At 41.1% G+C, this 72089-nt stretch overlaps 1 protein-coding gene across 3 annotated transcripts; it reads left to right on the top strand.

The window, feature by feature from the left end:
- Positions 1-26202: 26202 nt before the first annotated feature.
- On the top strand, positions 26203-57578 carry LOC149317626 (transmembrane protein 65-like). 3 transcript variants are annotated; one of them, XM_089517920.1, is made up of 8 exons: positions 26203-26793; positions 48098-48130; positions 49605-49649; positions 50495-50562; positions 50872-50926; positions 52031-52073; positions 53674-53779; positions 55037-57578. In XM_089517920.1, exons 1-8 carry the CDS (start codon positions 26445-26447, stop codon positions 55133-55135), a joined length of 798 nt encoding a protein of 265 aa, XP_089374046.1. In that variant the 5' UTR covers positions 26203-26444; the 3' UTR covers positions 55136-57578. The 3 variants fall into 3 exon arrangements, with proteins under 3 accessions (XP_089374046.1, XP_089374044.1, XP_089374047.1); XM_089517918.1 differs by lacking the exon at positions 48098-48130 and adding an exon at positions 38911-38982; XM_089517921.1 differs by lacking the exon at positions 48098-48130 and having other exon boundaries at positions 26209-26793.
- Positions 57579-72089: the final 14511 nt, after the last annotated feature.

Genomic DNA, 72089 nt, shown 5'->3' with positions numbered 1-72089 from the left:
TACAGTCATTTGTGTTATGTCTGTTGTTCAATCAAAGCCGCTGACTCACATTGACATTAATAACTTCAGATGCTACAAGAATCCTATTACTCACAGGACTCAGTTCATACTCTGTTGGGCTGAAAAATCCTCATGAATTTTCAGGAAAGATTAGCGAGCAGGATATTAGATTTCCATCAGCACTTGCTTGCACATATTTCCATGCAATATGGAAATTTTGTACTTGAACACATCACGAGGTGGCATGACTCACTGGAAAAAATAAAGTGCAAGGCAGCAAAAAAGGAGGACTAGCACATTACACATGGATCAATTCAATCAAAGAAGCCATAGATCTGTGTTTGGAAGCTCTGAGCAAGACAGCTGATGACCAGGCCTCTTGGAGATTTCTCATTCTTAGGGTTGCTGTAAGCCAAAGCCAATTTGATAGCAAAAAACAACAATAAATGGAAGATTCCACTCTGAAGTATTTTTCATATGCAGAATCTATATGGGAATCAAGCCAAACCATGTTGCGGCAGGTCAGTTATTGCCTGTGCTCAGTTTAAGAGAGATGACATAGGCAACTGCCTACTTAACAGCTGAAACCACAACACTTCACTAAATATGAAATGAAGCTGCAGGGGACATCTGATGAAGTGGGATGGAGAACTTCACAAAAGCTTATTGCAAATAAAACTTGTCAGTCTTTACAGTGCAATCAGATTTGACATTTCCCCCCGTCACTAGGGTTCCATCTGCACTGTAGAAATAATGCAGTTTGACAGTGCTTTAACTGCCATGGCTGAATGCTAAAGACTCCTGGGATGTGTAGTTTGTTGTGGCACCAGAGCTCTCTGACAGCTCTCTCTAGCTTGCAAAACTACAAATCCCAGAATTCTACATGCAATTATATTGCCTTATAGGGCAGTGATAAGCTATGTAAACAAATGATGCTTCATTTTTAAAGTGCTGCAGTTTTTTTTTATGCAGAGGGAAGATCTTGCCCTGTTCATTCATGTTCTATTGACAACCAGCTTGGACTGCCATAATGCTCTTTATAGTGGAATGCTTTAGAAACTTCACCTGGTATAAAATACTTTGGAGGTTGGACGGTCAGCTCATGTGACACCAATACTGTGCCAACAGCATTAGTTACCAGTGTGTTTCTGAGGCTCATTTAAAATGCTGGTTTAAAGCCGTAAATACTTAAATACTTTTAAAGCCTTAAATATTTAAATACCTTTAAAGCCTTACCTACTTGGATCTAAGTTACTTAAACAGTCTTTACGTGTATTAGTGTGTCCCTACTTTGATGATATCAACAGATGCCATTCTCACTTAATCAACATCAAGGAGGATTATGTCGGTAAACAGAAAGGTTAGAGAGCTTCCCTTTTTTATGGTAAAGGCCCTACATGTCTGGAATCAACTTTGATGTGGTATTCTTCTGGACCCTTTTTTGCAGATCTGCAAGAAAGCTGTGAGGACTCATCTCTCTTTTCCCGTTTCTCTCTTAAAGTTTGGCTGCAATTTTTTAAATTTGAAGTCACAGTTTTATTGTAGTGTATTATTCGCTTTGCCACCCGGAAGGAGCACCATCCTTAATGATGTCCTTAAATCCATTTAAAATAAAAATTAAAAATAAATAGTACAGTTGACTCTTCGGTTTTTGTGTTCCAGAAACCATCTAAAATGATGTTCTCACATTGCCCCAGGCCACTGCATACCTAGTATATTTGACAGGCGGTGTGGATCATTTTATTATTATTATTATTATTATTATTATTATTATTTCAAGTATTTATACCCCGCTCTTCAGGCACAAAAATTCTCAGTGCGGCTTAGAAAATGGTTAATTAGACTTAGGCTTACAATCTAAAAAGACACAACATAAAACGAGAAGGGAATGGTGGTGGGGAAGGGGATCAGGTCCAGCAGTTCTTCTTTCCCTCTGAGGCCTGGACCAAGGCAGATGGACTGGAGGGAGGGCTCTCCTTCTTCCTTTAGGCCAGGCCTGATGGAGTTGGCTGGCCTTTCTCTCCCTCTCAGCTGGATGATGTCAGATGGCAAAGGGAGGGCTAATCTTCTTTTTAATACCCTCTCCTTCAAGAGTGTTTTTGGGGATCATGGAAGGAACCTCAATGGATAGGCAGCAAAGGTAGGTGATGCACCCTCCCACCCGGTCAGCAGACCAACCACACCCGGAAGGCAGCCTCTTCCCACCAGCGTATAGGGTGATATCCCTCTAAGGGATATCACATGGAAGCTTACTGTGGCTAACTGTGGGTGTTATAGCCAATTGCACCTGCCTCCAGTGATTTAATCGTCATTGAGGCATCCTGCTTCTCTCCCATCATCAAAGTGTTCACGGAGCAGCCAATTCTCCAATAGCGGAAGTTCCCGCTGTTGAAAAATGGCTGCTCCGCAAACGCTTTGATGACGGGAGAGGAGTGGGACACCCCAATTAAATCACGGGAGGCAAGTGCGATTGGCTATAATATACGTGTGCTTTGGGAATGATTTAGCCATGTTTTAGCCATGGTAACCCTCCGTGTGATACTTCCTATAGATGTCACCTGGTGCATTCCACACCCCCTTAGTGACACTCGTGCTCCTTGGCATCAAGAGATCAGTAGCAAAAACATCAGTTGAAAAGAGTAATTTTATCACTCCAGTAATCAGTCTCTTCCTTTTGCCACCAGGTGTCAGACTTATTTCACAGGAACAATATGGTTCTAGAAATAAAATGAGATTTATTTTTGGCAGCTTCTCAAAAACAAACTGATTGAAGCTCCAGGGGCCAGTTTCAGTGACACTTTGTCCTGCTGTGTGAAAGAGGCAGAAGAAAAAGAATGAGTGCTCAGCGATGGCTCTCCTTCATCCTGGAGAGAAGTGACCAGTGGGGTGCCACAGGGTTCTGTCCTGGGCCCAGTGCTATTCAATATCTTTATCAATAACTTGGGTGAAAGAATAGAGGGCATGCTTATCAAATTTGCAGATGACACCAAATTAGGAGGAGTAGCTAATACCCCAGAGGACAGGAACAAAATTAATAGATTAGAAAGCTGGGACAGAACTAACAAAATGAATTTCAACAGGGAGAAATGTAAGGTACTACACTCAGGGTGAAAAAATGAAATGCATAGATGGGGGGCACCTGAGTAAATGAGACTACATGTGAACATGAGTCAAAATGTGATGCGGAGCTAAAAAAGCCAATGTGATTCTAGGCTGCATCAATAGAAGTAGAGTATCTAGATCAAGAGAAGTAACAGTGCCTCTCTATTCTGCTTTGGTCAGGCCACAGCTGGAATACTATGTCCAGTTCTGGGCACCACAGTTCCAAAAGAATGTTAAGTTGTGTCCAGAGAAGGATAACCAAAATGCAGAAAGTCTCAGAAACATGTCCTATGAGGAGAGACTTAGGGAGCTGGGTATGTTTAGCCTGGAGAAGAGACGGGTAAGAGGTAATATAATAGCCCTATTTAAATATTTGAAGAGATGTTATATAGAAGGATGGAGCAAGCTTGCTTTCTGCTGCTCCAAGGACCAGGACAGGGAAAAATTGAATGCAAACTACAGGAAAAGAGATTTAATCTAAACATTAGGAGGAATTGCCTGACAATAAGAGCTGTTCAACAGTGGAATATGCTGCCTCTGAGAGTGGTAGCGTCTCCTTCTGTGGACTGGCCTTTGAGGTCTCTTCCCACTCTATGATTCTATGTATGCATATGTGATCTCCAGATTAAGGTTGCCATTTCAGGATCGTCCCAGGACCTGAGGTTTCTAAGACAAAACCTGAGACTCAGGGATAGCCCCAGTGATGTTACATGCATTAAGGAATATGCAGTTTCTCTCATCGTATCATTCATATAGAAATAGAGACCGAACATATTTTTTTACCTGTTGGGAAATTAAGAGAGAAAACTTAGTTAAAAGGGTTGTTAAGGAAGGTGAAATGAGGGGATTATTCCTTCTCATTTACTGAGGGAAGCCAAGATAAGGAACATTTAAGGTAGCCTACCTGTTTCTAGCCAGAAGATGGATACAGATAGGGTTGCCATAAGTCAGGACCTCCAAACTGGGACAAATGTAGGACAACATTTTCAAATGTAGGGCACTTTTTTTAAAAAATGGAGGACACATGAAAAAATTTGATGATTTTTTTAAAAAAATGTTAATATAAATGCATGTTTCTTAGGCATGATCAAAATGGAGGACATTTTGGCATTATTCCTACAGATGGCAGAAATGTACTTCCCTTTCTGGCCAAACCACCCCCCTCCATTCCGTCATCATCACTATCATTTTTAAAACAAGGCAGACCTGTTAGCATTAAAAGCACCAAAAATACACAAAAAAGACACTTTGAGGGAAATAAACCTTTGGAAATGGGCAGCCACCTCCTCCTCCTACTCCTCTTCTTCCTCTTACTTCTTCTTCCTCCTCCCCTTCTTCCTCTTACTTCCTCCTCCTCCTCCTCTTACTTCCTCCTCCTCCCCTTCTTCCTCTTACTTCTTCCTCCTCCTCCTCTTACTTCCTCCTTGTCCTCCTCTTCTTCTTCCTCCTCCTCCTCCTCCTCTTCTTCCTCTTACTTCTTCTTCCTCCTCCTCCTCTTACTTCCTCCTTATCCTCCTCTTCTTCTTCTTCCTCCTCCTCCTCCTCCTCCTCCTCCCCTTCTTCCTCTTACTTCTTCTTCCTCCTCCTCCTCTTACTTCCTCCTTATCCTCCTCGTCTTCCTCCTCCTCGTCTTCCTCCTCCTCCTCCTCCCCTTCTTCCTCTTACTTCCTCCGCCTCCTCCTCTTCCTCCTCCTCCTCCTCCTCCTCCTCCTCATCGTTGGTTGAATTTCGCACCAGGAAATGGCACTTTTCCCTCCCCCTGGCCCAGAGGCCTATCCTCCTCGGTCCTCCTCCTCGTCCTCGTCCTTCTCCTCCAAAGCTCACTGGCCAATGGCAGACTGGGGCTGGAAACAGGCCAGCCCCCGCTCTTCTGCCATTGGCCAGACAGCTTCAGGGACACGCGCTCCTTTTTAAGCCCCGCGCGCGGGGGCGCAACAGGGGCGAGTGCGCGCTGCTGCCAGCCGCTGCCCGGGCAAGTGCCGCGGGTGGCGCAGCAGCTGCGCAGAAGAAGGAGGAGGAGGATTGGAGGAGGAGGAGGGCGGCGCAGCCAAGGAGGAGGAGGAGGAGGTGGGTGGCCGGCCAGCACCAGCCGCATTGGCGGCGGCCCGGAGGCCGGGCCCAAACCCAGGATTTAGGAGGAACCGGGCCGGGGCAGGCCAGGTTCCCCCAAAACCGTGATTGTCACGGGAGCCGCCGGGTTATGGCATCCCTTGCCTTCTCTTTTGAGATGACCCATGAGAACTGGATATGCAGAGCCAAGCCCTGAGATTTAGCAAAACTACTTCAGACAGCAATGCTCCTAACCTTCCATCCCATTTGATTCTAATTTCTCTAGCTAAGTCTTAAAGATGTAAACAGGGACTAACACCAGAATTAGCTGGTGTTAGCTGGAAAGTTATTCAGGATAAAGGTTCTCTGATTTCAGTAATTTAAATTAGCAGTTTTTATAACCACGATGCTGCTCCAGAATTAATGCAGTTTGATACTGCTTTAACCATCATGGCTCCAGTTTATGGAATCCTATGATCTGTAGTCTGTTGTGGCACCAGAGCTTTCTGACAGATGACTAAATATTGCACAAAATTACAAATCCCAGAATTCCATAGCATTGACCCATGGCACTTAAAGTGGTGTCAAACTGCATTAGTTCTGCAGATGCAGCCAATGTTAGCTGATATGGTCAGCTGAGTGGTTCCCCACCCTTTTTTTTTTATCCCCAAGGAGAGGAGTTAGGGAAAAAATAAACAAATGGGTCAACTGTCTCAGTTCGCCTCATATAAAACTTCTAATTCAGATCAGGGCTATGCACCCTATTGTAGAATAAGAAAAAAATACACAATAGAGTAGTGTGTAGTTTCACACTCTGTAGCAGGGAATGTCATTTCTTAGGGGATGGTAGTGAGAATGTAATTTCATTTTGGATGTCTATAAGAATTCAGCAAGTGCTGGTCAGATGGCTGGAAACCTCCAGTGAAGGAAGGACCAAACATCTCCTGGTTTTCAATTCTGCTATCAAAACAGTTTATACTGCTGAAAACAGTTTATACTGCAAGCTTCAGAGCATCTATCAAAAATGTGATAAAGCTCTTTCCAATCATTCCATCTGGATAGTGCAGTATAATTTCCCTGCCCAACAGAGGATTATGCTGCTGCAAACAGCTATGTCTGTGCCTTCATACTGATGCTCTGGCAACATCCTTCATTATTAAATATCTACAAGCCAATTGACAGGATGCATCCTTTTTCATTATTCCCACAAAGACGGACTTGTTACAGCACTTTGTGTTCTAACAGACTGTGTAATAAAAGCAGATGTGAACAAATGCTGCAAACAAACTGGCATACTGTGCTGAATACGGCAAACTGTGCATGTATTTTACAACTGCAGAAGGCACAATCTGCACATACAGTATTTTTCCTAGTAAGCTATAATTGGACAGATGCTTTCTGAATACCAATTCGCATCATAGCCATGCTCGAGTTCCTCCCTTCTGCTGTGATGCAGTCAGACATGATTCACATTTTCTTCATAGGGTTAAAAATTATTTCCTGTAACTCAGTTTGTTCCAGTTCCTCTCCATTTCTCCTCATGATCAAACCGCTCTGATCTAAACGTGGAAGAATGAGGAGGAACAAAGATATCAGGGATGGCTCCAGCTAGGAAAGGAGAGGGCACTGGGGCAAAATACTTTTGGAAGTATTTGTTGTTTTGTGTGCCTTCAAGTTGTTTTCTGACTTATGGCGACCCTAAGGCAACCTATCATGGGGTTTTATTGGCAAGTTTCTTCAGAGGAGGGGTTCCATGACCATCCTCTGAGGCTGAGAGAGTGTGACTTGCCCAAAAACACCCAGGAGTTTCCATGACTAAGCGGGGATTTGAACCCTGCTCTCAAGGGTCATAGTCCATCGCTCAAACCACTACACCACACTGCTTCTCACAGCCTCCTCCCAAGTAGGCCTGCTTCTGGCTCACTAATGAACTTTCACTAGTACATAAAGTATTTATATATCCTAAAGGATCTTTAAATTGTTTATTTGGCTATATGGTTTTACATTAGTTTTCCGTTGTCTGTGTCATGCCCTTATATCTTTTGATTTTCTTGTAGTTATGTGCTTTCATGTCAACTCTGGCTTATGGTGGAGTGTAGCTACAAACCGAGACAATATAAAGGCATTGCCCCCTAAAATAAGTATTCTGGCCCCTCGATGATATTTCCTTCAGTTCTCAAATTTCTAGCATTCCTGGGAGTGAGACACTGAAAATCGTTTACACTTATTTCACATCTTATCATTCATATTTGCTGCGTCTGCATTTCCTTGGTAACTTTGCTTGCTTGTTTTCTTTGGATGTCTAAACTATATATTTCTGAAGGCTCAGCTGATGTTTTTAGTACAAGACTACAAATGAGGGAAACGAAGGAAAATTTCATTGGGGGCAGAATTCGTTTTGCCTTCGTTTTGCTGCAACCCTATCATAGGGTTTTCTTGGCAAGATTTATTCAGAGGAGGCTTGTCATTGTCTTTCTCAAAGGCTGAGAGAATGTGACCTGCCCAAGATCATCCACTGGATTTTCATGAGTGTGGATTTGAACCTTGGTCTCTCAGAGTCCTAGTGCAATTACTGTATCAGAATGCTACACTAAACTGACTTGCTAGCTTTTTTGTTATAGAGTGGGATATTATTATTTAAATCAATACATAAATAAAGAAGTCATTAAATAGACTGCAGATTTTTCAAGTACAGTGGGCCTTTGATGTTTGCTGGGGTTTAGTTCCAGGATCTCCCATGGATACTAAAATCCATGGATGTTCAAATCCCATTATATAAAATGGTGTAGTAAAATGGTGTCCCTTATAAAAAATAGCAGAATTAAGGTTTGCTTTTTGGAATTCATATATTTTAAAAATATTTTCAAGCTGTGTATAGTTGAATCGGTGGCTACACAGGGCCAACTGTAGTTCTATTAATCTTGGAATGTAGTGCTTGCAAGGTACTGATGGACTTTACAGATAGACAAAAGGAACTGCATGCACTCCTGACCTGAACTGCCTCCCCACTTATCTGTGCTCTTAAATCCCAATAAATCTTTGCCCATGACCTTCACTCCTCAAACCTCAAGTGTCTCTTGCTTATTTCTCCTTTCCTGCCCTTTATTCCTGCAGATGGGCCTCTGAAATAACCTAAGAATGTATTTAGCTGTGAACAGAAAGAACTCAGGTCTGGAATTTATCAACGTAGCAGCTGATCTCAGGGGTGAACTCTCAGGTGATACTGAGGACTATACTCAGTAGTAGCTGGTGGCTTCCTTGTCAGAGACGTAGTGAATCCGTTCCAGGTACCCAAGGTGCTGAAACATATATAGTGGTCTCTCCACATCTGGTGAGGTTAGGGGTCTCAGAAGATGATCTCTATCAGGACTGGCATCTCTGGACACTTGCTAAGGCCCAATAGCAATTTTGAAGCCTTTTGTCCTATATGTTTTTGTCTAGTGGCTGTTTTTTCAGACCTTGCGAGCTATAATAAAACTCCTTGCAGAAGTATTTTCAGACACACACACACTGATTTTTCCACATTTTGTTCTGCTAATAAACTGAAACTGAAATGGATTTAACCGACATTCAAACCACTTGATGTGCGCAAGATACTTTTATACTGTCAAGGTGCAGAATATTTCTACTGTGGCACAACAGCTGAGTAAGCAAAAATAAAAAAAATTGCCATGGAAAAAAACCTGGCTTAAAAATAGAACACATGCCAAATAAGATCTCTCAACACGCTTCTTGTGTCAGCAAATAACATTTGTAGTTATGGTAAACATATATCAGATGGACTAATGCTTGTGAAAACAAAACAAACTGCTCAGGAACACTAGAGAGCTTTATGTTGTGTGTGTGACATGAAACTAAACTATATTTTTGGAATCAGCATGGTATAGCTGTTTGAATGTTGGACTAGGGGTGCGTCTACACTGTAGAAATAATGTTGTTCAACTCTACTTTAAGTTCTGTAGCACCATCCTACAGAATCCTGGGATTTGTTGTTGTTTTTTAGTTACTAGCACTCTTTGGCAGAAAAGGCTAAAGACCTTGTAAAACTACAAATCCTAGGATTCAATAGGATGGAGTTACAGCACTTAAAGTGGTGCCAAACTGCATTATATCTGCAATTTAGATGCACCCTAAGACTCTGTGAGATGAAGGTCCAAATCCCCATTTACCCATGGAAATCCACTGGGTGCCCTTGGGCAAGTCACACTCTCTCAGTTTCAGAGGAAGGCAATGGCAAACCCCCTCTGAACAAATCTTGCCAAGAAAGCTCTATGATAGAGTCAGGGGCACAGTGTAGACTGCCCAAATGTGGCGTACTCCCAGCAATATTCGGGTTAGGGACCGCACTGCAACAGCATGGTACCTAACCCTAGTACGGAGTGGTGCCATAACAATGGTGGCATCCTGTGTAAACAGGCGCTGCCATTGTGATGTAAACATCACATGGCATCTGCACGGCAGCACGCATCGCTTACGTCATGAGTGCGCCATTGGCACACTCGTGATGTCCGCCCTGCGGCGCAAAAAGAAACCAGTTTTTCCGGATTCTTTTTACTCTGGAGGGAAGCCGCACGGTTTGGCGACTGCGGCTTCCCTCCAGAGGGAATTAGGCCACTGGCAGGCGCAGTCTGTACCACGCCACTGTAAGTTAGAAAATGACTTGAAGGCACACAGCAACAGCAACAAACTATATTTGAGGCATAGTGGCCCTCTCGGAATGGAAAAACTACAAATAAAATGTCATCAAGGGTGGCCTCACATGACCATGATATCTGCAACTGTCATTAGACAGCATAACCATTGGAAATTACAAAGTGCCCTGTTTCTCATGTGCCAACAGGTGTTCATGGTGGGGAAACTTCACATGTGAAATGGAAAGTTTATAATGTCATTATTTCCACATAGATTGGCTCTCCAAAGTGATCTTGCTTCTAGGTCAGAAGGAAGGGAAACTGTTCCAGCAGCCAGTGAAATCAAGACAGAACTCAGACATTATAAGTTACAAATAGAACAGCTGTTTGTAACTAGTGCGGTACGGTAATGAGGTATAATAAATTCACATTTCAGAAGTAATGTTGCAGATTAGACCACTGTAGTGGTGAAATGAGCAATAGATTCTAGTTACTTTCAACAATAACTTCTAAAGGGCATTTTAAGGCAATTTGACATTTATGCCATTCTCTCATCCTAAGGTTTTTTTTACTTCTGCTCCCCCAAATAATGGAAAGTTATAGAAAAAGAATGAGTAGTGCAACGAGTTACATTTTCAGTGTTAGAATGAGCAATAGTAGTCACTTTTAAGCACTGTAACACATGTTGGGAATGAATTACTTTTTAAAAACCAACTTTCCAACCGTTCTAGATCTTTAATGATTGTGTGGAATAGGGAAATTCAGCCAGTGACAAGCACCTCCTGATTAAAATTTCTTCTTCTATCCAACTATTAAAGGTACAAGAGCCCTGTCCCTTATTTCACCTGGCAACCCTACCTGGAAGCCTCCAGGAGAAGTAAATAAACATTTCAAATAGGTTGTAGCCCTCTGTTTATGTTTCTAAATAAAAGAGACTTCAAGGACCATCCAGTCTAATACCCCGCCATGCAGAAATACATAATTACAGCATTCCTGAAAAATGGCCATCCAACCTCTATTGAAAGATGTCCCAAAAAAAGGAGAATCCACCACCATGTGAGGTAGTCCATTCTGCTGTTGAAGAGTTCTTACAGTCTATTACAGACGTTAACAGTTATTACAAAAGTATTTCAGTTTAGTCTCACAAAATACCAGTTTTTAAATCCAGGAATGGATTTCTGGACACTTTCAGTTTTCTGTTTGTTTGTTCACATTTTTGGCAGTCTGTGTGATCCCCATTGAGCCCCTGAAGCAGAACATTGGGCTACAGGTGCCCATGCCTGCATTGGGCAGCAGATTGTGGGTGTCATGGAAGGGCAGAAAAGTCTTAGTTACTGTGCATAGTCATGTATACGTCTAGAAATTTCAGTCAAATAATTGACCCCAAAAACCTGAGTCGACTTATCCATGGGTGCCGTACTTTAACTCTTATTTTAAAAGGAACCATCCCCTGGTGAAAGGCAAGAGTATAATCTATTCCAGAAGCAATGACCCACCCTCTACTCTCTCATCCATCCATCCTTTAAGGTGACCACTAACAGTTATGCCTGCCAGAATTTTGACATCCTTTGCTTTGTTCTTTACTTCCTTTGTTACATGCCTTTAAGTTTTACCCTCAACTTATCCACAGGTCATATCAAAATCCATAATAGTCGAGCATGTACAGTGTTGCTATTCTTTTTTTCACTATGAGGGATAGACAAAGACATTTTTGACATCCAGTTTTCCAAGTTATATGCCTAATATTAAGACTGGATTTGGTTTCTCTACAATGCAGTGGGGGTTTGAGGTATTTGGTGCATTGCTTCAGGCAGCAAAATGTCTCAGGCCAATCCTCCTTGTTATTATTTGATCTGAAGTCAACCTCAAACTATGGCAACCCTATGAAATACAGACTTCCAAGATTTCCAATTATCAACTGTCCTTCTCAGGTCTTGCAAGCTCAGAGTTGTGCCTTCCTTGACCGAATCAATCCAATCCAGGGTCTTCCTCTTTTCCTACCACCTTTCATTTTCCTCAACATTATCCTCTTTTCCAATGAAACATGATCTCATGTTATGTCCAAAGTAAGGCAACCTCAGTTTAGCCCACTTCTAGGTTAACACTGTACCACAAAAACAAAACAAAACAAAAGCACACATTAAGGCAGCTATGGATTTTAAGGATATATTTTTCTGATCCTCTTCTCCTTTGTAGTCTATATATCTTGGATCTTGGAGATTTTCTGAATGAGCATCACGATAATGGGTTTGCACAGTGTCACCTGTATGGATCCTCTGGGCTGTTTGACCTCCTAGCCACATGCTCATCCCTTGCCTCTGCTCAGTATTCCTCACTGCCTTGCATGCTTCCGTGAATTCTTAGAAACCCTGCCACTGAAACAAGACTGAATTAAATCACTCTTAATGTCTTCTCCAATATCATTCCAGATTTTACATATTTAAGCAGAACAATGTCATTATCTGCTCATCAGCAATGTTCCTTTCGCTCTGATTTCATGCAGTTTCCACACTCGAGGTAAATGGCTTCAGTGATTAGTGGTGACACATTTGCATTGTAAATATATGGCATATGTGAATATTTGAATTAGAACTACAGTCCCAGAGGCTGTTTGCAGTATCTAGGCTCAGCAGTCCTATTGAGAAGCACAGAAACACTGTCCATAGATGAAATTAGCATCTAGAGCATAAAGAGACACAAATCCTAATCATTAAAAATCATTAAAAATAATGAAACTTAACAAAACCATTTCAATATGCCATACATGCATTCTTCTCAGAGGAATACAAGTTTCTACAATTTATATAAATCAATATATGTTTCCACAGTTCAAAAGATGGGGGAGAACAAAGTACAGCAGATGCATTGCATGCAGATAATTCAGTTCCTCACATTTGCAAATGAAAGAGATCTAGACCCTGACTTGCCTTGGAGAACCTAGAAAGCCACCACTAGTCACTGCAGACGAGGATGGGCAATGTAGTATGCAGCTATCCTGGCTATTGCACTGGCCTTCAGAGTTGCTATTACTGTGGCTGAATTCAGAGGTAATCCACCAAATAGCAGAAAAACAAACTACATTTAGATGCTAAAGCCAGGATGTTCAATGTACTGGCTGACATGATTTTTGTGGCTTCTTCAGTCTCACCCAATGCAATCTCTCCCACTGCAATGTATACAAACATAATGTCCATTAAAAAAAGGAGAATGTCATTCCTTTATGCTCCCAGGGAGTGCAATTCTCCTTTAAAACAAAGTGCACCCCCCTTAATATATTTTTGCCCCAATAATGTTTTGGTTGGTGGGCGGATTGTGAAGCATATGACAGGTCCTGGGGGTTGGTCCCCACTCCCCTGAACATGACCATCCATGCCCTTAAAAATGGTGTTCAAGGAGTAGGTACCTTGTTTTACAGTAGTCATACTCTTTGAAGCCTGTGAGAAGTACATATTCTTTAACATTTTACATATGAAAACTGGTACATGCATGGCCAAGCAACATCAGAGCATGATGGCAAAAGTTATTAATGAGGAAGAACAAACAAATTAGGAGAGGCTGCAGCACTTTGCTTTTGCCTGAACCTGCTGGGAAGGACAAGATTTCACCACTCTTCTTTTCTCCCTCTGCTGAGTTGATTGATTGCAAACTACTTTTACACAGAACTCACTTGGCAGCAACTGAAGTTAACCTGAGAGCAAAGGTGGAAAGTTGGAGGAGGAGAATGAAAGTAGGCCATTTAAAATCAGCTGGAAAAGTAGAACAACAGAGGATTCACTGTCCCTGACAAATTGGGACTGTTGAAAGGTGTGGAAGAATTGTGATTCCACCATATTTGGTGTCAAATGTTGGTAAACCAGACATTTAACAAACTTCTTGTTGGTGCATGCTGACAAACTTCAGCTGTATACAACTGACATAGTGAGGGGTGCAGCTAATTATGGCATCTGGTATCCTGAAAATGAGTTACTGACAATATCTCCATAGATGCAAGGTGGGGCAGGTAGACAATACTGGGATTCAACCCTGATGTTCTCCCAAACATTAATAATAATAATTATTATTATTATTATTATTATTATTATTATTTATAGCCCACCCAATCACTAGGAATCTGGGTGTGTTTCAACAGTAAAAATACATTACAATAAAATACTAAATGGTTCTTTCCCAACCCCTCCCCAATATTAACACTAGAATTAAACAATCAGAGTTTAAAAACAATAAAATGCAATACAGCATTAGGTTAAAATTAAAAACAATTTGGTGGGCAGAGAGACATACAAACATGCCGTCATAAGAAGTATAATTCTGTCCCAATATACACACGTGCTGTAAAATATTCCCCATTGGGCATAATTCAAAAGGGATTTGAAAATGAAATTTCCAATGTCATACTGCCCTTATAAAAATCCATGGTGCAAGCACATCTAGAAAACAGTGTGCATGTCTAGTCAGCACACCTAAAAAATAAGGGGGGAGGGGGGAGGGGAAGGTATTTCCAGAGCTGAAAAATGTGCAAGCAAAACGACCATGGGAGTGAAGGATAGGTGACAACAAGGAACTGTGAATATAGATAAGGTTTTCTCGCTTTCTCGTATTTCCAAAACTTTGAGTCATTCACTGAAGCTGAATGGTAGAAGATTCATTGTAGGTTGCTTTAAAAACAAAACTTCTTCCCAAAGTCCTCAGTCAGACTATGGAACTTGCTACTGAAGGCTGAACGCTTTGAAAGTGGATCAGCCAAATTCATAGGGGATTAATTTATCAATTGACTAGTTACAAGGATATATAAATATTGCTTATAGTTCCAAAGGCTAAATGCTTTTGTATCCCTGCTTGTGGGCTTCCCATAATCTTTTGGTTGGTCCTTGCTCTGATCTAACACAGCTCTTGCATTCTTAGGAAAGATTGTGATTATTCCGCTTCTCATGAATAAAAGATTCTCTGAACACCAGCAGCCTTAAATTGTCTGTCATACACTTCAGTGAAGTTTACTGATATTTGTAACATGAAAAATTGCTGTGCCATTGGGGTAGCTTTAGTAAAACTGTGGCCCACAGGGTACTGGACATTGGTGACTATTGTTTAGAATTGGAAGTATTGTTTAAAAATAGTGATATGGACAGGCACTTAAAGAAAAAATAACATTGCTGGTACTCAACACCTATGGTAGAACTCGCTCTATTCCATTTTTTACCCATCCATGCCATGAGCTTTATTTGTAAGCAATGATATAAGAATCCCACTGGAGAGTTCTGCCTTTAGATAACTCATAAGAGATAGCACTTTCCACTGATTTGATAAAAAGGTTTGCCTAGCAGGAAATAAGCCAAAATATAATATCTGCTTCTCATAGAGAAATTCAATTTTTATGTTACTTCTCTTTATCTGTTACCTTTATGTATTGCCTTCCTTCAGGGAGCACTGAACAGAATGGTTGCTTCAGAACATCTGACCCTTATTTTTCATTTTCATATGTGACGATACATGCCATTGAAAGATTTCTGGATATGACTAGTTTGACCACAATGATTTAAACTAGTGTGACTTAGTGGTTTGAGTGTTGGACTATGACTCTGGAGAGCAGGATTCAATTCCCAGCTCAGCCATGAAGCCCACTGGGCAAGTCACATGCTCTCAGCTTCAGGGGCAGGGAATGGCAAACCTCCTCTGAACAAGCCTTGCCAAAAAAACCTGTGATAGGTTGGCCTTAGGGTCACCGTAAGACAGAAACAACTTGAAGGCACACCACCACTACCACCTCCCATTTGGCTTATTGTAAGGGCTAAATTAAGCGTGATGTGAAAATGCCAAATATTGCATAATTTGGCAGCTGGGATTTTAACTGGTATCTCCAAGCTGGTTTATATAGCACCAATATTGAACAAATGGCAATAATTCTACATTATTGTTTCCAGGTCCAATTGAAGATGCTGGTGCTTATCTTTAAAACTGTAAATGGCTTAAAATTTTTTGCAATGGGCCATACTGTATTTTCTTTTTCAGAATTGTGCCAGGCAATTGCAAAAGATATGGTTTTCTCTGTTTATGTAGCAGAAACTATGGCTTCGAAATGCCCTTCCCAAAAAGAGCTGCACCTGAATTGGATTATCTTTTTGATGCTAGGTGGAAGAAGTCAGACAATAAGAGCTGTTTGACAGCAGAACATGCTGCCTTGGAGAGTCATGGAGTCTCCTTCTTTGGAGGTTTTCAAACAGAGGCTGGATGGCCATCTGTCAGGAGTGCTTTGCGTGTATATTCGTGCATGGCAGCGGGTTGGCATGGATGGTTCTTCTGGTCTGTTGCAATTCTATAATTCTATTTTATGGGAGCTACTTTGGATTTTAAAAGAGCTATCCAAGGTACTGAAATCTATTCCCACAAGTCGCCTAGCAATAACTCTTTGTGTAAAGTTCATTTAAAGCAGGGGTAGGTAACCTGCGGCCCGCGGGCCGGATGTGGCCCAGCAAGGCCCCAGCCCGGTCCTGCCGCTGATTGCCGCCGGGGCCTTTGGCGTCTCACGCGAGGGGCATGGTGGGGCAATTGTCTATAGAAGCCTGAGAAACATGCATTTATCTTAACATTTTTTAAAAAAATCAGCAAATTTGTTTGTGTGTCCTCCATTTTTTATTTAAAAAGTGCCCTCCATTTGAAAATTTTGTCCTACATTTGTCCTGGTTTATTTATTTATTTAATTTTTTAAAAATTATTTATTTTTTGGCTTCGGCTCCCCAGTTGTCTGAGGGACAGCAACCTGGCCCCCGGCTCAAAAGGGTTGCCTACCCCTGATTTAAAGCATGGTGTGAATTCACCATCCTGAAGCAATGAGCCACCGGCCACCTCTGGTAGCAGGTTAAGACTTACCATTTTACCCAGTTTGACTTGTAGAATCTCTTTGGCTGCCTCCACACTGCAGAAATAATCCAGTTTTATCCCACTTTAACTGTCATGGCTCAGTACTATGGAATTCTGGGATCTGTACTTTGTTGTGGCACTGGAGCTTTTTGACAGAGAAGGCTAAACATCTCAAATAACTAGACTTCCCAGAATTTCACAGCATGGAGCCATAGCAATTAAACTGATGTCAAACTGGATTATTTCTGAAGTGTGAATGCAGCCATAGTCTTTGTAACTGTAATTATAATTGAAATTGAAATTATAATTAGATTTTGTAACTGATGGCATTTATGGTGATACTCGACTATAAGTCAACCTCATGTATAAGTCAAGAGCAACTTTTGGGGCCAAAATTATGGATTTTGCTATGACTCATGGATAAGTTGAGGGCAAAACTTAGGGGCATATAGCAAAGGATCTAAAGGATGAAGCAAAGCAAAACAATGTCAAAGAACTTTCAAAATTCCAGCAGACATAACTCTTTGTGCTTACTCTCAAAACTGGATGGATGAGACAGTGCTTCCAGGACAGATTATACTCTTGCTTTTCACCAGGGGATGGTTTCTTCTTTTAAATAAGAGTTAAGATTTAAATAAGAGTTAAGATACTTATATTGACCCATGGATAAGTAGACTCAGTTTTTTGGGGTCAATTTTTTGACCTAAATTTCTAGACTTGTACATGGGTATATACACTAATCCTCATACAAGTGTATATCTGTCCATTTAAGAATGTCTGGGATCAAAGGATCCTACATAGACACTAGAAGCTTTAAACTTTTCTTGTCAAATGCTGCATAAAGCATCAGTATTAGCACATTAGTGTGAAGACTGATCGCATCCTAAGGTGATAATTTATGCTCTTGTTTAGTGACAGGGCATCCACAAAATAAAATCTTGCATAACTACATGGCAAGCGTAGGTAGGAAACACCAGATGGATATAACCTGGTTGTTCTTTAACACATCAAGAAAATCAACAGTGCTTATCAAGTATCACTCTCCTCTCCCCCTCTCCCTTTCTAAAAATATACAGCCTTTTAAAAGACGCAACAATATGAATGTATAATCTGTATGGTTCAAATTCAGGACACTGAGATGGTCCACTTGATTGCAATACTATGGAGGTGGATCCTGGATTCCCCTAGGTCACTTTGTCCTGCTAAGCCATGTGCTATAACGTCCATGCAACATATTGTGTGAACATGATACACAGTTCACTTATTCCTGGAGTCTCAGTCCTCTTGATACTAGTGGCACTTGTATTTTTTTCCAAGGTCATACATGGTGGCAAGGGAAGTCAGACAAAATCTACCAACTCCAAGCAGCCTATTTATCTGTGCCTTCTTCTTTCCTGGATGCTGTACCTGTAGCCTTTTCCTTTCTGCTACCATTGTTTTACAGCAGCATAGTTACACTAGTATATAGGGCACCAACAGGATCCTGGTGCAGGTCTTTAGCAAAAAATCCCTTAACTTTGTTCAGTGAGAGAATCTAAAGAACTACTTTTGTTAGGATTATTGTCCTTATTTCAACCTTTTAATATATTTAAGGTTGATGATGGTGATGATAATTATAGTTTTTTAAAAGCAGCACTAACACAAACACGTTATCTTTGAAAAACAACGATCCCAGTTTTTCCCTCCTATATAAAACCTCCCCCTTAGTGCTCAGTTCCATACATTGAATACCACAGGGCTTGCTTTTAATAAGTGCACATAGGGTGGTAGACTTAATTTTCCATACTCTTGGGCAGAAATGGAGAATAGGAGAGGTATCCTAGACCCTCACAAGTTCCATTGTTCTGAGGGCCTTTGAAGGAAAGGGTAGGAGGTATACTATCCCACTGATTTGTTATGACTTGAGCCCATATCCTACATTGTCTACTTGGCTACACATTTGTTGTTGTTGTTAGCTGCTTTCGAGTTGCCCTGAACTCATAGCAACCCTATGAATGAGATGTCTTCAAGCCGTGCTATCCTCTACCTGTTTCCTCAGATCATGTAGGCTCAGGCTCATGGTCTCTCTGATTGAGTCTATGCATCTGGCATGTGGTCTTCCTCGCTTTCTATTATCCTCCATCTTCTCTAGCAACATTGTCTTCTCTAGTGAGGCATGCCTTCTCATAATGTGGCCAAAGTTTGACAGCCTCAGTTTAGTCATCTTGACTTCCAGGGAGTGTTTGCTTGACTATTAATGCCACCTGGCCCAACCATCCCAACCCTACTGGTAACAGTCATTCCAAGAGATGGAGGTCTGTTCTGCTGGTGATTTGGGCTCTGCAGTCCTGTTTCTGACTCCTGTAGCCTTGCATGCTGGCAAGAGAGGAATGGAAACATCATCCTCCCATGCCCTGATCATCAGTAGAACAGACCTCCACCTCTCAGAGGTGGTTGTCTGCTTGTAAAGTAGGTTTGAGATGGCATTTATGATTGTTGCAATAGTGCCACAACTGTGGAGATTATTAGATGGGGGATGGGAGCAAAGCCTGTCCTTGTCCGATCTGTGACAGCAATTGTGTGAAAGACATTCACACATTCACGCTGATCCTGCCATCAACCTGTCAGTGAAGTGGAATTGCATTAACACATTCTTCCGCTAATACAACATGAAGGGCAAGGACAGGGCAATGACATCGTGTGAAAGTTTTTCCCACAAACGTGGTCAATCTTAGTTTAATGATGGAACACTGACAGGATAAGTGCGACGTCACATGAAAATCTTTTTGCAGTTGCACCATAAGGACAGCAAAAGGATGGGACAAGGATGTCCCATCCCCCATTTGGTCATCTCCTGTGACTACATAGTATTAGTGAATATGGAGCAGTTATGGACCTGTAACTCTAGGTTACAAATCTGTAACTGCAATACAAAATGCCAGCCTATGTCCACAAAAGGATACAAGAACCTGGCAAAGGCCGCTATGCGGAAAGTCTGAAGGTTAATGTATAGGTTCTCTGTATATATCTTTTATTGCTCCATAAACCAAAGTGAAATACTTTGATTATCAACCTTGTGCAACCTGGAAAATTTTTGTAGCACAGTAGCTCAGATAAAGTAGTTTCTGATTACGCCTTGTGCAGATACATAATGGATACGTGGTCTCAGGGTTAATGCTGAGCTAGTCTTGTGTTAAGATAAACATATAAAGTGCATATTGATGAGTACAGCTGTAATACTTGCAATAGCACTTTTATCCTGAGAACAGCGGTGTTTAACACAGAGATTGTAGCCACTGAAGAACTATCTCTGGAGATGGGAGGTTTAAGGCATGGAGGATTACTGGTAGGAGGGGAGAAGTAACTGAACTCTGCAGTAAAATTCAGCTAAAATCACCAACAAAGTTTTTTGAATCTCCAGAGAGGATTGTGGGAGATGTAGGTGGATGCAGAAGGAGGAAAGGATGGGAATTTTTTCTTCCATTGCTAACCTATTTTAGTATGTAGAGAGATCTTGTAGGACCTTTGAGACTAACTGAAATAAAGAAGTTGGCAGCATGAGCTTTCATAGATTACAGTCTACTTCCTCAGATGCAGATTGCATTATGTTGTATTTATTCAGTAAGGAGCCTTTCAGAACAAGAGAAAAGAAGGGGTCCCATTGTATGAGTGAAAGTTTGCACCCAGGATGTTTGTTTGTTTATTATTTCATTTTATGCCCCCTTTCACCGAAAAAAGGGACCCAACGTGGCTAATAAAACAAAAACAATGTTAACAACTTTACAGTAAAAACAGTTAAAATCATTAAATTAAAACAATATAAAATTAACATTAAAAACATACAAAAATTAAAACATAACTAAAACAAACACCCTATGTTGGATAGAAACCAATTTTAATGCTGTATTGTTTATTTTAATGTTGTATGTTTTTAAATTGTACTGCTTTAAATCTGTTGTTTGCCGCCTTGAGTCCTCCTATTGGGAGAAAGGCAGGATATAAGAAAATAAAATAATAAATAATAATAATTGTGTTACATATGCAATTTTTATTATTAATCTGTTTGGGAGGAAATATAACTAATGTGATGTGAGGCTGCCTTGTGGAAACCTGTATTTTGAAAAGAGGCATGCCAAAAAGCCAAAGGCATTTCATCAAAAGCTTATACTCTTCAGATTGAGAATTAGAGCTGAAAAAACGGATTACTGTGATAAAAGATAGAAGTTAAGTACCAGACAGAAAATGAACTGAACTTGAAATATTGTAAGATAACATCCACTTTTCCCTCCCCCCTTTTGTTTTTAGTTTTAACCAAAAGCCTGGAACAATTATAAACTGCAGCGGCTTAAAAATGAAAACTACTTGTGACATCTAAGACTTAGATATTTATTTGCTTGTAACTGGAAATGAGTGCTAACTCATCCACTGTGCGGAATTAAAGATGCAGGGTCACAAGAGCTGCAGAAACACTTGTTGAAGAAGAGGCCATCTGGATGGAATATATTCTGCCAAAAACACATTCCTTCGAGGAGAAGGACTCAAAATAGCATAAATATGGGCATATATATATATATATATATATATTTAAAATATTGTCTGGAGAACCGCATGAATACACTGCATACTATGCATCTGGATAAGTAGCCACTTTCCTGACAGCTGCTCTGACAGATATCAGAAATCTATGGCAGAAAAGCTGTATCTGCTAAAGTTCAGTGTCTCTAGATTGGGATGGGCAAAGTGTAGCCTCCAGGGCCATTTTTGTGGCACCCAAGGACCCCCAGGATCAAAAAATTGTCCCAAAATGCCCTCCAAGGGGTTTGGGTGGTATTTCCACCATGCTTTGGGGGCCCCTTGTGCCATTTTAGTCCCAGGATAGATGGGACCTCTGTTTCTTTAGACACAGAAAATGAACAGAAAGTGACTTTGGCTCATTTCCTGTTGATAAAAACAGGTCTCTCCTGGGCCTCACACATAATAAAAATGCTCCCCATTGTCCCTCAGGTGATTTTATGGTTATTTGGGGGCAAAAAAATTAGTTGATTTTTGCAGTGGTGGAGGTGATGTCAAGATGGAGCACCCCAAGTTCTTGGGATGGGGGCTAATGGGGCCTCCTTGCCTTCCATGGTTGCCCATCCATGCTCTGTCCGAATATGAAGAAGTTTAGTCTTAGGAGTTTATCTCACTGGGGCTGATTTCGACATTAAAGATAGATTAAAGTGCATTTAAAGAATCCCACAAATGAAGTGGAAATGGCGAATAATTCCACAAAGGATTATCAGACTCAATCACTCAAATAAAGTTATATCGGAAATGCATTGTTGCTGAAATCCAGAAAGTAAAAAGATGCACATTAATGCTTCTTTATGACCACTTTAATGGTGGGTTTTGTGTGACGTCTTGTGAAATCGTTTCGCGTAATTATGCAATTTCCCCGGGATATTCATGGGATAAACTCCCAATCTCTGTCGTGTGATAAACTCCCTAGTGTAACCATTTAATGGCTTACCTGATAAATACTATATATGCTATCTTTTATAGTGGTTTTAAGACAAAAAGTAGGTTAATCTAAGCTCCTCCAAGGATTTGCTCATGAACATGGCATTGAATTAACTTAATACTATTGGGGCCTAAAAATGGAGAAAATATTTTCATCTCCTGCCATGCTAGTGATGACTGGGAATAAAAGGATAGTTTCATTCTTTTTGAGTTACAATTGCAACTGTAAAAGCAGAAAGGAGAAACTACATTATGAATTAAAGACAATTAATGTTAAAGAATTGCCTGGTAACAAGTCTTGGAACAAAGAGCAGATAATCTTGATGATTCATACTTGCTATGCGCCATCCGTTTGGGAAGCGTACATGTTCAAGACTAACCCTGCCACACCTTTCTTCAGTCTGTCATCTTAACACATCTTTATACAGATAGTGTGGCTGGCTGGGAAAGTGAATACAGTGGAACCATCCACATTCACTGGGGTGAAGAGCCCAGAAAGTGAAAGTGGAAAAACCACAAATAATAATAATAATAATAATAATAATAATAATAATAAAATAATTTACCTGAGAAAACACCTCTCTAGGAATCTCTAGGTCCCCCCACTTCCATCAGGGGGACGTTCACCATAGAATTGCACTGGAGGACCTACAAATGCCTAGAGAAGTGTTTGCTTTAGGACTCCCTAGGTCCTCCAGTGTGACTCTTCTGGCAGAGTTTGACAGAGGAACTAGAGATTCCTAGAGAGAACATTACTAGAATTCAAAACTATAGCCATGTTAGGGACAAAACAGACCGGCAGTAAGAGCCAGCTTCCTGGCGGCGTGGAAGAGTGGGGTTCAGACAGTGCATGCCTCCAGGCCACTGGGAAGCCACACAGCTGACCACATGTGTGTCGGCTTCTTGCTGCTTCAGCGGCATGTCACTGAAATGCCCCAAAGCCACCAGCACAGTGGCAAAGCCAGCTTTTTCCCAGCTCAAAAAGGAGCAGCTTTCTGCCACTTCTCTTTGAGCCAGGAAAACACTGGGTTGTGGCGTATGGCATGTGGTTGCCGAGGCCCCAGCCCAGCAATCAAAGGGGCGGCATCTGTTTTGACCCTAAGTCTGCAAAATCAGTATGTCAAGAGATCTTACAGTGGTTCTCGAACTTTGGTCCTCCAGGTGTTTTGGACTTCAACTACCAGAAGCCCCAGCCAGCTTGGCCAACTGTTAGGAATTCTGGGAGATGATGACCAAAACATCTGGAAGACCAAAGTTAGGGAATCATTTTTGGTATCACCTTTGAGGCTATGGCAGTATGAGCTTTCGTAGACTTCAGTCTTGGGAAGGAGACTTCAGTCTATGAAAGCTCATGCTGCCAACTTCTTTCTTTCAGTTAGTCTCAAAGGTGCTACAAGATCTCTCTACATACTGATTTATGAGTAAATTAGTACAAAAAACCATTACTAAGGATTCTGTATGAGTGTAGTATGGGAGGAGGTCAATGGTGAGGTGACACCATGAGTTACCATACCAGGTGACACCAACCCTAGTGACTCCATTGACCTTAATGTTTATGCTATCATGGGTTTTTCTTGGCAAGGTTTTTTTTCTGTGAAGAATCAAATCCGCAAAAGTCAAAGCTGGAAATGTGGAGGGCTGACTGTAGTAGCAATCTTAATGCAGGTCCTACTTGTATTATGTCTACACTAGTGGATCTTAACCTGTGGTCTGCAGGCCTGTGTCCTCGGAAGTGGTCCGCAAAGGCATGAAAGCTGCTCAGCAGACTTCTGATGGTGCCTCTGAGGGAAGGTTTAGTGGCTGGTGTAATTGTTAATGGTTCAATATTCCAGTAATATATATATATATATGTGTGTGTGTGTATGTATCCGCCAGGATTTGGTTCCAGGATCAATGCTTCATTCCCATTGTATACAATGGCATAGTAAAAAGGCACCCCTTGTATAAGATAGCAAAATCAAATGTTGCTTTTTGGAATTTAGATATTTTTGGCATATTTTCAATCCGTAGACAAGGAATCCATGGAAATGGAGGACTGGCTGTATTATTATTTGGATTTTAAATCTTGTGTTAAGTCTTGGGGTGCAGGAAAACAAAATGTATTTAAAGGAGGCCCCTGGTAAAGAAAATGTTATGCACCACTGAGCTCAACAGTTTGCCACCAGTCCCCTTAAAATGTCCAGATTTCTATTGACCTTAGAAACGATGGTGAACAAACTGCAATTAAGAAACAGTAGGCAAAATAACACCAGATTATTGCTTTACTGGCTGCTTACATTACAAAGGCCCTCAAAGCTATTTCCTTGGTGGAAAAACACTTGATATGATATCAGAAGCGATTATTTCTCAGGGCAAAGGCTGCCGGCTCAGGGCTTAATATGGAGCTCCCAAAGAGAAGTTTCAGTTACAAAATGGCAGTTTGTGAGACTGGACCAGAGCGGATGAATGGGCTGCAGGCTGCAGGGAAATTGGTGCCTTGCATGGAAGGTTTAATTTGCTCAGGAGCTATATCCTGAAATATATATTCTTACCTTTGGAGGATGCTTGCAATCATTATTCCACATGGAAACAGTAATTAAATTGTGAAGATGTACCGGAGCATGTACAAAGTAAATTTATATCATTTCCCTACAGAATAATGACAATACCCAATGCAATATTAACAATAATAGTAGATGATGATGATGATGATGATGATGATGATGATGTTTATTTCTTACAAAAACCATTAACAGACACACCACATCAGTTAAAACACATATCAATTGAAAAGGACATGCATACGACTTAAAAGGACAAGACATACACATTAAAACACTCCGCATTTAAAATTAATCTTTTCAGTGTTCATCAGTTCATCAATAGGATGTTTTTTTCTATCTAGGGCTGCATTCACACTGCAGAAATAATCCAGTTTAACACCACTTTATCTGCTGTGGCTCCGTTCTATCGAATTTTGGGAACTGTAGTTTTGTGAGCTATTTAGCCTTCTATGTTCCAAAACACACTGTAGAAATAATCCAGTCTGGGGCCGCTTTAACTGTCCTGGTTTAAGGCTAGGGAATCCTGGGAACTGTAGTTTTGTGAGAGATTTAGCCTTCTCTGTCAGAGAGCTCTGGGGCCACAATAAACTACAGTTCCCAGGATTCCCTAGCAGTGAGTCAGGGCAGTTTGAGACCGTTTTAACAGCCCTGGCTCAGAGCTAGGGAATCCTGGGAATTGTAGTTTATTGTGGCACCAGAGCTCTCTGACAGAGAAGGCTAAATCTCTCACTAAATTAGTTTCCAGAATTCTCTAGCACTGAGCCAGAGCAGTTAAAGCGGTCTCAAACTGGATTATTTCTGCAGTGTGGATTGGACCAGAGAAAGCTAAATGGCTCGCACAAAACTACAATTCCCAGAATTCCCTAGCATTCAGCAAAGGAAGTTAAATTGTTGTCGAACTGGATTATTTCTGCAGTGCAGAGACATGTACAATTCAGTGAATTTATGAAGGGCAATCTCTACTGAGGGGCCCTTTTGATGTGAGGGAGGCGGGGCCTCTTTTCGGGCCCGGATTGGTTGTTTTTAGCGCCTGTCAAAAGACTTCGCATCTATTGGTCAACGGGCAAAAGGGCGAGAGGAGATGGGCGTGGCACCTGCCTTGTCGCTCAAATAAGGGGCGGAGCAAAAAACCCTTTCCTTTCTTCCCATAGAATAGGCCGGGAGGTGTGTTCTCATTAAACCTTCCAAGGGGAGGGGAAAAAACCCTGTTCCTTCTTCTCATAGGCCGAGAGCGTTCTTGTCCGAGGTGATGGGCGTGGCATCCGGATTGTCACTCAAATAAGGGACGGAGCAAAAAACCTTTCGCTGGCTCCCATAGGCCGAGAGGTGTTGGGTTGTCATTAAATCATCCGAGAAGGTAGGCGTGGCATCTGGCCTGTCACTCAAATAAAGGAAAAAAAACCTGTTCCTTCTTCCCATAGGCCGAGAGTGTTCTTGTCTGAGGAGGTGGGCGTGGCACCGGGGAGAGAGGTAAAAAATAGGCAAAAAGGGGGTGGAGTTTTAACCAAATTGTTGCCACTGCGCCTGCGCGGCTCTACCTCCGCCCTCACTGGCGCTGTGAAGCGAGCGCGAGAGGGCTCAGTCGGCTTTCAACGGTCGAAGGGTGAGGTCGTCTGTTTTGCTCCTCTCTTTCTCCCCGCAGGGACTCAATAATCCGCCCAGCTTTTGTGAAAGGAGAGAGAAAAGGAGGAGGATGCCGCCGCCTCGGCGGAGGAGGGAGGGAAGGAGCTGCCCTTTCTGAACGCAAAGCCCAAGAGAGGCTCCATGAGCGGCGCTCGGTAGCGGCATGTCGCCGTGGCTGAGCTGCCGGTGGGCGCTGCGGCTGGGCTGCGGGTGGCCTCCGCGGCGGCGGCCACTCAACAGCGGCTGCTGCCTCCTCTTCCTCCGCCGCCGCCTGAGCAGCGCCTTCCGACGGAGCGGAGGAGCCCCCGAGGAGAGGCTGCTGCTGCTGCGGCGGCGGCCCTTCCCTCCGCCGCTGTTTCCCAGGGCGCTGGGCACCCACCCGAAGAAGGAGCCCATGGAGGCCCTGAACACGGCGCAGGGAGCCCGGGACTTCATCTACAGCCTCCACTCCACCGAACGCAGCTGCCTCCTCCGGGAGCTACACCGCTTCGAGTCCATCGCCATCGCCCAAGGTAAAACACACGAAGCACACACAGTGGATATGCATCCACACTGGAGGAATAACCCGGTTTGGAAGCGCTTTAACTCTTTGTCTGGCTCTTTGCTATGGAATTCTGGGCCCCACAACCAACTCCAACTCCCAGAATTCCATAGCAAAGGGCCAGGAAGCGCACCCACCCAAAGGGTTTCCATGGCCAAGCCAGGACCCTCTTCTACGCTGGCTCTACGCAGGGCAGCTGTCGGTCTGAAATGACTTGAAGGCACACAGCAACAACAACAACAACAGTTCATTAAATGTATCCAGGGAGACCTGTGTTGGCTGTATAATGAATCACAACAACGTACCAAAAGGCTACATGACAACATGTTGTTGTTGTTGTTGTGTGCCTTCAAGTCATTCCTAACTTATGGTGAGCCTAAGACTATCATGTGGGGGTTTCTTGGCAAGTTTCTCCATCTTGCCAAGTTTCTTTTGCCATCCCCTGAGGCTGAGAGAGTGTGACTTGCCCAGGGACAGCCACTGGGTTTCCATGGCCCAGCAAGGATTTGAACCTTGGTCTCCAGAGGCATAGTTCAACGCTTAAACCACTGAGCGTATTATAGCACTGGATGCTCTCTCTTTCTGGTTCTCAACTTGCCATACATGCTGTGCCTCCTTCCAAAGCTCCCTCCCACCCTGGCCTTAGGCAACACCTTCCCAGTGGTTTAGGGAGCTGGGTATGTTTAGCCTGGTGAGGAACAGGTTAAGGGGTGACATGATAGCCCTGTTTAAATATTTGAAGGGGTGTCATACTGAGGATGGAACAAGCTTGTTTTTGCAGCTCCAGAGAATAGGACCCAGAGCAATGGGTTCAAACTACTGGGAAAGAGATTCCACCTCAACATTAGGAAGACCTTCCTGATGGTAAGAGCTGTTTGACAGTGGAAGATCTTGCCTCAGAAAATGGTAGAGCCTCCTTTGGAGGTTGTTAAACAGAGTCCGGAAGGCCATCTGTCAGGGATGCTTTGATTGTGAGTTCCTGCATGGCAGGATGATCCTTGGGGTCTCTTCCAGCCCTAGGATTCCCTCTTGCCTTTGACCTTCAGCGACTATTTAAAACTGAACTTGTCACCTCATCACCATACCTGCTAGTTTGGCATTTCCATGGCTATTCATACAGTCTTGATTATGGAGGTCTTTCCTGGGCATCCATTCATTCCATGCATCTGAGGAAGCAGGCCAAATCTACAAAAGCTGAGGCAAGAGCTTCTTTTGCATAGTTAGTCTCAAAGGTGTTACAACAGCCCTTTGCAACTCCCAAGTAAATTGGTTTAGGATTGCAGGCAGCACTTGGTGTGAATTCAACCCAGCATTTAGTCCTGGGATCCACTGCCCCTCCATCTTTGCCTTTGCTTTTCTTTCCATGGAAGAACGCAGCCCAGCAATATGCAAAAGATAAACCAGCAGTAATTTTGAATCTGTGCAGAAAGGCATTCTTGGGATGTTCTGTATCCACCATTAGTCCATTAGTTTCTAGGTTAAGTGTTCATGGCCTAGGTTGGGCACTTTTTGTTTCCTCTGGAGAAGGAAGAAGTGAACTAAATCCCTGGGACAACAGCTATTTGCAGGCCTGAAATAATAAAGCGTCTCTGAGTGTGTGGGAGAGTGTTTGTCTGTCTGTTTATGATCCCACCCATCTAGATTTAGGGAGCAGAACTTCCACGTCAAAAAGCTTGGCATCCAGGGTAGGATTGGGCCTCCAGGGCCAGGCATGTCATCATCTGCGATGTGTGCTAACTTGCCATAGTAAAAGTCTGTGCTGTGTGCGTTGGTTGCCAGCACAAGATGCCTTGGCTGAGTGTATGGACTGCCTCATGTGGGTGTGGCTTTGCCTTTGCCTTGGAGAACATTCGTTTTCCATTATTTGGCAATCTGTACTAAAAGCTGAATCCCAGTGGTTGCACAGGGCTAAACTGTACTCTCCAGCAGCTGGGATAGTCCTGCCAGATGGGTATCAGGGAAAGTTTCAATTGTTTACTATGGTTTTCTAAGCATTTAATAATTCAAAACAAACAAAAAAGATTTTTGGAGATATAAAATCTCTCGAAGTTAACTTGAGGGGAGGGACTTGTCTCCTGTGGGTTGAGAACCTTTTATAGAGCCTTGATATGTACTTGGAACTGTGAGCACACATCACTCAAACCCCTGCTGTCCCATTCTCCTGCGTGTGTCTAGGTTCAAGCTGGTGTATAGGGCATAATAATTTTTCAAAACTGGGAGTATAGGAAGGAACTGGCAAAACCACCTGAGAGTATTCTTTGCCTAAGTAAATCCTATGAAATTAATGTGGTCGCCATAAGTGGACAGGCAAATTGAAGGCACATACACCCACACTTTATGATGATAAATTTAAGATGTAGCCTGCTTGCTTCATCCTGCTGATGTTTTTGGTCATGTGATTTATGTGGATGGTACTGTGATGTATTTGGTTGGGTTGCTATTTTAGGCCAAGCAGTCCTTCTGTTTTGTAATATAAGACACAGAATGGAAAAGAATTGTTTTTGTAAAAAAAATTACAGTGAAAGATGAATTAATAGATGCACACTTACTGTTTATAAAAATAATGAATCAGGCTTACAGTAGTGAAGGCCTGTGGCCTAAAACTTCATCCTCTAACACAATATTAGATATGCTTACAGATGGAAGGGTTTTGCATGCAGCAAATTTGCAGAAGGGTATGGATTTGAAATTCATGGGGTCACCAGAAGTCAACAGGTGGCTTGAAAGTGCAGACACATACACATGGACACAACACAACTAATTCAGCTTCTCATATTTGTGAAGAAGCAGAAATGAAACAGATATCCCAGAACATTTTAATTGAGAATGATTCTGCTTATATGTATTTCAAATACTAGTTTAGATGCAAAAGCAGGTTGTGTGTGGAAGAAAAAATAATACAAGACTCCTTAATACTCAGCACAGGCTTAATGATACAACTTTTTGGGTATTTTGTTTATATAGCACAATGTGAAAGACACTTTCCAGAGAACAAGAGGACAGGTCACTACTTACAGGTTGATGTATGTATGTGCCTTCAATTATGTATGTATGTGCCTTCAATACATACATGTATGGTGATCCCATATATTTCATAGGGTTTTCTAAGGCAACCACCAATACTCAGAGATGGTTTTGCTAGTTACTTCTTAGGAAATACAGCCTACAGCACCTGGCATGCATTGGTGGTCTCCCATCTAAGTATTTATCTGGGCTGACTTTGCTTAGCTCCCAATATACAACAGGATTTGGTGCCTTTAGGATATTTGGATCTATTACTTACAGGTTTATGGCATATAAATCAGCATAGGGAAGCAACAGGCAAATAAGAAGTGTGATAGAGTTTAACGTGCAACTAACCATTCAGACTGAAGAAAAATATATGGTGATCCTGCAATTACCTGCGCATAATTGGATAAAGTGCAGACCATGATGACAGTCCTGTTTAATTTATCACAGTACAGCTTTCCATTTGTAATGTCAGGACATTGTTCTATCATATTGAACGAATGCATCAAATGGCTTGTTCTGGAATTATACACAGAGCTTTCATCCTAGTGTGAACAATGTCCATTCAGCTTTTTCCATAGTGAATGAGAGCAGCTGTTATGAGTTCCATTATATATTCATCTGATTTTTATTGTGAGTTTGAAATTACTCTGAGCATCACTTAGACTCTCTTTCTTATTGATTTTTACCTTTCTCCTCCTCCTCCCTCCAATTTACTGTTGGACTGTGTCTGCCAGCTGGTAATTCCAGAGTAGTTTCATAGATTAAAGGTACTAAAGGCTTTCACATGGGAAAATAATTAAAAACCCAATCTGAAGTTCTGATTTCTTAAAAGGCTACAGGTAATTTGCAGCAACCTTTTATAGCTGACATTTGGTGTTTCAGTAGCTATTTAGCCATTTGACTTTCATCTGTTTAACTATGTCCTTGAAAAGGGCAATTGGCTGTGTACTCCCATTTTCCCAGAAAATATTTTAATACGAAATTTGTTAGCCTAAGAATTACAATCAATGGATGGAAGAATATAACCATTCTGCATCTATGTGTGTATGTAAAAAGAAATTAAAGATGGTGTATAATTTGTGTCGTATAATAATTTACATGTTTGCTTACTGTAGTAGTAACTACAGCTGTGAAACAGTTCTGCTGGTAGAATTCAACATCCCAATTATTAGTCTTCTATTTCTTTCTGTAAACTTTCACAGAATGAGAATACTGTATTGCTAACTTGTCTTTAGAGAAGCTTGTGTGTTACCTGAACCTGCCTCCTTCCATCACCCATATTGCAGAACTGGAGCCTTGTAGCGGCTTGCATGTGTTTCTCTTCACATTTGCTTTTAGCATTTTTTGTTCTACCACTGCACTCCCTTCCCCCAATCCCTTGGCATGTGACGGCCAGGGAGTGGCAGGAGATTGTATTTATACAGGCAGGGAGAGGATGAGAAATAGTTTAAGTTCTCCTTCTGCAAATCACAGACTTTTTTTGTTTCATTTCTGTTTAACATTTTGAATCAGTTGAATTCAGAGGTTGTGTGATGCCAGATGTCTGATCCACTAAAGGGCTTGAGGGTGCTTGTCCTGATGATCTGACAAGGGGAAGGGATTAGGATTATTCGAATATCGTGGGCCCTCAACATTCACTGTGGTTAGGGGTGCAGGGCCCCCATGAAAGTGGAAAAACTGCAAATAATAGAACATATTTTTTTAACCTAAGAGAGCACCTCTGGAAGTTGACCATAGAATTATCCCCAAAATGACTAGGGAAGTGTCTCTCTAGGAATCTCTAGGTCCTCCAAAGCAACTTCTAGTGAACCTTGGCATAGAGTCATGCTGGGGGGCCTGGAGATGCCTAAAGAGAACATAATCCCATGATGATTTTATTTAGCTTAGTCGGTTTTAATATGTAGTTTTTAATCTTACATTGGCCTGTTACAGACAGCCGAAATAAAGCTGCTTCGAGTCACAGTGGAGGTATGGTGTTTCAATGATGCAAGAGTCCAGAAGCCACACCAAAGCCACGCTCCAGTCCTTAGGGCTGAAGTGTGGCTTTGGTGCGATTTCTGGACTCTTAGGACGCATGCATCATTGAAACACCATATCTCCACTGTGACTCGAAGCAGCTTTATTTTGGCTGTCTGTAACAGGCCATTGTTTAATCTTGTTTTAAGGGGGGTATTATGTATATATGGATGTATTTTAACCTGTTGTATGCCGCTTTGATTGCCTGGCAAAAAGCGGGATAGAAATAAAAACTTTATTTTATTTATTATTTATTTTTATAATCAAGTCAGGGAATAATCAAATCCTCAGGAGTCAAAGCTGCAAATGTGGAGTCTGACTGTACAGTGAAACCAGTCACTGTAAGATGTACATCTAGCCTTATGTGACATCACAGTAAACCAGATGACTGCTCAAAACCATATCTGTTTCCTTCTGGGTTTGTTTCCAGGCTTTAAAAAGTTTTGGCTCTCTGACAGATAACTGTACTCTTCTAAATGTTCTTGTTTTGTTTTATTAATAATATTTTTGCAGTATTCATATCTTTTTGTCAGCTTTCACCTAAAGGGATCAAAGAAAGAAATCACGACTAACTTACATTTGATAAAATCATTACCGTATATTCCGGCGCATAAGGCGACCCCCAACTTTACAACTTAAAATAGAGTGTTTGGGATATACTCACCGTATAAGACTACCCCTCTCTTCCACGATAAGTCAGAAAGGAGCTGAAGGCACACAACAACAACAGCAGCAGCAGCAGCGACAGAGGAGAAAGAGGGAGGAGGAGAAAAAAGTAGAAGGAGAAAGAAGAAAAGAAGGGGAAGAGGAGGGAGACTCCACTACACTCTGAGGAAGGAGTGTGTTCCACATTTGAAATAACAGCATACACAACATTATTTCACCCGCCTTGACAACTCCTCCCACCCTTCCTCTTGGTGCATCTACACTTTAGAATTAATGCAGTTTGACACCACTTTAAGAGCTGCTGCTCCATCCTATTGGAATCCTAGGATTTGTAGTTTTATAAGGTCTTCTGCCTTCTCTACCCAAAGAATGCGGGGAGGGGGCGCTGCTCCAAACTACAAATCCCAGGGAGTCTGTATGGATGGAGCCGTGGCAGTTCAAGTGGCTCCTATTGGAATCAAAGCCCAGGAAGCTTTGTGCCAAATCAAAACATGTTAGGCTGCAACTACACTGCAGAAATAATCCAGTTTGACACCCCTTTAACTGCCCTGGCTCAGTGCTATGGAATCCTGGGAATTCTAGTTTTCTGAGATATTTAACCTTCTCTCTCAGCAAACTTTGGTGTGACAACAAACTACAATTCCCATGATTTCATAGCACTGGGCCATGGCAGTTAAAACGGTATGAAACTGGATTGTCTCTGGAGTGAAGATGCAGCCTGAGTTGGATCCAAGACACACTGCAGAAATAATCCAGTTTGAGACTGCTTCAGCTGCCCTGGCTCAGTGCTAGGGAACCCTGGGAAGTGTAGTTTTGTGAGACATTGAGCCTTCTCTATCAGAAAGAGCTCTGGTGCCACAACAAACTACAATTCCCAGGATTCCCTAGCAATGAGCCAGGAGAGTTAAAGTGGTCACAAACTGGATTATTTCTGCAATGTGTTTTGGACCTTCGTTATTAAAAATGCTCAAGGTCCAATCCATACTGCAGACATAATCCAGTTTGAGACCGCTTTAGTTGCCCTGGCTCAGTGCTAGGGAACCCTGGGAATTGTAGTTTTGTGAGAAAGAGCTCTGGTGCCACAATGAACTACAATTCCCATGCATCTGAGGAAGTATGCTTAAGTCTAAGAAAGCTGCCAACTTTTCTTTCAGTGAGTCTCAAAGGTGCTACAAGATCTATCTATCATCATCAACATTATTGTTATCATTATTAAATCCAAATGCACCAGCAGAAGTGGACTTAAATTGGCAACATTGATATACTGTAGACTCATTCTCTGGGGCTGGGATCTGGAAGTGTGGAGGCAATTCCCTTGAAAAACCAGGGAATCCTGGGAATTGTAGTTTGTGAGGGTGGGGGGGCGACCACTGCCCTCAATCTGATTGGCTGTTAGTGTGACTCCATCCAAACAGGAATTGGTTGCTCTGTAGCCAGGGCAACCTGACTGTAGCCTGACTCTCAGAGTCAGGGCCCCCGGGAAAAGGAGGACAGGAGAGGGAGGGGAGGGAGGAAGGAAGGAAGGAAGGAAGAAAGAGAAGAAAAGGAAGAAAAAGGGAAGGAAGGAGGGAGGGAGGGAGGGAGGGAGGGGAAAAGAAGGGGAGGGAAGGAAGGAAGGGGAAAAAGCAAAGAAGGGAAGGAACGGAGGAGGACGCTTCTTTGCCTTTGGGAGAAGGCTTTCCTGCCGAGGGCTCTCTTGTTTCTCTTTAGGACCCAACGGCTTTCTGGCGTACAAGATGGGCCCCCGACTTTGGGGAAGATTTTCCTGGGCTAAAAAGTCGTCTTGTACGCTGGAAAATACGGTAATTTTCTCTCAGAATGACATAAAAGTAGCAAAACAGATTGGTTAAAGCTACATATACTGTAGCTTGTTAAACCATACACAGAACAACAAAGATTTCTAATTTAGATTAGCTCAAAAATTACTTAAGTAACAATTGTTCTCAGCATGAAGAATCAAAACATTTTGGGGGATGATATGACAATGGCTCAGGAAAACTTATAGAACTAAAAAATGGTATTACTTATTTAATAGCGTGTTCTGTTGGTTTTTACAGTGATCAAAACATTACCAGGCATATTTAATTCTTTATATTATAAAAATGGTATAGTAATTACTTTCTTAAAGGTAAAGGTTTTCCCTTGATATGAATGTCTAGTCGTAACCAACTGTAGAGGGAGGTTCTCATCTCTGTTACTAGGTTGAAGCGCTAACTTTGTCCAAAGATGATTCTGTGATCATGTGAACATGACTGCACAGAACACTGTTACTTTCCCACTGAAATGGTACCTATTTGTCTACTTGCATTTGCATGCTTTTGAACTGCTAGGTTGGCAGAAGCTGGGACTAGTATCAGGAGCTCACTCTGACAGTTGGCACTTGGGCCTCGAACTGCTGACCTTCTGACCTTATGATCATCAGAATTGGCATCTTAACCACTGAGCCACCACTGTTACTTTCTTATAATGGTATTAATCATGTTAGATTAACAGAAGAGGTGTAAATGCTAAATGCATTCAAAATTATACCTGAAATATGACTATGTTATCTTACATAATGTGTTGGACTTATACCATTGTAACTCACTACTTTGGCTGTTGTGGGGGACGGAGGATGGAATCCTCTACCAAGTGTGCAGTGTCCAACCCCACAACCGACCTTAGTTGTAGCCCCCTCCCTCAACACATCTGTTTCCTTACAGGTGGGAAACTGAAGAGGTGCAGCAGACAGGTATCCACCTATCTTCCTAAAGTTGCATGCACAACAGTGACATAATCTGTAGAAACCTGTGGAGGTCCCTGCAGATATTTATTGCTTTACATCCACATTTGTAAACACAGCTAGATGATTGTCTGCTATCCCTTCTCACTCCTCACCAGCCAAGCAGTGGCCATGTTTGGGAGGGTTGCAGCCAGAAAAAGGCGGGACTGGGCCAGGGGTGATAGTCGTCTTGGACAGGAGACATAGCTATGCGTATCATAGCTACCTTGATGTATTGTAGCTACGTTCAGGTTATCAGCCAATCCGTTAATGTGCTGGAAAGTTGTAGATTTTGATGACAACTTGTTTAAAAATTAATTTTCAATTCCTAGTTCCCCCCCCCCCCCAGTGTATTATATGGTACAACACTGCATAGTCCACAGACAAAGTCATAAATCATGAGCAAAATTGGTAGCTCCAGACTGCTTCTATCTCTGGAGCATTCTGGTGGGAGAGACTGTGCCTTTAATTAGTGCTAGGCTTCAGAGACACTCCAATGCAGTTATTATTTTGGCTTCCAGGTGTTTCCTCGGCGCAAAATGAGGCAGATTCCTCCTTTGACATCTTTGGGATATAAGTGAAGATACATCTTGAAAGTTCTCTGCAATGGACAGAGTACTTTCATTGTCAGGTTTTTTCAAGTCATTTCAGACTTACGGCAACCCTAAGGCGACCCTATCATGAGGTTTTCTTGGCAACATTTGTTCAGAGGAGGTTTCTCATTGCCTTCCCCTGAGGCTGAGAGAATGTGACTTACCCAAGGTCCCCCAGTGGGCATCATGGTTAAGCAGGGAATTGAACCCTGGTCTCCAGAGTCATAGTCAACACTCAAAGCACTACACCACACCAGCTCTCACAGAGTGAATGGTAAATGTCCTTTCACTTCGCCTGATTTCCAGGTGCAGATGTTTGTGAGAAAGAGTTTTTATTTTTAAAGTAGCACTGATGACATATTGGTAGATTTCTGTACTCATTGTAACAAAAGTAATTAATATGCATTTTTCCTGTGGTACTGTACTAAATGTGAGTGATTTGCAAGACAAAAGGTATGTGGATTAGGGACACTAAACCCCACTTAAGAAGTATATGAAAAAGAAAAAATTAAATTAACCCTTAAATTTGAGAGGCCTAAAAACCAGTGCTTTCCAGCTTACATGTGATAAAAATTATCGCAGAGTAGAGAAAACCTTGCATGAGTCTTCTCAATTTTTAGGCTACCAATGTATATGTGAACAATGGTGCAAATGCATAATTTTGTAGTCAGGTTACATCTAGGCTTGTATACAGGGCTGACCAAGATAAAATCGACATGCTCCACTAGTTGTTGTCTAATAAATTGATTAAATATCTAAGCTGTCTAGTTCTGGCCAGATAGCTTAAAAAGAGGAAGAGCTATCAGTGGCTATTGCCCAGCAGTATCAGAGACAGTACACCTCTGTATATCTGTTGCTGGTACCCTTGAGAGGGAAGGTGTTGTAGTGCTTGTGCAACTTCCCTAAGCATCTGCCTGATCCCTGTGTGAGCAGAATGCTGAATGAAGAAGGCCTTCAGTCTGATTAAGCATCACTGTTCTTAAGGTAACTGAAATTCAGTGGGAAAATATACTTCTCTTAATTCCAATAAACAGGAGAACAGTTCACTGGTATATTGCAATGATATGCAGAAAGCATTGTAACAGTCTGGCGTAAGATAGATCGACTGATGTTAGCTTGGCTGATGAGTATGATACCTCAAAAATCTGCACTGACATTAACCTCAGGAAGTACTAATAAAAATTCACCAAACTATGGCACGTTACACACCGCCATAAGGGACGTCCTTAGGACGTCCCATTTTGAAAAAGGGGTGTCTCTTCCAGACGCCCCTTATGCTATCACAGACAGAGTCCGTAACAAATGACATAACGGACGCTCTGCGAGTGTGCGCTTTGGCACTTGCGGCCTCTCTTCCGGGTTGCCAGAAGGCGCTCCTTCTTTGCAGTGCGGAGGAGTCGCACGGTTTGGCTGCTGCGACTCCGCGCTGCAACCGGCAGCAGCCCGAGACCGCCCCTTTTGGGTGGTCTGTAACGGGCCTATGATACTTTTGTTGGCCAACTGAAATGCACAATATACTTGTTGCAAGCTTTCAAAGCTGCACTGGCTTCTTCATCAAGCAAGATGTTACATACCAGACAGGAGAAAAAAATTGGAGATGTTGGTAAGATGCTTGCATTTTGTTGTTTCTGTCGTTAGTTGGTAGGTGTAGAGGTAAGCTTGCAACAAGTATATTGTGCATTTTGGTTGGCCAATAAAGGTATCACTGTTTGGTGGGTTTTTGTTTGAATTCACTAAATGGCCAACACAGCTAACCCTGCATGTTCACAGGAAGTAGATGATAATATCCTATTTCCTAGATTTCACTTCATTAAAGCATCCTGACCCAAATTAGATTTTTGTTTGGGTTATACTTGCCTAGATGGCCACTTCTATCAGGAACCCCATCAGTCTTTGGTGACAAGAGACAAAATTAGAGATACATATATGCAACAAGAATTTGTGATTGTCTTAAACTTGCTAGAATTTTTTTAAAAATTACACACCCACCCCTATAAAACAGTAGTCACAATAAAAGACATTAAAAACAAGCTACATTACCTTTCAAGTTTGTTCAGAAATTATCTAAATACCAAAAAGATCATGTAAAATCTTGCTGCTTTGGAATTTAAAGCAGAGAAGTAGTGGCTTGATGGTGTTTATCCCTGCTTAAAACCTCATACACAAAAGCTGATTTTTCCCACACTGGGGTCCAGATGAGTATGCAGATATTCTGTAAGCAGTATAAAGTGCAATATATCAAATAGAATCAGATTAAACCAGAGAGCAGGAATGTGTTTTAAGAAGGTGAAGTAGTAAAAGAAGCAAAGGAAACACAAGCCCTACAGGATGTTAATGTTCTTTCAGTTGATGCAGAGGTGCGGAAACTGTGGCTGCCTCAGATCCTCAAAGCTCCCCAGCACCCCTTAAAATTGACTTCCAGTTTACTTTTTTTGTTAGAAAAAGGCCTTTTCCAGACCTATGAAATGGCTGGGGCAGAATAGACCCAAAATATGGCAAAATTTGTCCCCTGTGGGGTGCACTTTAAGCACTTTTTTCAAAAATTAAATAAATGCAGCATGTGAATATGAAGGACCAAGGCAGTCATCCAACCCCTGTTATGATGTCTTAAGCACATAACAGCAGCATGGCATAAAAATAAGTTAAGAATGCAATGCTCTTATAAGAGAGTAAGCATGGTGTGGTTTTGACTGGAGACCAGGGTTCACATCCTGGATCTTCCATGTAAATCCATTGGTTAACCTTGAGCAAGTCACACTCTCTCAGAGAATGGTTGTGGAAACCCCTCTTTGAAGAAATTTGCCAAGAAAACTCTATGATAGGTTCACCTGAGGGTTTCCAGAAATTGGAAACAACTTGAAGGCACACAACAACAAGAGCCTTTGAACTTGCTGAGTTTTGCTTCTGAGTGAACATGCTTAGGATTGTGCTACACATGAGTTTGAATGAGTTACATAAACAGTGGTACATAAATCACAAGTACTCTAAACACTAGAAGGTAAACTAGCGTGATTGACTTTTTATGTTTGAAAAACTTTAGCATCCAGATTTCCTAAACCACGGGTACCATTTGAGATGTCAGTGAAGCAGATAGTGCCACCAGAGCCAGCCAGTAAGTGGGATATAGTAAACTTCCATTTGCTACATAAGCATGCATGTCCTGAAGAGATGCTGTTTGAACCATGGATCTTGTGTGTGGTGCATAAATGTTACTGCTTCTCCATTAAAAAAAACCTTACATAAACATATTAACCTCTACTTCTTTCAAGTAACTTAGCGTGTTCTAACAAAAATGTAGTTTCCATTATCAACTTTGTATGACTACATGTTTTAGATTGGTTTTCAGATTAACTAAAACAGATTGTTTGCATTCTTACCAGTCTATTAAAAGTACCTTCATTGGCTGAAATCTTTTTTATCGTTTTTAATGAAAGATTTCTAGACTAAAATATTCAGTAACATGTAAATTGCGTTATAAACTAATGCAGTTCCACTTTTATCAAAGGGTTTTTGATAATTTTTTGAAGAAATAGTAGTTCAGATGGTGTCTGAATTACTGAATCTATATTAAAATCATTTGTGTTCTTCCAAAAATCTTTGGCATACTGACTTTGTCTAACTTGTTTGAAAAAGCTGACTTTTAAAATTTGAAATATTTGTGTCACTTCTCTAACTTGTTATAGTTCTACAGGGAACATGAGAGGAACCTTGCTTAAGGAGATACAAACTCTAAAATGTCCAGCAGTCTCCTTTTTACAGTGGCCAGCCAAGTGCCTCAAGCCTCTACTTGGAGGCAGCAGCCCTTCCAGTTTCATGTTCCCAGATACTTATTTTCACTTGTATATGGGTACACTGCAGTTAGTGAACTAGATACAGTGTGCCCGCGCCACATGCTGGTATGCCATATATGGCTTTAGCTTATGCTGAAGCCCTGTGGCGGGAAAAACAATGGTGCACACACCGCATGTACGTGCCCTATTGTTTTCAGTGGGGCTTGAGCATATGTGTTTTTCCCTTACATGTGGTGTGTGTGTCCGGAATGGATCACCCGCATAAGGGAAGGGCCACTGTATTTTCCTTGGCATTACTTCTTTGACAGAAAAATTGGCACCAGAGGCAGAAATAAAATGGAAGGAATAGAGAGAGGTTCCAGCACCACAAAAAAAGCGGAAAAGAAGGAGGAAAAAGAGTACTTCACCATGTTTCAACAAACTGTTTATCTGAACTAACAATTTGCACATGTGAAGTGAAACAGGCCAGCCTTGCATAAGTAAACAAAACAATTTTAAACCTTCTACAGACCACTTGAAAGCTTCATCCAAGCTATCCCTGGATATTTTTCTTCTTCCAAAATGCATCTGGGGAGGATTTTTTTTTCTTTTCACCAGTCTCCACTGTTCTTATTTTAATTACGGTGACCAGTCCTACAGATCTGTGCTTTCTTTCGTGCTGGGTAGGGGAGTTGCTGATGGGACAGACTTTTATGCTTTCCTCCTTTTCTCTCTGTTTTAGTATTCATGCATACTCAATCAGGAATTCTGGAGGCAGTCTCTGTGTGTCTTGCCCATGCACACCTGCAGCAGGATTGACAAGAGCAGAATTCCATTCTTTCTGAGCTCAGGCTTTATTGCATTGTTTACTGCAGACATGCTGCTGCAGTCACACACCCTAAGTCTGTGTTTCTTCAGCCCTCTTTTTCATCAGCTTCATAATGCTGATGCTACCAAAACAAAATCAAACAAACAAACAAAAAACCAACCCCTTCCAATTTACAAGAATAAGATGGAAAAAAAGGTGGTGAGCTGAGTGAGCATGAAAAGAATTTGTAAAAGGGAACTTGTTTATCAGAGGCTTCATTAACTGAGGTATGCCGGTACTACTTCTGAATGTTAGACTGTGACTACCTACTGATAATGCCTATCCTCCATGAATTGTATAATGCCCTTTAAAACTAGCATATGCTCTTTTAAAACCATTTCAGGTAGTCTGTCACCGCTCTGAGTAACAGTGAATCCTGTCCATTTATTATGTATTATGTGAAGGACTTTTGCTTGAATCTCTTACTAGTTGCTTTCATTGGATGACCCAGGTTCTAGTATGGAATAGATGCTCTCTGTCTACTTTTTTCTTACCATGGGTAATTAAAAAAAACACCTTCATGTCTGTTTTTGTGCTAATTCTAAAGTTTTCTCATAGAAACAATGCTCTTGCTTTCCTGATCATTTTGGTTGCTCTTTTCTTAATTCTGCCACATTTTATATAGATAGCCAGCTAGAGCTAGAAGTCTAGAAGTCTGAGAGAAAGGAGATTAACTTCTATATTTTTATTGAAGGAGTAAAAAACCTAAATGCATGAAGTGTCCTGGTTTTATCATAAAAGGAAACATGACCCTGATGTATATTTGCTTTAGAATTGCCACTTTTTATTATTGTTAATCTGCTCATTAGAGTTTGTTCCTGAAATAGGAAAAAGCCTTCAGGGCTCTGCACGGCTCCTTTCAGCGCTAGATCGGGGCTGCGACAACTGCATGCCATGGCCCCAATCTAGCACTTTGCCGCTTTAAAAAGAAGCATCAAAATGCTGTTCTCGCCACCATGATGGCGACTTTTTGCAGATTCTTCAGTGCAGCTCATTTAAACGCTGCGCCGAAGTGGTGTGATGCCGCTTGCCATCTGGTCAGGCGTGCAGCATGACACCAACATCAGGGCGGAGTTGGGGCATGCGGTGTGTGGTTGCCACACCCCCACTCTACCCCGATGCTGGCATTTATCACGGGCCTGACAGCCAGTTTGTTGCACATTGAAAAAGGAAGCCCAGGGTTTAGAAAGGCCGATGCCTTACAAGCAAATAAAGATGAACATAAGCTAAACAACCAATAATTCAGGCAATAATTTTTAGAGCTTAGCTCAAACTACAAAGTCCTGGTGTGACATGTTGAGTTCTAATAAATGCTAAAATGTCCTATTTTTCTGTCAAGTTAAACTGTTTTCTGTGTTCAAGTTATCTTCTTGATATCTTAAAATGTTAACAGGTAGTTAGAGAAAACATGAGATTAGGAGTGTTTGATTTTCCTCAAAGAATTCAAAGTGCAAGAAAAGAGATTTCACCTAAACATTAGGAACACCCCCCCCCCCCCGGAAAGCTCTTTAAAAAAATTCTGTGGAGCTTAGAAATATGAATATTTTTCTCCTTCTGAAAGACATTCTAAGTTACATCTTTTGATTAGCTCTCTTATATTATGTCATATACTTGTAATAAGTCTGTTCTTTGAAATGTACGCTAGATCAGATTTTTGAAAATATAGCATCAAGCTCTATAAAGAGGTGAGGGAAATGATTATTTGATTTATATGTCACTTGAATAGTAGCAGATAATTCAGTACCAAAAACAGACCAGTTTTAATAAATGCAGCAGAAACAGTGCAGGCAGAAAAAGAGCAATATTAAGGATGAAATGCCTGTTGTTAAACATACCTTGTACATTAAAATCTTCAGTGGAGGTTCTTCCTGCAGGTATTAGTTCTGTTGTTTTTGGTGAGCTGCATAGCTACCAGTGACAAGGCTTCTTGGGGATATTAGCTGTGGAATGCTCTCCTTGAAGAGGGGTGTGTAGGAAACATTAATAGGATATTGCGTCGTCATCTGCAGAGTTAGACCTCAGATGGTTCAAATGTTGAACTGGTAACTTCAAAGTAATTGTATAAGAGAAACCTATTCTTTAACTCATGTATGAGCAATATGATGACTTTTCATAGCTCCCCCCTCCCTTTTAGAATAATAAAATAGTCTTCCATTCTTCAGATGAAAGTAGATTATTCTGTGCTGACTTAATTTGAATTGGAAGGCTGAAAAATTGTTGTATGGATGTTTTCTCTGGTGCTGTGCCATTTGGCATAGTTCTGATGTACCTTTCCTCCTTTGATTAGGCTAGTGTTCCAGTTTTCAGATTGGCCATGGTTGCATAGTTCTTAGTTTCATTATGCACCTGTCTGAAGACTGCCATCTCTACTCTGATCAAGATGTTACAGTGAAAACTGGTGCCAGTTCTAGGAATTGCAAAGTTTAGAATTTCATCCTATCCTGATCACACTGATTTTGGGGTATATTCCTGCTACCCTTGTGGAACTTCATACTGTATTTTAAAAATAAAAGTATGTGAAAAGTGGCCTCACAAACTGCTAATTACTTTACACTAATAATTACTTGAGCATTAACTAAGTAGTATAGCTGCCTGGTGGGATCGTCATAATAGAAAATGCCTACTGGCAAAAGCATTTCAAGTCTTCATCTGGACCACAATTTATAATCCAATAGAACTCTGAAGACCTTGTATTTTTTTAATTAAATAAAGACTTCTAACTCCACTTGGTTTAAGAAGTGCTGAAAACCTGATTCTGCTTTATTTTTTTTTTTAAAAAATACCGTTCTACTTTTTTTCATTATGAGACAAGATATAGTTACATATATTTGACTTTCTACTGTGCAGAGGTTGCCATCTGCACCCCTCATTTACTGTCTGTGGGCTGCAAGTTGACCTGGGGAGAAGTTCTGCAGAAGTTCTTTATTACAAAGGCTGGGCAAGGATGGCATTCCAGATGTTGTTCAAACACAGGTTCCACAGTTTATCACCACTAACTATGCTGGTTTACAGCTCATGAGAGTTCCAGCCCAACAATATCAGAAGGGCTGCACTTTGCTCACCTCTCTTTAGAAGGAGAAATGAAGAGAAGGGTTACAGCAGGCAACCTGAGTTGAGAAGTGTCTTGTTTATTACTGAGAAGATTATGGAATATTTGTCTTTGTTCAACCACTAGAACTGCTTTTTTCATCCATATTGTTATATATATTGGTGCTGGGTAATCTGGGCTTCTTTCTTGGACGAGAATGCCATGCTACAGCCACTTAGTAGTTAATGTGTTCTGCTTCCTTTAAATTAAATATTTAACATAATAATAATAATAATAATAATAATAATTTATTTATAGCCTGCCTTTTCCTGAAGAAAAGAAATCAAGATGGGATACAAGAAGAAAAAACAGTAAATTATAATAAACATAAAATATACATTTAAAAATAATCCCCTACTCTAACCCACATCCTGATCATAAAAAACAAAACAGTATAAAATAACTTACAATATAGGCTAAAAAGTATAAGCTAAAATTAAGGTAGAAAATTAGAGCAAGAGCATCTGTGTTTGCAGGGTAGACAGTGGCTATCGATATCAAAACTTATTCAGACCGCATATTTTCTTGAGAGCCAGCATGGTGTAGTGGTTTGAATCTGGAGTAGGCAACCAGCAAACCAGGGTGCACATCCTCACTCAGCCATAGTAATCCGTTGGGTGAGCTTGAGGAAGTTGCACTCTCTAAGGGGCAAAAAACACTGGCATAATACGCCTGCATGGGGGTGTGGTGTTTAGATGACACTTGTCCTGACGCTGCCTCCAAGCTGGCATCACACTGCTCATCCAACTAGACGGCGGGTAGCTTTGTGGCACTCTGGTGGTTCCACATTTATACGCTGCACGCCGCAGGAGCGCCAAAAAGGCAGCACCACTACGGAAAGGGCAGTTTTTTTCCGCTGCAAAAAGGAGCAGCATTTTTCCCTAAGCGTCAGAGAACGATGATGGCAAACCATTTCTGAACAAATCTTGCGAAGAAATGCTGTGATAAGTCTGCCTTAGGGTTGCCATAAGTCAGAAAATACTTGAAAGTATATACAGCAGCAGCATATTTTTGTAGAATCATTAAGTAGATAGTACAGTGCACCCGTGCCATACACGGATGCACTATACGCGGCTTCCTGCTTATGCGGAAGCCGTGTGACAATTTAATCAATGGTGCACGTGCCCGCATGCACACACTGCATTGCCGCCACGTGCCCCCCATTGTTTCCTATGGGGCAGGAGCATACACACATTTTCCCTTACGTGGGGAGGGGAGGTCCGAACAGATCCCCACGTAAGGAGAGGGCCCACTGTATAAAGGTTAATAATAATAATAATATACATATTCATTCTTTCAGCAGATTTCATAGAGCCGTATTCTGTGTACTAAGTGTGGGTACTTTCATGCACAAGAGGGAGATATCACCAGCCTGATTTGCAAAAGTTTTTAAAAGCCCTAAAGAATGTACATGAAGATGGCTCAGTGTGGATCCAGCATGCTCAGTGGCCAGTTGATATTGGAAGCAGCATTGAACTTGAGGAAAACATACTACTGCAAAAAAGCAAAAGTTCTTGCAACAGAAAGTCATGATTATCATGAGTTTTCTTGTATGCTGTTTTGACTATGCACAGATTACTGCAGAGGGCTGAGAGGGGAGGGATAATGAAGAAACCTGAATAGGCACTTTGACCAAGAAACATTTGGAATGTTATATACAATTGGCCAGACATCAGAATTCCTCTGTGTTTTTGCTCTCTCTGTGCTCTTGAGGCCTACGTGGGTATATGCCAGTGATGGTGAACCTTTTAGAGGCCGAGTGCCCAAATTGCAATCCAAAACCCACTTATTTATTGCAAAGTGCCATGTCCCTCTGGCTTTCCAGTAACAAACTCTGGCAAACTCTGTGCTGGGGCGACAGCATATGTGCCCACAGAGAGGACTCTGAGTGCCACCTCTGGCATGCGTGCCATAGGTTCACCATCACTGGTATATGCCTTCTTTTCTAAAGGTAGAGTGTTTTGAAGAACTTCATGTACAAGTGTTAAGGCTCTCTACTCTCCCTTCCATCCAGCAAAGGAGAGGAGTGGAAATGCCTTTTAGTTGGGACAACAGTCACAGAATCAGAGTTGGAACGGGCTTCATGAGTCCAACCCCCCACTTAGTGCAGGATATCTAACTAAAATGTTTATTTACCTACATCCCTAGAAGATAGATGTAGTGCAGCCATTTTCTAAAGATTGCCAGAGGAGAATCCCACTGCCTTTCTAGAAAATTGTTTCTATTTTTTCATCACTCTTACTGCCAAGATGTTCCTTCTGATGTTCATTCAGAATCTACCCTCTTGTAACTTCAAACCATTGGACCTGGTCCACCCTTTGTGGCAGCAGAGAACAAGCCTCATTGTGATCATCCATGAGATATTTATGTCATCCTCAATCTACTCTTCACCAAACTGAACATTCCCATCTCCTTCAACTTTTCCTCTAATGTTTTATTCTCTTATCCTACTTGCCCTTCTCTGAACCTCCTCCAACTTTCTATATCTTTCTTAAAATGAGATGCCCAGAAGTGAACACAATACTCCAGACAAGGCCTGACCATCATATAGTGGGACTATTACTTCCCTCAGTTTGGAAACTGTGTTTCTGTTAATGCAGGCTAAAATAGCATTTGTAGTATCACAAATGACCATACAGTCCTCTTGGTGTTTTTTGTTTGTTTGTTTTTGGTTGTGACGTATCTTCGCAAAAATAAATAAATAGACAAACAACCCCCCAACCCACCCTCTTAAGTAGGAAAGAAATGTTTGTTTTGGAAATTGCCCCAGAATGTTCCATGAAAAAGACAATTTTGTGTGATTGTTTGAAAACAACAACAACCAATATATGAAATCTATATCAACAATTAAAAGAACCAACAGGAGCATTTCCTCTGTCTTTTCCCCTGCAGTGAAAGAAATGGCAAGTCCAAAATCCTTGTTAGTAGTGTCATCAAAACTCACTGTTCTGTCATTAAGGAGTAGGGAAAACATTGTTCTACACTTTAGGTGAAATCACCTAATTTACCCTTCTGGTTAAATCTGCAGTTCAGGATCTTCCGCTGTACTTCTGAAGATGGTTTGCACCTCAAATTGCAGTTTTGAAGCATGCAGACTATATTATTAATTGCAAAAAATTGAAATCAATATATTATTGTTTTGTGTGTGCATGCAACATATTGCATAAATGAAAAAGCCAAAATTTTATCATGCTTCACATTTCTTCCAGATGAAATATTTATTCAGATGTACATGTGAACTTTCATGTATATCTGACAAACCTGGAAAAATAGGTAGTTTATGGAAAGGCACGGTGCATTTTAGAATCGGACAAGACTGGATTAGCCAGTTCACTGAAGCTGGTTAATCTGGTACGGTTCAAGTTTGTTCCTAAATTATTAACTTCTTGATCTTGGACACATGTTTAAGTGGTTGTATGTCAATTGGAAATCTCTTGACATAATTATGGATACATTTTCATTGTGTGGTGCCTCAAGAGTGTTTAATAATTCATGAATTCTGCTAGTATGGAAGTTGATACTTTTTTCCTAACACATTATGATTTGGGTTTAGGGGAGAAGGGTATATTCTACACACAGAAAGTATAAAATATACATACATACAAATCAAAATGTTAACCCTTATTCAATACAAAGAGATGCATAAAATATTCTAAGTGTTAGAAAATCAGTAGGCACTTGCTGTGCTTTAATGGCAGAACTATTTGTGTAAAACTGAGAAATGAAATATTTGACAAATCTTTGTGTAGTTCTCATACTGTATTTGTAATGTTGCCTTTCAGTTGCTGAAATAAAATTAATGTGATCTGGTTTCTGTGCATCTTATCCACCAGTCCAGATGTTCTTACATAGTATAATTTCTCTTTAAGGGTTCTTGAATAAGACTGCCTCTTTAATGCAGACAAATATATTTTTCTTAATGTAATATATTTAAAACTCTCACTGTCCTGATAGTATCTTGGCAAGTGACTTGCTGGCTTTGCCTTGGCAGGCAGGTTGGAGAGAAACTGCGTACTGTATATACTCTGTTCTGAACTGATGGATCTGAGGCACAGAAATTAACTTCAGGTAAGATGACCTTTCAGTCTGTATATATAGGGTATTCTGTTCAAAGCAAGTTATGTTTCTACCCATCACTGTTTCTAAAATGCAACATCCCACCTTGATTTGTGTTTGTGGTTTTGGACTACCCCCCTTTTTGTTGTTGTGCCACATATGTATCTTACTCTTTCTCCATGGACCCCAAGAGAGATAAATATGGAATCATTACAGCAATTGCTATGACTGTGAGCTACAGTAGGCTGCATAGTGAGTGACTTAATAAGTTTTTGAAAGTGATACCACATTAGTCTACATTGTATACATATGACTTCTAACTTGCTTGTACTACTAGTAAAATGTTACTATTATTGCTTTAAAACTGTTAAGTTGTAATAGAAGTTCTCATGAAATTCAGTTCTGGTTTCTAGACTATTGGAAAATGTTCTGTGTTTGTTCTTAGACTGCAGTTTTTCTCCTCAACTCATTGTTTCAGGTACAGTTTATTCACACTGCTCTTTCAGATCACCAATCAAAAAAGCTGCCCCCATATCCTGATATTATTTTACTCCATTGTAAATAGAATTAACCATAGTTTAGTTACTGTTTGATTATTTATCAAAGGTTTGTTTAATTTTGTGGATTTTGATTTGAAACATGGTCATATCACTAGCCAGTGTTACAAATTTCTTTTCATAAGCAATCTAATGTCTTTTTGTGGTGTAGTTGATTCTCCATTTCTTGATCCATCAATCTTACCCTTTCCCACTTCAAATATAATTTCATCAAGATCAGTTAAGAGTAATGAATGGTTAATCTAATAGATTTTTGTAAAATCTGTCTAGAAAGGGTGTTTCCAGATGAGATCTTTGCTGTGCACATCTACTGCTTTACTTACATAATTTTACAGGTGGCCTAGACAATATATTTGAAAACCTCATATGTTTTCATATAGTTGTTTCCATCTTTTTTGGTTACCCCCCAAAACCCTATTAATGAGGAAAAGACAGTATAACATACTGAGCATTCTCTATCTGGAAGAACCCAAAGTTGCATAATAGACACTTTTTGAGTAAGGCAATATATATAAGTAAATATATAAGAGAGAACTTAAATTGAGGTCTCTCAATAAAGGGAGAACATATCACTAAGTGCCCTGTCATACTCAGTGACTAAGGATTATATTTTTCAAGATCAGTTAAGTGTCAGTCGATGAATTCTGCCAACCACCAGCAGGACATTCTTGCTGTAAAAACAATTCAGTTGGAATGTTTCAGCGTGGACCGATCAAGCACAACAGTATAATGTAAATTATTAGTACATGACATGGTGCTTTGTGTGCCTGTCTAGAGATGGCCAGTGCTTCTTGCATGATGTAGCTGCACAATCAAAACAAACATTGATTTCAAACTAGTCACAGAAGAGAACCATGTGAATCCATGAGCACCAAGTGAAACAATAAGCACCATGTGAAAATAGCCAAATGGTATAGGATACAAATATTTCTTGCCTATATGTGTGTGCATGTGCCTACACACACACACAAGTTGAATCTCCCTTATCTGGAATTCCGAAATCCAAAATTGTCCAAGTGGGTGGGTGACATAGTGACACTTTTGCTTTGTTGATGGTTCAGTGAAAGCAAACATAGTTTCATGAAGAAAATTATTAGAAATACTATGTCTAAAATTACCTTCAGGCTATGATTTAAGGTGTATACAAAACATACATGAATTTTATTTTTAGAATTGGGTCCCCTCTCCAAAATCTTTTTTGTACATGCAAATGTTCCAAAATCCAAAAAACAAACAAACAAACCGAGAATACCTCTGGTCTCAAGCATTTTTCGATAAGGGAAACTCAACCTGTATAAATACATTAAATGCTATTATTGGAGAATGAATATCCAAATAAACACATGTTTGTATTTTTCTTTAAAATCTCATTCTCTCTCTCTCTTTCTTATCCAGAGAAGCTGGAGGTTGCACCACCATCTACTGGGCAGCTAAAGCATGGTAAAGTCGTAAATATCTAAATTTTAAAAAGGCAGGGTGGTGGGTGGGATTTGGCAGAAGCTTAATTTACCCAACTTCTTGGATAAAATGAATTAGAAGTTGCTGGAGTTTTTGGTGCCCATTATTGTCTGTCTTTTAGTTTCTCCTTTCCAGCTGACTCTAATGGGAGGGAAAATAAGTTAGCCAGCTGCAGCACATTTCCTTTTCTTATTGCGCATTTTTCTAGAGGCAAGGTATATTCGCTTGACTATATTGGGCACCATGGGTCATTTTAATCAGGACAGTCTAGAACACTTCTTCCCCTTTCCCCAAACTGTAAATAAATTATGGAAAATACTGAATGACATAAACCAAATTTCCAAAGGCAGTTCTTGCTAGTGAGGTTTGTATTTAGCAGAAATGAGAATAGGGAGATGGGAGGGCAGGAATGAAATGAGGACCTGAGAAAACAGGGCTGTTTTGCTCACATCTGTGTGACTGTGAATGAATTCTGACACACAGACAGTTCACTTTTATTTATTTTTTAATCTTTGCTATCTTTTCAACTTATGGAATTGATCTAGTAAAAGCTCCCAAAGAACTGGGCCTGCAGAAGCTATTTCCACATTTATAGTGTACTGCACACAAATTTCAGGTAGTTGGTTGTCTGCAGGAGAAAACAGAGAACGTTTTATGTACTGAGATGTACAGAAACAAATATCTATGGTCTTAAATATGTTCCAATTTATGTGAAGATTTCTTCAGTGTGATAGATCTGGGAAAATCAGAGAATTAACTATGGTTTTCATATGTAAATTACAAATCTTTAAAAACATTTTTCACTCCACTCTGTCTTTTTTTTCTAGTATTCTTCCACAATGCAGTACCTTTCGTAGGATTTGGATTTTTTGATAATGCAATTATGATTGCTGCGGTAAGTTGCTTCATTTTTTTTTACATCAAACTGGAATTACATTGTTTTATAGTCAACTTCCATGTACCTTGGTCCAAGTGATACTCATTTAAAGAACATTTTAACAATTTTCAGTTTTGTTTTAATGTTTTACTCTATAGACATAACATTCTCTGTCCCCTTTTGGGGCTTCTAGGGGAATTATAGAAAAGACAGGCTGTTGCCCCAAATGTTGTGTTTAGGTTAACAAGATTATCACCCATCACTTTGTTTCTCTTAATGTGTAGGTAGTACTGAAATGTCTTATAAAAATGTTCTAATTATTTTTAGGGCACACAAATAGAACTATCGATAGGAATTGTGCTTGGAATTTCAACTATGGCAGGCAAGTAATATGTGTTCATCTGTTGTCCATGTATTTGTTGCTGTGGTTGTTAATTTATTTACAATTAAGCTTTGTATAATAGAATCTATAAAATTATGCTGTTGGTGTTTAGGGGAAGAAAATATAGGATCTTAATATCAGAAGGAAATCTTGCCAACAGATAATCATATGAAAATGCAATTCTGAGGCTAAAACTACTGTTAAGTTGGATCATTTTTTCTTCTATAATTTTAAAGACCAAATCAGTCTGGGTGCATATGGCTGAGCCGCACAGTTTAGCTGAGAGGCCCTTTTCAGTCATGGACTCATTATCCAGAACAACTGCTTAACAGCACCTCTGCTATAAGAGGTTGGAGTGGGGACTGTGGTGGCCAGTGAGCTACATGCAGCCTGTGGGATCTGCTATGTGTTTGTCTTATTTAGGAAAAATATCCTGGTCATCATAATTTTTGTTCAGATATTCTGTACAGTTTGGCTTACTTCATACATTACCACCCTGGAGTTGTGTTCTGCTCCTATTGCTTTTTCAGTCTTAAAACCTCTCTCACTGATTTGTAAACATTATTTTAATTCATGTTTTCAAGATGTTATGAACATTTTATACAAAAGTGATGTAAAATGTTGCTGATAAAAGAAAGCATTCTGGTTTTGACCAGTAAGGTGTTTCAAAACAGGAACCATTAAAATCATCGAATCATAGAGTTGGAATAGACCGCAAGGGCCATCCAGTCCAACCCCCTGCCATGCAGGAAATCTCATTCAAAGCATCCCCAACAGGTGGCCATCCAGCCTCTGTTTAAAGACCTCCAAAGAAGGAGACTCCACTACACTCCGAAGGAGAGTGTTCCACTGTCGAACAGCCCTTACTGTCAGGAAGTTCCTCCTAATGCTGAGGTGGAATCTCTTTTCCTGGAGCTTCGGGTTTGGCTCCACCCACCAGTGATCCACAGCAGTATCTCAAAGTTTAAAAAGTTTAGATCTTACCCAAGCACATGGAGAAAGGGAACCAGCCTTTCCTTCTTGAAAGAAATGTATGTGCTGCTGTTGTTATTCCTTTACTGGTAATAATATTTCATATAATGCTTGTGATTTTCTAATATTTAGCTGCTGCCCTGGGCAACCTTGTCTCGGACTTAGCTGGATTGGGGTAAGTTTTGCTTATATTTCTGTTGTCAGTTAGTATTGTTATCAGACTTGAATTTGATGAATAACAAATAAATCTAAATTGTTAGATGGTTATGATGGTTGTGAATGCCAGGACTTTCCAGTGATTGAGATGTTCAGCTGATAAGCACAGGCATCCCCTGTGTCAGCCAGTGCTAGATGTTTTTTCCATAACCACATGAGAGGAAACATGCTAGCCCCATCCTTAGCAATAGCCAGTCATTAAAAACCGTATTGTGTATAGCCAAAGGCCTTTATAATACAGTAGAGTCTTGATTATCCGATATAAATGGGCAGGCTGATAGTCGAATAGCCAAAAATGTCGGGTAATCCGGAGGGTCCAAGAAAGGCCTTGAAATCACTATGAGTTGCAAACGTATTGAAGTTTTACTGCAGTAACAGTAAAAGTAATGTTGCTGTAACATAACAGTAACAACATTGTACTGTAATGTATAAACAGTCCTCTGAAAATGTAAAGAAATCACTGAGCAATGATAAATCCAGAATGTTGGATTATCAAAGGTCGGATAATCAAGACTCTACTGTATATAGAATAAAATATGAACAAAATTTAAAGTAAGTTATTAAAATATTAGAGATAACTTTAAACCCATTTTACAGACTTTTGTAAAACCAACTAAATAAAAAAGTATAAAATTAATATTTATACTAGAAAATGTTCCTTAGCGAAACAAGCATGTAGTTTTTTAGCTGCCAGTGGAAATTGGGCTACTGACCAATTTTGTCACCCCTTAGACATGGAGAGTAACAGCTTGATGAGGAAAGCATCTGCTATTTGTGTATAATCAGGCTTCCTGAGTTTCTGGAGAGTTTCCATGGCTACAGGAAGCTCTCTTCTTCAAACCATCACCCTTCATCTGAACATGGCTATATAACTGGCAAGATTCATGAAATTTCTGATCATGTGTCGATTTTTACAGCCTAAATAGGAGGCAATAAGGAATGATCAGACCATAGTCTGAAAGGCAGGTGCTTTAACCGTTTGCTACTCGCTATGCACCTATTTATTAGCATTGGAAGAGGGAAGCTTCCATTTGCATCAGCTGAAACTTTGCTTTCAGTGCTGATAGGAGGCATGTGGAATGTGTTTTGAAGCCCTTCTCCTGCACTGAGGTACAGCAATAGCAAGTAGATTTCTATATTGCTTATCAGTGCACTTAAGCACTCCCTAAGCAGTTTACAATGTGTAAGCTAATTGCCCCCAACAAGCTAGGTACTCATTTTAGCGACCTTGGAAGGATGCCAGGCTGAGTTGAGCTTGGGCCCTTGACTGGTATTGAACTCACAACTTTGCAGTTTGTGAGTGAGTAGTTGTAGTACAGCCATTTAACCACTGTGCCACCAGGGCTCTTTGTTTATTGATTCATTTAGAAATATGAATTCATTTAGAATACTGCATATGCACCTTCTTTATACATTAAAGTACTGGTTTGCAAAATGTGTTAGGGAACAATCTTTTAATTATCATTTTTGTATAACCAACAAAACTTGAGCATATTGCAACTGGTAAATGTTGTCTTCTTGTGGCTGTTATGCACATATACAATATATTTTCCCCCAAGTCTTGCAGGTTATATTGAAGCTATGGCCTCTAGATTGGGCCTCTCCATTCCCGATTTAACACCCAAACAAGCTGATATGTGGCAAACACGTCTAAGTGCACACTTGGTAAGTCTATATGTATGTGTATAACCTGATTATTGAGAAGTTGAACTGATATCATATACAGGGTACTACAGTAGCATTTGACAATAGTGTTCAGTTCCATTAGTCTGCTAGAAGAAAGTCTTCTCAGAGTTTTTTGAGCATATGGCTTTTTCAGTGGACCTAATGGCTATAGTAGAATCTGTGTTAAGAGTTCAGCAACAGACAGCCAGAGAATCATGTGTAGTTTTTGCAGACCCCACTAGTGTCCTCATCAACTCTGCTACTGAATTTGCCACAGCAGTAGCAAAATAACTTTCTTTTAATGAACCAGGTTGTACTTTTAGGAATGCAACTGTGTTTAAATGTGTGGTGCTCTGTCTGCCTTGATTATATTAAATGCAGTGGCGATTTTATCATTGCCATAGTTGTGAGGAGTGCAGTGGTTGCAAAGCACATATACACATTTGTTTTAAGTTGACTTATACTTGGAATTTTTGATGTTTTACATCTGCACAGCTTGTCATATTTAAAGAAGTGGTAATTTTGTATGACAGAAAATTACATAGTACAGTCAGGCCTGTGAAGGTTCTGATGTGTCCAGTGTAGCCTGTCTTATAGTTCTGCATTCAGGTATTTCTCTTGAGTGTCTTCAACTTTTGCTGCTTTAAGGAACACCTGGTTTGATGAATACAAGATGGCCATAAGGGAAATATGACCAGACATTTCTAGATGTTTTCTCCAAGTGTCTGAGCCTTATTTCATCTCAGTTGAGGAATGCCCTTCCTATGGAGATGCAACTGGTGCTAACATTATATTCGGTTCAGGGCCAGGTTAGAACCTGTTGCTTTGCCCAAATCCTTTTCCTTATAGTTCATTATAGTTGAAGAAGGGTTTAATTATATCTTGTCGGTCAACTTCATAGTCATCTTTATAAGAAGATGAAGGGCATCAATTCAGTAAATAAAATAAATGCCTGTGAAACACTATGCAGATTACTTCCCAGTGGTAGAATATTTGCTGATACTAGATATATGTTTTCAAATATTTCTACCAATTCCTCCTTGTTGATGAATAAACTTTAAAAAAAGCAGAAGTATAATCTATTAAAAGTAAATTGGGTTTGTTACTCATTACTTCCTTATATATTATGGTAAATAACTAATCTGAAACTCTGGGCCAGAGCCACATAAAGCATCAGGATCTTCAAAATTTGAACTGAGTCTTAGCTGGTCACTGAATTATGAACCCATTTACCCCTCTCTCTTTTTCTTTTCTTAGGGTAAGGCTATTGGAGTGACCATTGGCTGCCTTTTAGGAATGTTTCCATTGTTCTTCTTTGGAGATGAAGAAGAAAAAAAACTGGAAGGAAAAAAATAAACTTTTTACAACGCTCTCTATATAAACTAATGTACCTCAGTTATACAACTATGCTGTCAAAATATTTAGGATTTAGCAGACAGTAACAATGTATAGAATGGGGAACAAAACAGCATGCCCTTTTATGGAAACACTAACTTATTGTGGCTTTGTCTTAGTACATCTTTTTATAAAGGGTCTTCATTTTTAAAATGTAAATTGTTGACATGTGTGTTTCACTTATACTGGCAGTTGACTTTTACCATCCGCTCCCCTCCCACTCTCTCACCTTTACTAGGATTATTACTTTAATTGCCTGCCAGCAATGTACTGTATGGGTTTGGGGTTTGCATATTTATTTAGCATTTGAAAATGCATGACACAAGTTGCCCATGCTGCTCATCGGACCCCATCGGTCCTAAAATCTGGTTTCATATTGTATGCCCAAAGCAAGACCAATTTGAACAAAGTATCACCCGAAATAATGTCTGGCTATTTCTGAAACATGAATCTATTATAGTGACTCTGTGAAGCCACTTACAGATTATTCAGACTTTGCAATGCTGCCTCCATCTCAAAATTCTATAAGAGCATCTCCAAATGCATCACTAATGTTTAAGCAAAGGCTGAGATCTGCTGAGATTTAAAAACTGGCATCTTAAATTGTGCATGGACACAACTGATATACGATATGAAAACGATGACTTGTCCAACAGCTGGAATTGGAAAGCTCTAGAAAATATTTCTGTGGGAACTCACAACTTTCTCTGTACTTGGCTTTCTAATGCTGTACACTATCACCCAATTCTCTCTGTGTGCGTTTCAACAGTATTTTGGAAAATCAGACTTAGGTTTAGTTGGCATGTTTGTACTGCCATCTTTATTTGATTTACTCTCAAAAAAGAGAGAAACAAACATAATGTTCAGGTAACTTCATTGTGGAATTTGAAACATATGGAAAATTTGGATCAAGCAGCTGGAAAAAAATGCAGCACATAGTACAGTGTGACAGGGAGAGAATGGGGCTTAGATGAGCGTGCAGGGGAGTACAGTATAGAATGAAAATAAAGTAAAGCCGTGGAAAGACGTCACTGTTTCAAAATTGTGTTGCCTTCAGAGTGAAACTGATCTCAGTGTGCCAGTTGTGAGTCTCTCTCACTGTGGGAATTGAGAAGTAGCAATTTTACTGTTCTTGTCTCTTTGAATACTAACTGAGGAGGAGTGCTGGTTTGGATTTGTCTCATATACCTTTTGTTTTAATCTGGATGAGTGGATCTTACATGCAAAATGTAACTTATAAAAATAAATTGGTTTACTTTTCATTTATTAGAAAGATACAGGGTTTATTTCCATTTTGCCTCACTGTTTCTGTCCATACTTGGTGTCTTAATATCCAAAGCAGCTTGTACCTGTTGGAATTTGGATAGAGAATAGTGATCGCTTGCCCTGCTATCAAAAATAAATTATAACTTGGATCTGCAGTACTTAAGAATTGCATTTCTGAATGTACAGGAAGGAATAATACAATGAAGAATTTAATGGTTTTGGGGAAGGCATGGGATCTTAAGTAGTCATTTTATGATACTTGGTTTTGGTATCCAAGATTTTTGTTAAACCCTTAGATAGGTATAGATTATGAAGATGAGTAAGACTTCAGAAGATAAGTAAGCAAACATGAAATCACATTTAATTGAAATCAGTGAGACTTCTCATGGAGCCTGCTAAGAAGTGAGCAGATAGTTCAGCAAGGCTATTTCAGAGTACTGTATTTGGGTTTGGAATTTGACTTTTCTCCCTATAGCTTGTCATCTGGTCAGGAAAGAACTGACCTAGCTTCCTCTTGTGCCTTCAATAGCAATTTGATTGCAGATCTCAGTACCATCTTCTATGTGAATCTGCTTGTACATTGAGACGGTATTCTAAGGCCTTTTTCTGGGTAGTACACTTCCCTTCAGGAGTTAAGTGAATGAGGCAGAACAAAGATCCTATTTCTGAAATCCTATTAGGTATTATTTTATTTTTTAATTGTCAGTCAGAGACCTTTATTATACCTACATTTCTTGTCCATCCTGGTTTTAGCTAGGTGCCATTGTTGTCTTACTTGTTGCAAATTGCGTTTATAGTGTTTAATTTCTTTGTTAACTACTCAAAGATTGTGCATATTTGTGAATGGGATTAAAATACACACACACACACACAGGCATCATGATTGTATTAAATGTACATCTATCAGGCTAAATGAAAAGTTTGTTGCCCTACCAGAAGCCTAATAACTGCCACACAGCAGTACTTTTAAAATTACTTTCAAACAAATCCATAGGGATTTCTCCTCCACAGAATATAACAGAGTGGTCTATGTTCTTATCCCACTTTTCCAAACTAAGCGCACAACTTCAAGGTCCTAAATATCTTACTTGTGCCACAGCTTCTGCTGTCCTACAAAATAAACTTGATTTTTAAACCATGGTTTGAATATGAGAATGATCATTTTCTACAACAGGAGTGGGCAAACTGTAGCGTGGAGACTGTATGTAGCCTACAGTGTGTATGTGGTAGCCCTAGATTTCCCTGAGCTCCTATATTTCCCCAGATTATGCAAAAATAGTCAGAAAGTGATATATTGTCTCTCCCAGAAGCCTCTTACCGTATATACTCATGTATAAGTCGAGGGCAGTTTTTGAGGCCAAAATCATGGATTTTGATATGACCAGTGGATAAGTCGAAGGCATGTTACAAAAGATCTAAAGGGGGAAACAAAGCACCACTTCCTGCTCTACATCTCCCTCTCTGAACCTCTCTCAAGGGTCACAGTATCAGCATGGGGAAACAAGTCTGGGTGCACACACACACACACGCACACACACACACACACACACACACCTCTCTTTGCATCAGCATTTCCAGACTCAAGGCTTGCAGGAAAAAAAAGACACCAGCCTTGCCTTTAACCCCAGCATTTCCAGACCCATGGCTTGCAAGGGGGGAAAGGAGGACCCCAGCCTTGCCTTTAACCTAGGGTTGCCATAGCTGAGGACCTCCAAACCGGGACAAATGTAGGACAAGGTTCAAAAATGTAGGACCTTTTTTTTTTTAATTTCCTGGCCAGGAAATTAAAAAAAAAAGGTCCTACATTTTTGAACCTTGTCCTCCTTCTCCTTCCCGGCTTGGGAGGAAGCCTTGGGCTGCTCCCAGGCCGGGAAGGAGCGTGGGGGCCGCTTGTCATCACGGCCATCGCCGCGGTGGCAAGCGGCCTCCTCCTCGGCCTCGCAGAGGCCTTGGAGGACCCCACAGCCGGAGCTCCGACCGCGGAGCCGCTTCCAGGGCCTCCAAAGGGGCCTGGGGAGAGCTTCTCCCAAGCCCCAGAGGCCTTGGAGGACTGCTCCGCGATCGCGGAGCCTCTTCCAGGGCCTCCAAAGGGGCCTGGGGAGAGCTTCTCCCAAGCCCCAGAGGCCTTGGAGGACTGCTCCGCAATCGCTGAGCCTCTTCCAGGGCCTCCAAAGGGGCCTGGGGAGACCTTCTCCCAAGCCCCAGAGGCCTTGGAGGACTGCTCCGCAATCACGGAGCCTCTTCCAGGGCCTCCAAAGGGGCCTGGGGAGACCTTCTCCCAAGCCCCAGCCTCCAGGCCCTCGCTGGGAGGGGGGTGTCCCGGGGGCGGGGCCAAACCGGGGTGGGACCGTGTGGACCCGCCCCAAACCGGGAAAGTCCCGCCCCCAGGCAGGATATGGCAAGCCTACTTTAACCCCATCATTTCCAGACTCATGGCTTCCATGGAAAAAAAAGGAGGAACCAAGCTTTGCCTTTCACCCCAGCATTTCGAGACCCATGGCTTGGAGGGAAAAAGGAGGACCCCAGCCTTGTCTTTAACCCCATCATTTCCAGACCCATGGCTTCCAGGAAAAAAAAAAAGGAGGACCCCAGCCTTGTCTTTAAGCCCAGCATTTCCAGACTCATGGCTTGCAGGGGAAAAGAGGAGGACCCCAGGCTTGCCTTTAACCCCAGCATTTCCAGACCCATGGCTTCCAGGGAAAAAAGGAGGACCTCAGCCTTGTCTTTAACCCCAGCATTTCCAGACCCATGGCTTGCAGGGGGGAAAAAGGAGGACCCCAGGATTGCCTTTAACCCCATTATTTCCAGACCCCTGGCTTGGAGGGGGAAAAAAGGAGGACCCCAGGATTGCCTTTAACCCCATCATTTCCAGACCCATGGCTTGCAGGGGGGAAAAAGGAGGACCCCAGGCTTGCCTTTAACCCCAGCATTTCCAGACCCATGGCTTGCAGGAAAAAAAAGGAGGACCCCAGACTTGCCTTTAACCCCAGCATTTCCAGACCCATGGCTTGCAGGGGGGAAAAAGGAGGACCCCAGGCTTGCCTTTAACCCCAGCATTTCCAGACCCATGGCTTGCAGGAAAAAAAAGGAGGACCCCAGACTTGCCTTTAACCCCAGCATTTCCAGACCCATGGCTTGCAGGAAAAAAAAGGAGGACCCCAGGCTTGCCTTTAACCCCAGCATTTCCAGACCCGTGGTTTGCAAAACAGAGTCTGAGCCTGGGCATGCTCCCTCTCTCTGCATCCTTCTCCCTTCCCTCAGTAGCAGTTTGTTAGCTCCAGCTGCGAGGGAGGGCTGAAGGATCTCTCTCTCTCTCTCTCGCAGAGAGAGGAGAGGCTGCTGGCACCGGGACTCAAATGGGGACTGTTTACTTGTCTACAGAGGAAGGTGGGCACTTTTTTTTAATGAACTTTATCAGCTGTAGTAATCTATTGACCCTTCCATAAGTCCATCCTTGATTTTGGAGTCCATTTTGGGGCATAAATTTCTCGACTTATAGTTGAGTATATACGGTAAGTAAATCCTCCCCCAAACTCCAGAAATGGAGACCAGAAGTTTTTGGCAAATTTTCAGAACAAGAATAACAGCTGTACTCTATACATCAGGGGTAGACAGGTGCATAGCATTCAGATGTTGCCCATCCCCATTTTGCAGGCCCATCAGAACCTGCAGTGAACTCCCCCTTTAAAAAAAACAAACCTTGAAGTGATTATCCAGTCACTTCTGGATTGATAGGAAAAGCCCATTTCAAGTCCTCAAAAAGGTCTCCCCCCGCCCCCCACAATAGCTTTAATAGCACTTTGGAGGGAGGGGATGGTTGGTGTCCCCTGGCCCTTCTAAAATATACAGTATCTTCTACTTGAATGCAGCTCTGGTAATAACCTGGGTATGTCTTCACATTCAAGGTCATACTAAATGTTTGGAAGCAAACTTGACTATAGAAATCTAAAAAGAGGTGAAGAGGATGCATGACCTGGAAGACGAAGAAGGAATCCTTATATTCCTGTGTTCATTACACTTCCCTATCCCATCTCCAGCTACCATTTTCCAGCATTGAGTCCCAGGTGCATGTTTACTGCAATTGGTAATGGCAGCTCAGGAAGCTGATAATTTAATGAACCTCTGCATTCAGTATAAAACAGTAAATAGTTGTTTGCCGCTCCACTGTAGACTGGTTCTATCTGCTGGTGTTCATAATGTTTAGAATGAATGCACCTTCTGCCCAGGTAACTTGTTGCCATTCCTCAACTATATTCTTATATTCCCCTTCCAATTTAGTTTAACAATCCTGGTATACATGGTATTTGGTGGTAAAATAACTTGAAAGCACATAGACACAAAATATCCAGGCACTAAGTTTGTTTCATAGGATTTGACTGACTGACTGGAATACTAAACTATATCCCATATTTTTTTGCTGAAGAGAAATAAATCCTAGCCAAATGTTGGCTATTGTATTTGTTTGCATTTTTGAGATACACTAGCAAGTTCATATATTGTCCATTGGTTTCTGCATGCAAATTTGATGCATTTTGTTGATCCTGTATGTGAAATTATTGTACTGAGACCGATGTTTTTAAGAAGAAAATACTAACTAAACATTGTAAAAATGTGTTTGTGTATTACATATTCTTTGCTCTCAAATTTCAACATGAACTAGACTAATTATTTGGACCTGTCATATAGCATGTGATGATAAAATGGGTCATTAAAATCAAGTGGAAGGTCTCCAAATGGCGGCATGGGTGTCTGTTATGCTAGGAGATAGAGACAATAGCACTTCATCAGAGAAATGTAATGCACCTGTTCCATCAGCAAAGTAATACAGTAGATGTTTCTAAGCTTTAGAAAATCCAGAGCTTCACCTCATCATGCTGCAGATTTCTTCACATAAATGGGAGGCTAGGAAACAATAAGGATGTAGTATGAAAAATCCGCAGATTCTGCCCACTGAAAATCTGTGGACATACAGCAGACCTGCCATATCTGCAGGCTCATAATCCACAGATTGAGTCCACTGGATTCAAATGTACACAATACTGTCCCAGTGAGCAGCTTCCGCATGTCTTCTTGTTCATTTACAAATGATGGTTCAAGAGTGCTGCCACCACAGGTTGTCATTCCCCTGCGGAAGCTACTTGCTGCCCTGAGTTTGGTGGCACTGCCCCTCCTGGAGGGTCATTTGTGAGTGAACAAAGGAGTGCTGCTGCCAGTCATGTTCCTGTGGAAACAGTTTGCCATCCTGTAATTGGCAGTGGCAATGGTGGCACTCCTTCAGGGTTGTCCATGAAAGAACAAGGAGTGCTGCCACTGCTGCCAGTTGCCATGTTCCTGCAGAAATTGCTTGAAGGTGGAATTGGATGGCTGGCAGGCTCCCTGGGGGCGGTGGAGCCTGATGAATGTCTAGTGGTGCACTTGCCAGCACCCTACCCCATTTTTAATAGGGACTTGAGCATTTGTCGGGTTTTTTTTGTATTGGTAGGGACTCCTGGAACCAGTTCCCACCTGTGGATACTGAGTTTCCACTGTAGTTATTTTTACCTCATAATGAAATGTCAGGTAATAGATAAGGAACAAAGCTGACTCATACAAGGCCAGTAGCTGAAAGTGAAAAAAAAACAACTCAGAAAGAGTTGTAGGATTGAAGTAAAGAGTATCTCAGATGCTAAACAGGGTGCAAATCTGCAATCCTGCCAGTTGCATTTTCCTCTGATGGAGAAACAAAAGCTGGGCTTGCTGAAATTCCTCTTTCATTATTGCTAATAATGAGCTTACAATTCTGTCATCTCTTGTCTTTGGTCCCCTTAATTACAGTTAATTACATTGTGGCCATAGGCTTTTTATGTGCTCATTGGAATTAGCAGTGATTCCTGAGGGGAAAAATAAATGTCCTTGGGAGTTGAATCTGCCATTCTTCTATTAAGCAAAATCATGGCATATAAGGCGTTAACACTTATCTCCACAGCTATGCCTCAGAGACAGTATCACAGTGAAACAGCCTAACTTCTTTTCTTACTCAGATTGCTTTCTATGAGGTACCTCTCTGAGCCAAAACAAATCCTATTTCCCATAAGAAACCAAGCTCTTCCATGATCTGTATTAACTTACAAATTGCTTAGAAAAACAGCCTATCTTCCAAGTTTAAAAAACCCACTCCCATCTTTTCATGTTGCTATACCCCTTGTCCATTTCAAAACTTTTTCAAAAAAATTTCAAGTCACAATTTTATTAAACTTTCTGGTTTCAAACTGCAATCTTAATTTTTTTAAAAATAGTTGTTAAGATCTCTCATATTTGTACGGAAAACAGGAAACTCACCAAGGTATTGATACCACCACTGGGTTGAAGATTTCTTTTTGTCATGCAAATCCAAATGTTTTTAAAAAGTAAATTAAAAAAGAGTGTGGTTTCAGGCTCCCTATCATTTAGAGGTTTGCATACAGCAGCATGAACTTGATGGAAGGAGTTACTCTTTTGCTTGTGATTTATTACTGCAGTCCCTGTGAACTTGGTGAGGTTCTTGGATCCATGTGGACGATCTCTATGCTTTTTTCTTCAGTTCCCCTTCAGCAGGAACTTGTCTCTGTCACCACTGCAGTTTTCCCTTTCACTGAAATCTGTGAAGGAATGCCAGTCTGCCATTACTGTCACCCATTTTCAGGAATTCTTGTAGTTGCAGTCACAGTGTCAGGATGACACCAGGATGCCAACATCAGCTTTAAAATGGAAGTAGGAAGGATTAAACTTGAGGACTTTCTTAATGGAATATTCAATGTGTAATACCATTGGCTGTGATCCCTTCTGTAGGTCATCGTTTCAATATAATAACTGCTTAGACTGGAGTTTGGGATGGAATAATGCACCTATCAAGAGTAGCATTATTTTAAAACCTATGCATTTCCCCAGATATTGTCATTGGACTGCATGTATACATCTGGAGCATAATAACTGTTCCAAAATGTGCCATAATTCTCATCTTCTTGATTAAGAACATAACTGGGGTGTAAAACCATTTTTAGACATAACTAGAGTAGCGCTATTAAAGCAATTCAACACATACCTGTGTTCCATTGATTCATTGGTTGTACCCTAGTTAGGACTAAAAACTGGATTCAGACCTCTGTTTTCAAAGACTGCTTGTTCTTCCCATGCTGCAGTTTATCTTACATCTGAATTTGCTGGAGGAATTTGGCTTCAACAGCTGCTCCAACACTTGCCAGAGATATGAACTCTGTGGAATGCGTTTGTGTGAAACACATAGTTACCAGCCTAAGGGCACCCAAAATGTTTGTTTACAGAAAAAAGTAATCAATAGAATTCTAGTCCCAGATACACAAACCTTGCCTAAGTTTAAATGTCATGCAATATTTTGGGAAAATGCTCCTGCTCAAGACTACAGTGATTTCACAGAAGTGATTTCACACATATTTGATAGTTTTGGGGTCGTTGAACTTAAGAGAGAAAAGGAATCCAAGCAACTGCCTTTGGAAAGAAACAACTGGTACAAGTTACTCTAATATAACACTATTCAGTAATAGTGATGTGATTTGAATGCTGTTTTGCTCAATATCCAGTCTCTGTTCTGGGGAATGATTTTTTTTCTTCAAAAGTAAGGTTGGCTGGTAAGTACAGGGTGGTCATTTTGTCATTCTCTGTGACATATTGCAAACTGATGCATATTTTAGTAGTACACTAAACCCTCCACATTTGTAGCTTTGACTTTTGTGGATTTAATTATTCATGAATTTTATTAATATGTTGTCTCTAGGAATATCTAGCTCCTCCAGCACAATTATATGGTCAACTGTAACCAAAAGTTGCACTGAAGGACCTTGAGATTCCTAGTGAGAACACTTCACTAGGAATTTGCAGGTTCCCCGGCACAATTCTATGGTCAATGAATGCAAATGTTGGTTACAGAGGTGCACTGGAGGACCTAGAGATTTTAGAGAGGCGTCGTCTCAGGTAAAAATGTAGTGGTTTTGTTATTTGCGGATTTTCCACATTCAAGGTGTGATCCTAACCCCAGCGAATGTGGAGGGATGAGCATAATATACTTTATGTTGTTCTCTGGGGAGAGGCAGGTTCATACTTATAAAGCAAGAACTATATACTTTTGCCTATGTCGTGCTATTATCCAGGGGTGAGAATTGACTGGACTTCTAGATGATGTTGCACTGCAAATTTCAGCATTCCTCTCCAATGACTATGCTGCTGGTATTTGAAAACAAAAAAGATTTTGAGGGCTACAAGAAAACCACCCCCCTGTTATAATGGAATGGAGGAGGGAGTTCTAATTCTTGATGGGATATGTTTAGCCTATCTTGCCCACTAAAAGTGATAAACCAATTCAGATACAAATCATCTGGAAACCATGCCCTCTGAAGAACGACTTAGGAAGCTTGGGATGTTTAGCTTGGAGAAGAGAAGGTTAAGAGGTGATATGCTAGCCCTGTTTAAATATTTGAAGGGATGTCATATTGAGGAGGGATCAAGCTTGTTTTCTGCTGCTCCAAAGAACAGGACCTGGAACAATGGATGCAAACTGCAGGAAAAGAGATTCCACCGCAACATTAGGAAGAACTTCCTGACAGTAAGGGCTGTTCGACAGTGGAACACACTCCTTCCTTGGAGAGTAGTGGACTCTCCCTCCTTGGAGGTCTTTAAGCAGAGGCTGGATGGCCATCTGTCAGGGATGCTTTGATTGAGAGTTCCTGCATGGCAGAATGGGGTTGGACTAGATGGCCCTTGTCTCTTCCAACTCTAGGATTCTATGATTCTATGGTGTAAAGAAACTGGTTGGTGGGTTTGAAATTATGTGGGGTATCTTAACCATTTGTTCAGTTACCTAGACTTTGGGTACATGTAATAGTGTTCTGGTATTTTCTGTATTGGATGGATAGTGTGGCTAAGAGAAAGGAGCTGTATGACTTTTTAATTCAATGATATCACTGGCATATTATACTTTGGTCTTCCCGTGTTGTTTTAAATACCCTCTTCCAAGTCTGAACGGGGGGTGGGGGGTGGGTGGGGTGTTTTGGTCCTCTTTCCTTTTGCATATTCCCAGTGTAATGCAAGAACTAATCCTGAATCTAGCCAAAGACTTTCTAAAATTAACATGTCTTTTAAAAACAAACTTTTTGTGTATAATATTGAGCATTCTTTAAGTGACTGAATATTGTATTTTTCCTGTAACTGTCTTCCTCACGAAGTATCATAAATATAAAACTTTGGGAGGACTAAAGTTACCCAAGGTTTGGTACAGATGATGTCATGTTTCAGATTAAAGCCATTGACATTCATGAATTCATGAATTCCAGGTGAGTTAAGAGAATGGAAGGCTTACGTTTTTGAAGTCTGTCTCCCAGGTGGGACATCTAGTGAAAAAAAAATCACATCTTCTTCTGATTCATTATACGTACATGTCACATTGAATCAAAGGATAAACATGAAATTCATTTATATTTTGTGTACATCTTATAAACCTAGCCTGGAGGTAATTTTATACATAATCGTTTTAATAATTTTATGCATGAAACACAGTTTGTGTACATTGAACTATCAGAAAGCAAAGACATCACTATCTCAGCCACCCATGTGGACACTTTGGGATTTTGGAGTATTTCAGAATTCCAGTTACTTAACCTATACTCGCATGAAGATAAAAGCTTTTAATCCTCCTAGATATTTGTGCTGTAATAGTTTTGCTCCTGGGATTTTCTGGGGAGTGTTGCAGTCCACTTGGAACTACCTATTTAATGGCTGCTTAGCAACAAATCTTTTGGGATATGTGTCACAGCACTGCTGTGGATATGTTTAGCCTCACGTGGGGGTTTCTCCCATCTGTAGTGCTGGCCTGTCCTAGCTGCTGTTTGTGTTTATGATAAAAGCCTGCTAGAACAATATTAAGTCTCTCTGGCAGAAAACCCCAGAGCCCTATGGCTGCAATTTAGGATTGCCAGCTAACCAGAGATAGATAGGTTGGATTTGGATTTCTCCCCCCTTCCAGTTAGACAAAAGTGCAGGAGAAAAACAAGCAGCGAACATGCCCATTCAGACCATAGTTCTGTCCAATCCAGCATCTTCTTCCCACTTCTCCTTTATTGTCTTGTACCCCAATTGTTGTTCTGAGATAGAGTTTAGAAAAGTTACTTTTGGGATTAAAACTCCCAGAATCAATCAGGGAGGATGACCAGTGGCCAGATTGGCAGGGGATTCTGGGATTTATAGTTCTAGAAAGTAGGTTCTGAGACCTATAAAAATGATTTGGTGATTATAGTTTATGATTGTTGCTGGAGTTATTCTTTGTAAATTAAAGGGCTGGGATTTGTTCTCAGCTGTGGTAAAACCTCAGTGGCATTTGATTCCCTTTGCCAGATAATACCAGAATCAGTTTTAAGACTGGTCATCTGCTTTCCAATTGTGACATGACAAGACATGACTCGTTCGGGGAAACAATAATGTTGGGAAATGTTGAAGGCAATAGGAAAAGAAGATGATTGCATTGCAAATGGGTTGTCTCAAAAGAGGAAGCAATGTCTGAGTTTGCAAAACTTAAGCAATGCTGTTAAAAACTGGATCTTTTGGAAATCTCATTCATGGTGTTACCATAAATCAAGGCATATAAAAACAAGTCTGATTGCAGGCCTGTGTTCCCTTGATCTCCGTGGGACTTAGGCCTCATACAGACAGGCCAAAATAAAGCTGCTTTGGGTCACTTTGGAGGTATGCTGTTTCAATGATGCACACGTCTTAAGAGTCTGGAAGCTGCGCCAAAGTTGTGCTCCAGTTCTTAGGATTGGAACGTGGCTTTGGTGCAGCTTCGGACTCTTAGGACGCATGCATCATTGAAACAACATACCTCCAAAGTGACCCGAAGCAGCTTTATTTTGGCCTGTCTGTGTTAGTTCATCAAAAAGATGCTCTCAGTAAGAACTGTAAGTCAAATATTTGCCTTAATAGGAGAAAAAACACTGTCCAGTTCCCAGTGGTGATCTTGTCATCTCTGAATTGTCATCACAGCAGTTGCTGAAGAACCATCTTACCTGGAGGGGAGAAAAATCAAGAATGGCTTCCTCAGATCAAAAGTTGTCTTTGTTTTATAATTTTTTTATTGATAGTGTAATAATAATAATAATAATAATAATAATAATAATAATAATAGATTTATTTATAGCCCGCCCAATCACGAAGAATCCGGGCGGGTTACAACAATAAAATACATCAATTACAATGACATACAAAGACTAGTAGGTGTGCCAGAAAAGTAGTATATAAAATCTCTCTTAAATGCAATAATAAATAAATGTGTGATTTGAATGTGGTGAGCCAGCAGTTCTAATTTCAGTGTTGGTTACATATGAAAGGTTGGCTGAATGAGCATAACTGATTCTGCCACACATAAACATTGCAGCATTCCCTAATCTGGAGACCTTGAGATATTTTAGACTCCCATAAAGTGTAGCCAGCATGAGCAATGGTGAAGGATGCTGCACACTGTCCCCCAAAACCCCTGGAAGGTGCTATGTGGTGAAGCCTGCCTTATTCAAATACAGTTCCACCAACTGGAAGAAAAGAAAGAAAATGTTGGTAGTGGTGGAGCAGAAAGTGCTTCAAGATACAGAAAAATGTTGGTTGACATTTGAAGCAGACTGGTCTTCAGGAGCTCATTTCTAATAAACTGGTTGTCCCTGCTTATTCAGATCTCTTGCTACTTCAATATGGACAACACCAATTTTATGGTAAGCATAGAATTGAGAAGTAATGATTATTCACAGATATAATTTTTACTGCTTTTTAATGGTGGTAGTGTATTTCAGAAGAGCCTTGGTATATCAACATGGATCTGAATTTATGTTGTGGCTCCAGTTGGGCCTGTAGCAAGGAACCTGCTCAGGATTGTTAGTTTGCAGTGAGGAATTTGTGAGTGTTTCAACCACATCCTCTTACGGATTTATAATATATAATTCTTTGGTCTCTGTTTCTCTGTGGAAATAGGATTTGCATCCTCTAGAAATGTGATCGCTTTCCTTGGGCTGAAAGAGGGACAGGTGATATTAAAATATCTAACTAGCTAAGACTAAGAATCTTAACTTGAAATCATTTTCTCCCTCTTGTTCATTCCTCCATTACACACATTCTTATGCAGTCTCCTTTGTGCATGTTTCTTGCCCCTTGGGGAATGTAAAGGCACCATGTTTGAGGATGAGAGTTTTTGGTTCCCTTCAACATATGATTTCATCCTTGGCAATTGTAAATAAACTGGAAGTTTCAATGCTTTTTTTGGTCAGAGGTTAGCCTCAGAAATAGTAGATGATCTAGGCGTGTTACAGACTGCCCCTTTGGGGCAGCCTGTAGGCGCGCCTTTCCCCGGTGTATCAGGGCCTCAGTGGTCAGAATGGCAGCCGCTAAGGCCCCGATTCGCTGCTTTCCGGGCCGCAGGGAAGCGGCAAAAGGCTGCTTCCCCGCAGCCTGGAAAGGGGTGTCCTTGGGGCTTCAAGCCCCAAGGACACCCCGCGGCGGCGGGGAGGAGGAGAAAGGGGCCACTTGGCCCCTTTCTCCCTTGTGTTGCTGGGCGCAGCCATCAGAAGGCTGCGCCCAGCGATGCAAACCAGCGACGCAAACCAGGAAGGAGCTCCGAAACGGAGCTTCTTCCTACTCTGCACAAAGGGCGCATTAAGCGCCCTCGCACGGAGCGACAACATCACGTCCGCGCCACCCCATATAGAGGCGGCATGGTTGTGACGTCGTCATGGTGGCCCCCATGTGGAAGGGGCGCCGCCATTTTGTATGGACTCAGTCTGTACTAGGGTTAGGTGGGTGCGGAAGCACCGCTCCTTCCTAACCCTAGTACGGACTGAGTCCGTACTTAAAGGCCCGTTTGTAACGGGCCCATAATGTACTATTTCTGGCCTATATAACGGGCTTATAAAAGAGGCAACATAGGACAGTGATTTGAGCATTGGACTAGGACTTTGGAGACCAGGGTTTGAATCATTCATAGTACAGTACCCAGACAACTATACCATGCTGGTGTACACTAGTGTAAAACCATAACAAGATTCCAACCGTTGCATCCAGTTGGCATAATTGGTTCTACATTTCCACCAGAAGATAAATACACAGACAGAGCAAATATGGTGTAGTGGTTTGAGCATTGGAATATGACTCTGGAGAATACAGTTCAAATCCAAATTTGGCCATGAAAACCCAATGGGTGACCTTGGACAAGTCGCACTCACTTAGCCTCAGGATGGCAATGCCAAACCCCCTCTGAAGAAATTTTCCAAGAAAACCCCAAATTATAGGTTTGCTTTAGAGTTGCCATAAGTCAGAAATGCCTTGAAGGCAAACAACATATATACACACAGGCAGGGTAAATCCAGTGCAGTGAGATAGTCATTTGATCTATGCTGTGGGAGGGGAGGCTACAGAGAGGTTTGTGATGGGCCTGGCTTGTCTTTTTCCACACTCCACCACAAAACTGTGGGTATACCTTTAACCAGCCAAAAGTGAATTCTCTGCACATACAGTTGCCATCTGACCAATTATTGTTAGCTTTTCAGGACATGCTGAAGATGTTGTGCAGTTGCAGCACATGAGCTGAGTAAACAGAGTCCCATGTGCCTGTGTGTGGTTCAAGATCTGCAGTTTGACATTGCAAGAGTGTAACTGGTTCACTTACTTCATCTGCTCCCCTTCAGTTTAGTGTTCTTGAGCACTGACTTGCTTGAGATCAACCCTGACACTTTTGCATTATTTATGCAGTGAGATGGCAAGCATGTTTTCTCAGGTGAAAATCAGTTCAACCAGCCTTGCTTCCCAGAAAGAGTTAAGATAAAACTACAGTCAGCACTCCACATTTGCAGTTTTGATTATTCATAGATTTGAGTAATATGTTCTCTAAAACTCTCTAGGTCTTCCATTGTGACTCTGCCAGAGGTTCTAGAGATTCTAGAGAAAACACTTCTCTAGGCATTTGTAGCTCTTCCAGCATGATTGGTGGATGTTGACCACAGAGTTACACTGGAGGACCTAGAGATTCCTAGATAGGTGGTCTCTGAGGTAAAAAAATATTGAGTTTTTTATTTGCAGTTTTTCCACATTCACAGGAGTCCTGCAATTCTAACTCCAGCAAATGTGGAGAGCCCACTGTCCATGTTAGATTCAACACAAAAGGTGTGGCTTGAGATGCTTTTCTTTTTTACCTTGAATAAGCTTGTATGGTTCACCATACGCAACTGAGAGAGGGTTAAATGAGGTTCTTTTTTTAAAGTACAGAAGTTATAATATGAAGAACTCTCTGTTGGTGGCTGTCCATAATAATTAGTCAATTTAAATGATCCAGGCTAATGATTTATGAGCTAAGCTGCAATTGATTGAACAAACCCAAACCATAAGACAGATTTCCCAAAGCTCTGTCAGAAGAAATTATAGCACTCCTTGGCTGTTTACGTGTACAGAGCTGTCAACAATAAAGTCACCAACAGTTGCTTCCATTTTTATCTTTACCACCTGGGTAATTGGAAGCAGGTGTATTGGCAGCAGCTGCACACAATTTGGCATCTTGGGTGAAATAATCATCTCTCTTACATTCCCTTGCCCAAGTCCCTGTGTCCTCTGCTGGGTATTCTCATTTCACCTGCATGTGTTGGTCCTTACAGAGCTTGGAGAGGATAGTTTTTAAGCCTGCAATTCTGAGTGGCAGTTGGGCAATGAATCTGTTCTAGATGTTAGTTTGAACCCTTAAATGAACCCTTCGGAGGTGGCTAAAATGAATACCCAGATTGTTGGGGGCAATTAGCTTACACTTTGTAAACCGCTTAGGGCAGGGGTAGGCAACCTGCAGCCCACGGACCGGATGCGGCCCAGCGAGGCCTTGGGACCGGCCCCAGCCCGGTCCTGCCGCCGATTGCCGCTGGGGCCTTTGGCCTCTCGCATGCAGGGGCAAGGGGGAGAATTGTCTATAGATGCCTCAGAAACATGCATTTATATTAACATTTTTTAAAAAAATCAGCAATTTTTTTTGTGTGTCAACTTTTTTTAAAAAAGTGTCCACTACTTGAAAATAATGTCCTACATTTGTCCTGGTTTATTTATTTATTCAAATTTTTAAAAAATTATTTAATTATTTATTTTTTGGCTTCAGCCCCCCAGTTGTTTGAGGGACAGCAACCCGGCCCTCGGCTCAAAAAGGTTGCCTACCCCTGGCTTAGGGAGTGCTTAAATGCACTGATAAGCGGTATAGAAATGTACTTGCGATTGCTATTGCTTAAATGAGTCTTCAGAACTGCTGGACTCCATCCTCCAAATAGGCTCATTACCTTGGATAACTACTTTATAAAATTTGGATAAAAACCCAAAGCAGATTCATTGCCTCACTAACACTGGAATCACCAGCCATTGCTGCCTAAGAGTTGTAGTCTTAAGTAACTTTTACGAACGCAACCTCTACTTGTACAGCTGGCTTCTGGAAAATCTCTTGTCCATCCTGACCTCCCACGATTGCTGTGGCTTCCAGGTCCTCACTGAGTAATAAAAGTTCAAGGGCAGAACATAGGGATCCATTTTCTTTTGAATGGAAAACCAGAGGAGTCTTAAAGTGGCCTTGTAATACTTGCCTTGCTTACCAATACACAGGTAGTCAGAA

Source organism: Sceloporus occidentalis, unplaced genomic scaffold (assembly GCF_023333645.1).
Source record: "Sceloporus occidentalis isolate IW3139 unplaced genomic scaffold, rSceOcc1.0.p SCAF_3, whole genome shotgun sequence".
Taxonomy (NCBI): domain Eukaryota; kingdom Metazoa; phylum Chordata; class Lepidosauria; order Squamata; family Phrynosomatidae; genus Sceloporus; species Sceloporus occidentalis.
Note: the sequence above shows the minus strand (reverse complement) of the source record. Positions and strands in the feature narration are given on the sequence as shown.

Coding starts and splice junctions, on each gene's coding strand:
- LOC149317626 (XM_089517918.1), top strand. CDS start 26,445: ATGTCGCCGTGGCTGAGCTGCCGGTGGGCGCTGCGGCTGGGCTGCGGG. Junction 49,650..50,494: donor TACTGGGCAGCTAAAGCATG/GTAAAGTCGTAA, acceptor TTTTTTTTCTAG/TATTCTTCCACAATGCAGTA. Junction 50,563..50,871: donor ATGCAATTATGATTGCTGCG/GTAAGTTGCTTC, acceptor AATTATTTTTAG/GGCACACAAATAGAACTATC.